The 71857-nt window shown below is 42.8% G+C and overlaps 2 protein-coding genes across 2 annotated transcripts in view; both read left to right on the plus strand.

The window, feature by feature from the left end:
• Positions 1–3797: 3797 nt before the first annotated feature.
• On the plus strand, positions 3798–41203 carry TMPRSS7 (transmembrane serine protease 7). The gene is made up of 19 exons (XM_058555774.1): positions 3798–4119; positions 4236–4294; positions 5956–6163; positions 9048–9178; positions 11637–11704; positions 12817–13010; positions 13944–13982; positions 14710–14938; positions 16264–16394; positions 18273–18385; positions 24351–24457; positions 28004–28140; positions 31030–31137; positions 33780–33890; positions 34685–34801; positions 35741–35912; positions 37394–37662; positions 39226–39362; positions 40968–41203. Exons 2-19 carry the CDS (start codon positions 4247–4249, stop codon positions 41136–41138), a joined length of 2490 nt encoding a protein of 829 aa, XP_058411757.1. The 5' UTR covers positions 3798–4119; positions 4236–4246; the 3' UTR covers positions 41139–41203.
• A 7073-nt stretch (positions 41204–48276) lies between these two features.
• Positions 48277–71857, plus strand: part of C15H3orf52 (chromosome 15 C3orf52 homolog) — a 27980-nt gene continuing 4399 nt past the window's right edge. The window contains exons 1-5 of the mRNA XM_058555775.1: positions 48277–48486; positions 54320–54449; positions 61995–62122; positions 67280–67350; positions 70381–70562. Of these exons, the coding sequence (XP_058411758.1) occupies positions 48349–48486; positions 54320–54449; positions 61995–62122; positions 67280–67350; positions 70381–70562 (649 nt within the window). The 5' untranslated portion in view covers positions 48277–48348. The remainder of the gene's footprint in view (positions 48487–54319; positions 54450–61994; positions 62123–67279; positions 67351–70380; positions 70563–71857) is intronic.

Here is a 71857-nt window from a genome sequence, read left to right on the forward strand (position 1 = left end):
ACCCCCAGCCCCCAAGCCTATTACATTGAACAGGCTAATACAACGACCTTGTCTTCAAGGAGCTTGGAGATAGGATACACATATGACAAGGTAAATAACCAAAATGACAACATGAGAGATGCCACATAGTAGCATTTGATGAATTATTATAACACTATTTACCTTTATTGTACCTACCTCAAGTACTGGTAGGTACAATAAAGGTTTTGCATTAGGGGGAAGAAGAGAGTGAGGAGGTGGAAAAGCTTGCAGGAGAGCTGCAAGTAGGGTGTTGAAAATGCTTAGGATTTGAATAATGTAGTGTGGACCTGGGACACAAGCTTCGGAAGAGAGGGCTGTTAATAGTCTCCTCTATGATTCTGTGGCATTTTGTCAGCACCTCTTTGATGGCACTTATTACTTAATGTTGTAATCAGTAGTTTGCATGTCTACCTCCTCTACCGAGAGCTTTTTAAGGGCGGTGATGTATTTTACTCATTTAAAAAATATTTGGCATCTGTCACATAGTAGGCATGCAATACATGTTAAGTCAACAGGTGGATGGGTGAATGAACGGATGACTAAAGATGGAAAATGCATAGTTTGACAGAGAAGATTCAGTATATGTGACAGGAGGACTCAGAAAGGTAACCTGGTGCCACTTTTGAGGAAGACCTCGAATATCAGGCCAGGGGGACTGAATAAAAGGAGATGGGCTGCCATGGTCAAGGATGGAGGTGACAGTAGAGAGTTACTTTAGGAAGATTTGTTTGGTAGTGATGTACACATGGGAGGCATGAGGCCAGAGGAGGAAAACAGTTAAGCGGATATTATAATAGTCCAGATCTAGGGGTTTGCTAAGATGCCCCACTATCATTTCATTTTTTAAGAAGATCCATGTGATGTGACAAAAAGGATTAGGATCACGTTCCCTGTGAGTCAGCAGAGAAAGGGAAGCCAGGATCACTGTCGTGTCATTTTATTACAGGACGTTATGGTTGACAGTGTTAAATGGCTGGCTGGCTTCCCAGGCTCCTGTGCAACCTTGTGATTCCTTAGGATTCACTCCCCTTGTGCAGAAAGCTCAGAGGTGAGTGGGGATCAAATGGCAACTCTGCACGTGGCCATTTATCATAATAGAGAGAAGTGGGTCCTAAGTAGCAAAAATGAACTTATCACTTGTGGCAGAGCTGGCCTCTCCTCTGGTTAGGCAAGGATGGAAGTGTCACCTCCATTGCTAAGCGCCTTCCATGACAGGTGCTCAGCCCTTGCTCATGTTAGATGGATGACTTGCTCCTACCTCCAGGCCTTCAGATCCGCTGGGCTTACCAGTGGGACAGAAGGTTGAAACATTCAAGATGTTTTTGTGTGCTGAATTGATGTATTGGGTAAGTTAAGTGCTCCCAGCAACCACTGCTGAATCCAATGGAGAGGTGTTTCTCTGTCGATCTAGGTCACTGCACACTATCTGCTTGATTGGCCAGTAGACAGTCACCTGCCCCACTTCTCTCAGCACAGGGGCCTTTGTTCCTGGGAAAGGAATAGAAACCTCTTCACCGCCTTTCAAGCTGCTTATGAGGGGAAGCACCAACCTACATCTGGTCATTGTGATTATCTTTGGTTGTATGTTCTGGGATGGAAGGGGCTCCGTACCAGGGCTTCCATGCCAGTAAAAGAAACAAGGAGATGCTTGCATGCTCGGTCACCAAGATTTTATCTTGCACCCCAGCTTTCTTTGCCATTATCTCTCAAAACCAATGGCTTATCTAGAGTATTTGACTCCCAGAGATGATAATTTTCCCAGCATTTTACCAAGAAAAATTATAAACATACAGTTGAAAGAATTCTATAGCGTAAATGCATACCCACACTGAGATTCTATCATTATTTGCTATACCTGTTATCACATATCTAGGTCTATCTAGAGTGGATCATTTTTAATAGCCCCTTCCTCTATACAATGAAAATATTTTCAGTAATAATCATAAGATAAAATGAATACTAATAGTGCCTAGAAAAAATGCAGTGAAAAATTTTACTCAACTTTGTATATGTAATTATGCTAGTAAAAATAAAATTAAAATAATTATTGCATACAGAATACTACACCAGGCAGTTCATGCTCTGTATACCTGTTTTAAAATTTCAATATAAATTAACTCCCAACGGTCACATGGAAAACAGAAATGAAATAGTTGAAGTTCTGTTTCTTCACTTTTACAATCATTGTGCTCTTGTTGGTTACTTTGAATCCTCTGTTTAAATGCAGGAATATATAATTCCACATGGATTGTGGAGACAAGGATTCTGCCCCAAGTCAGCTCAAATGACCCCAGACTTCTAGAAACTTACTCTTGAAATAAGCATTTATCACGGAGTCTTCTTGTGTTTGAGACCAACTAGACAAATGGGAGTTCTCCAACGTAACTTCTACGTGACAGTCATTATTTATTAAATAGTGAGTAATAAAAATGTGCTCCTTTGAAGCTTACATGTACATTATTAAAACTCAATTGTAATGGTTGCAATTATTTAGAACTTATACCAAACATTTTTTTTCAGCGAGGAGCATTTTATTACTGACATTGTTTAGAATTACTGACGAAGGGTGATAATAAAAAGCAGTTTGTAGTTGGTTTGATGATTGTTTTAAATTTCTGTACCTATAGTGCAGACTCCTATGATTTGCTGCACCTTCTCATTCTTGTTGGTATCAAAGAGAAACAGAGGTGGACACTAGTGAAAAGGCTGTAAAGACAGATTTTAATCAGTACTATTGCAATAGAGGAAAGAGACTTTAGGATAGACTTAGGTCAATTACAAACACAGCAAAGCTGGCTGGTGATTTATGGCCACTGAGCAGAGTGAGGGGAGCAGTGGATGGAAAATTACTAACAAGAAACATCAAGGGTAGGGGGATTCTTGCTAAAGGCAGGCCAAGGCTTTATACATCAAGAGTTTGGAATGAGGGACTTGATCAGATATCAAGGGGAGGGGCTTCTCACTAAACTGACAGCAGGATTCTTACTACAACTGGGCTAGGCAGGCTGAAGACTGGGCCCAAGGATGAGGCATTGATGAAAAGAGGGCTCAGAGGAGCCTGCCTAAAGATTGACTTTCAAGGAGAGTTCACTGCTCAGGGCAGATAGTTTATTTACATTGTGTAGAAATGAATAGTTCTAGAAATAAGAGAAGTAATATAGAAAGGATAGGCAGTTAAAGAGGACTTCATTTTCAGATTTCCCAATCTTATAATTATAAAGCCTGTGGCATTATTAGTCATTTCATCAGTGTTGGTAACAAACAACAAAAGCCAGGGAGTGAATGTGCACAATATGACATCATTTGTTGTCCTCCGTCTTACTCACTAATCCTTCACTGCTTTCAGTAGGCTCTTTCTCACTCGCTTTCTTGTGACCTGACCTTGAAGGACCAGAGTGTGTGTCTAGATCAGCAGAGCAGGCTTTCCCCTTTAAAGGCGATTGATCCACTTCCCACTGACGCCCAGCACCCACACGGCAGCGTGTCCGTGTAAGGTGTGTAAAGTATGAGCAGTCCTAGCCTTTTCCATTCCCCATCTGCTAAGGAAAATTCTGCCAATGCCCCTCAAGATTACCCTCCTCTTCCCACCCTTGAACCTCATTCAGGTTGACATGGGGAAGAAGGGGAGAGATGGGAACAGGAGATTTACATCAGAAAGGACTCGATTTACTGAGAATTGCAAGAGGAGGGGGAGAAAAAAGGGAAAAAACCCTCCTGGAAAGGGATTTTCAGAGAGTGTAGGGGCAGAGTTGAGAGCAGAATTGGAGACTGAGGCTTCTGGAGTGGGCATGAGATGCAAGCAAGAGAAGTGGGTGTGTGGGGATTTCTAAGAAGTGGTGCTGAGGGTTATAAATTAGATCTCTTAATATTCTTTAGAAGATGCAGGCAAAAGTTTTAATGACGTAAATACTTTTGGATTGTTGAACTGTGTCCTTGTGAGGCAACCTTGCCTTGAGGCTCGGCTCCGAGGGGCCTGACTCATCTTAGAGACACATTAAGAAACCTTCAGTTTGGGGTGCAAAGCTGACTGAGAGGTCCCTTTAACATTCACTATACAGCAATGAGGCAGCTTCAGTTTCTGAACTGGACCCCGTGGAGGTAAGTTGATTCCCTTCCTCTGAAAGCTAGCTTGAATGCGGCCACCAATTCTTCTCGAGCGAGAATGGAAGGGGGTGAAACCTGGCTTTGAGACACCTCTGGATGTTCACACGCAGAAACACGCAAAATGGACAAAGAAAACAGTGATGCTTCGCCCACACCTGCTGATGTGAATGTAAGTACAGCGTGGGAAGCCTTCTCTCTTCCTTAACGCCATTTATCGTTGACCCTGGTAGCAAAATGAGGCCATGTTACTTAATAAAAATAAAGGGAGCAATGATAAAATACTTTATCTTTGCACAGTACTTAGTGGAATTCACAAATGTGAGCTTGTTTTAAAGGGCTGCAGTTGGCAATTGAGTTGCAACTGGTTTTCTAAAACTCCAGGGAAATTGTACTGATCTCTGCACAAATTCCATTTTAAAATTTAATCAGTGCTAACTGAGACTGCCTATAATGTGTTCCTGCATTGAAAGACCAGCCTTGGCCCTGTCAGTTCTACATGTGCTAGTATTGCTGTGTGTTTTCTCTTTTTACTTCTTTGGGGGAATATTTAAAAGTAGCTTGACATCATAGTCAACTCATCCTACCATAGAATGTTTTTCTCTTTAGAAACACCATCCTCTTTCCTGCAGGATGTCTGGTCTAGTTCAATTTCACCAGGAGGGATAGAAGCTACATTTCACTCCAGGGGTTGACAAGGGTGTTTGGCAAAAAGAATGAGGGAGCCATGAATAATTCAGAATGTACTTGGCCACATATTATCCCATTAATTGGTAGGATTAAAGACTGGAAGATGTGTACTTTGAAGGGCAGAGTCAGGGAGAGTAGGAGAGAATGAGAGAACTCTCACGAGAGCTCAAAAGAGAGATGATTTCTTTGGAGTTGGTGTTCTAGATGGTTGCCTTTAAAAGAATGCATGGTTAAAAGTTATTTCATCACTGGAGTTTAGTTACCCTGACATGTATAAATCTCTCCTTCAAAGAAGCTAAACTCTCATATACATTATTAAAGAATTCACAGCATCAAATGACAGGGGTAGATGAGAATAAAAACGAGGAAGGGAAACAGGTAAATAATGCATTTTTTCTTCTTGCGCATAACACTTTGCACGTCCATACACTAAAACCAATAATTTTATAATCTAATAGGAGTCCTCTATTTCATTCCTTATTTTTTAATTATTCTTTCATTTGTGATTGAGAAACTGAGTCACGGATCAGTTCAGTGGCCACCTTAAGAGTGCGTACCTGAGAGGCAATGTTGAAACACGCACTTTGACCTCTATCCTACAGCCCTGCACAAACCAGAGCATCGACCTTAACATTTTCTTCCTAATACCTGGTCATGAAGCCATAGTTAGGAAATCAATTTGTTTCTATGAGGAGCTCACTTATATTCTTATTTTCAGTCCTGCCTCAGTCCGGAAGAAATTGGTTGTGGGAGAAAAGCCGTAAAATACAAACATTGGAAACACACACACATTCCCACAGCTGAGTTGTATCCACACGAATTGACCCACATAGAATCCTAACCTTTTGACCTTCTGGTCCTCCAGTCTACATTCCAAGAAACTGGGCCTCTCCTCTACAGCATCTATTTAGCAGAATTTGAGAGCTGAGGAGAGGACCTGGGAACCACTTCAGTAGAGTTCACATAATGTCTGTTTTTTCTGATCTCAATTGTGTGATTCAATGCAAGTGAATTTATTAGGCTTATGTAAATAATTTGACTGACATATTTAGGCCCGTTAACACCAAGATTCTCCTGACTGGGTGGTTCTGTTTAAGCTCTAGACTACTTCTCATTGTTGATGCATCTTTCTTTTTTTTGAAGATATCCAATATCTCAGTTCAGGTGGTCAGCGCCCACGGGAAGCTGCCAGGGAGACGACCACCGCAAAAACCCAACGGCAAAGCCAAGCCCAAGACACAAGCCAAGAAAAAAGCTCCCTTTTGGAATGTCCAAAATAAAATCATTCTCTTCACAGTATTTTTATTCATCCTAGCAGTCATAGCCTGGACCCTTCTGTGGCTCTACATCAGTGAGTTAAACTCTGGGTTCATTTGGGGTTAGGGCTGGCCCTCTGAGTTCAGCATCTGCAATGCTGGCTCATTCTGCCCCCCGGGTGTTTCTGATAGAATTTTCCTATTTCCCAGACCGATAGCCACTTCGAAGACTGTTGAGGTTTTAAGGAGGAAGAAACCAGAATTGTCTTTCCCATTTCTTCTTTTACCACCTCTGCTTTCTTCCCATAGGAGAGCAGGAGGAGCAGAGATGGGGGATAGGACAAGAAGAGCTAAGGAGAATGCTCAGGTGCTTTTGACTAGTTCAGAAATGTAATGCATTTTAGCTTTAAAAAATGAATGGAATGCTAAGCTGTTTCGTTTCTTCATTCCACCCGCTGCCCGTTTCTAGGCAACCTTATATTTCCAGCTGCCTGGGCTTTATTTCACTCATGTGTCTTTCTCTCCTCTGTTTTTATGCTATTGTCAATCTGATTGATCCTTTTGGACAGGAGTTGTAAGTTGGTTCTTCCTTAGAGAGTACTTACCCATGCAGCTCAGTAACTCCAGCATTTGTTGACTTATGCTGGACTTCCCACCCTACACATCTTAATATATTTGATACAAGATATGTGTACTCTCAAGAATATTAAAGTTTGGTTGGAAAGCAAGATTTATAGGCAAGGAATTAGTGAATATTGTCTTGAACAATTCAGGTCACTTACATATACACAAATTGATCGCCTGTAATTTGCATGGCACAATATAAGGCATCAGGCATACCGAGATGCATCTCCTACCTTCAAAAAGCTCGCAGATGTATTTTCTCCTTTCAAAAAACTCACACTTCAGTGCTGGAGAGGGACTGTGAGTTGATTTATTTTTTTGCTTAAGCAGTTACTTTGCAATCAAAGAAGACAGGCCTCCAGCCTGCCTAGGGATAGAGTCCAGAGAAGTTTCAGAATTTCATGAACCGGTTCTGAAAATTCATGTGACACGTCTTGGGAGTGGGCTCTGTGACAGGCAAGGGAGAAAAGTGTAGACAAGAAAGAATCTGTCCACAAGGAGCTTATGGACTAGTGGGGAAGTCAAGTCAATGGGCAATTAAGACAAACACAAAAGACACACAACCCCCACCCAGAACAAACCAACTTATTTCCCATCAGTGTCCGCAGGCCCTCAACTGATGCATTTGCGCTGCCCTGGCATTTTGTATCAAGTTTTGGAACATCATTGTGTAGAAGTAGTTTGTTGGCTGCGTAAAAATCAGAGAAGGGCATGTCAGGCATATAGACCAGTATGAGCAAAGGGAGATTTCTACTAACAAACGAGAATTGTTCAACAGACAACAGAGGTTAGTTTTGATACATGTGATTTGGGCGTGGAGGGTGGCCTTGAGAAATGAGGAGCACGGACAGCTCATCAGGGATACCGTGCAGGGTTCTGTGTATTGGGCTGAACGGAAGAGTTAGGTAAATGTAATCTGGTTCAAGACTAAATTGATCTCCCTTGCATTGTTGGGATCCTGACTCTTGAGTACTTACTGATGAGAGAAGGATGTGCGAACTTCTAGATAGAAGTTATAGTTTTCATTCAAATTTTAGAGTCTGCAATGAAAAAAAATCTAAGAAGCACTTCCCTGGTAAAATCAGAAACAAAACAACCCTTGTTGTATAGGAGAGGCCTAATAAGGCAAGGTGATCTGTCCAAGGTCATATAACTTGAAAGAGCAAATCTAGGAAAGGAGCTCAGGCCTGGCCCTTACCCTGCCCCCTCCCCCGCCCTCCACAGCCTCACTGCGCTGCTTGGGGCTCACGTGACCCTGGTTAGGTCATAGGAGGGAGGCTGCTTCCCTTCACTCAGCCATCACTTATTTAGCATTTCCAGGTGCTGGGCATTGTGCTAAGAGGGAACATTCTTTCCCTCTTTTCCTCTATCCTCTTTCCTCTCTGCCTTCCTTCCTACAAACATTTATTTAGCTTCAAAACAGTCAGGCACTTGCTACGCTATGTTAGGGGCTGAGGGATAAAAAGAAGTTACTGTTTGTCTAAAAGGACAGACACGCAGACAGAAGTTATAACATGACGGGGCATGTGTCACAGGAAAGAAATGTACCACGGCCATGGGAGCCATAGGGGTGGTGGCACATAGCCGTGAGACCTTGGTAACAAAAAGGAAAGGGTGAAAGGATAGTCCCTCATCTCCCCCAAGCTATTCTCAGGTGCCCTAAGGCAACTCAGACATGGCAATGTGTTTGCTCAATTTTGTCAGTGGTTTCTGGGCAAGCCTGACGGCCAACCCCAATCCCATGGTCCTCACTGTGGGGAATATTTGAGCAAGATTGACCTGACACTGGGCCAAGGACCTCACTCTGTGGCTCGTCGGAAGGATGAATTCTCCCTGCACTGCACAGAGCAGAGGACTGGTCTGGCACCCTGGGCATCAGTCTCACAAGTCAGACAGGGGATGAGCGCCCAGGCGTTCAGTGAGGGTCAGCTGGGGGGCCCTGCCCTCTTCTCCCACTGTGCTCACGTCACCTCAGAGCTCCATGGTATACTTTTCTGACCTCCTTACCTTCCACAGACTCTGGATCCATGAAAATTGTGTATGCTCTTTTTGGCCCCTTAGCAACTCTAGGACATGTATAAAGTCAAAGAGGTATATCTTCTACCTTTTAATCTTGTTCTTAAGTATTTGCCAGAAGCTACTAGAAAGAATAGAGTATTCAAAGGGATATGGTGATTTACTGCTGATGGAAGAGATATTATTAGCAACATTCAGAGCTCCACAAGCTGTGAGCAGTAAAGTACGTAGCTGCTTGAAATAAAATCATTTTAGGATCCCGATACTGATATAGATGTGCGTGCCTCACTGCCACATAGAAGGGACGGCCTCCTCACGGCCTTCTCTCCCGTCTCACAGGTAAGACGGAAGGCAAAGATGCTTTCTACTTTGTGGGGATGTTCCGCATCACCGACATCGAGTTTCTCCCTGAATACCGACAGAAGGAGTCCCAGGAATTTCTGTCAGTGGCACGGACTGTGCAGCAAGTGGTGAGTGGTGGGGGGGCTTGAGAGGCTGGAGAAGGGAGGTGTGGGGGTGAGGGGATGGGGATGGAGGGGTCGCAAGTGTCCCAGGTGACCAGGGTGGACAAAGGAAGCAGTCAGAGGGAAACGTGGGATTCACTCATCTTGGCTGTCAGATAGAATTGCTTATTTGATAGAATTACTTATTTATTGTTTTCTGTCAAAAAGTAAAAGAAATGGCCCTCTGAGCTCCAGTTTTTCTCATCTATAAAATAAAGGAATTGGATCAGGTGATCTTGAAAATGCCTTCCAGTACTGAAGTGACATGCATTCTGATTAGTTCTGTGATCCGTACACATTTGCTTCAACCTCGATGCCCTGGCATCTCTTCACTTTTTAGAAAAACTTTGTCATAATATAACTGATATGTATTTATTGTAAAAATTTATAAAATTCAGAAAAGTATAAAAAAGAACATTAAAATCTTCTTTAATGTCATCTTCAGAGGTTGAGCCCTTTTTATTCTGGACCACATTGACATAGGAGATGGGTAATATTGGAGTATTAGTAGATATTCAGTTTTATGATCCGATTTTTTCCTCTTAACCTTAGGTTGCATCCTATGCAAGTAAAGAGTCTTTAAAAATCACACGTTTTAATAGCTACAAAGTCAGCAAATCCCTTTTTATTGGATATTTAAGTTGTTTCCAAGTTTTGCACCTACAGATAATGCTACAACAACACTGCCACATGCACTGTGTATATCTCTGATTACTTCCTTAGGTGATTTCCTGAAAGTATCACTGGTCAAATAGAAAAATATCTATTCATGGCTCTTGTTACATATTACCAACTTGAAAGTGTCTGCCAGTTTGTAATCTGCACAGTAACAGAGACGGTGGCCCACCCAGTGGTGACTCTGCAGCAGTGACAGGCACACTGCAGTGTAGGAGGAAGGGTTGTGAGAGAAGGCAAGCAAAGACAATAGTGGGCATAGTGGCTCTTATTTATTGAAGGCCTTCTAGTACCTTCTAGTATCCAGTACACTGGGTACATTGCTAAAGCCTTTACCTTTAATATATATCAATTATTCCTCAATTCAGCCCAAAGATGTAGGCATTTTTTTTTAGTCTCCTTCCCACTTTTCCTAATCCCAGGCAGTACTCCTCATCCCCCACCCAAAGCCATTTCTCTAGTGCTGGAGGGGACCTTAAAAAATAATATTTCTCTTTTGGTTTAAGGATGGAGCATGAATTCTTAAGAATGGCAGGCAAGCACTTTTCTAAATCCGTCCCTGATCTTCCCAGTCTCATTTCTTACCACTTTCTCCCAACAGAAACCTTGTGATCTAAGCCAGTCATTCTTTGTATTATGAACAATCGTTGCATTGACATGTCTTGGGGCCCTTTCTAGTGCTAGTCTCTCTGGCCTAAAGCCTTCTGTCCAGTCTCTACCGAGTGAAATTCTACCCCATCACTCATGACCCATCCAAAAGGTGTCTTTCTCTGTGAAATCCTCCCTGACACCCTCCGCCACCCCTCCTGCAGAGCCGATGCTGACTTTGTGTAGAACCTTGTTCATATAGTTAGTGTTGCACTCAACACATTTTATTATAGTTATTTAACATCCCACTCAAAGAGGTAGGCATTTTGATTACCACTTTACAGATTTAAAAAAAAAAAAAGAAAAATACAATGGAGGCTCAGCAGGTCTTGGTAACGTGTTCTGTGTTGCATAGCGAATTTAAACTCCATAGCTCATATTTTTTTTCACTATGCTGTATTATTTCTAAGGTTTTTTTTCTCCTGGGCAATAGGTAGGTGATTTTGCTATTATTAGGGAAGGGAAGTACAGGAGGAGAAGATTTGACAGAGGAGAGGCAGAAGAGAGTCAGTTTGGTTTTAGAAATGCAAAGTGAGGGCAAAGAAGGTAAAGTGATTGAAACAGCTCTTTTCTGAGATCCAGTTATGGAGTTTTAAAGGGGCTGGGTGCTTCCCTGGAAACTGGAGAGTTCTGAAGGGGGATAGTCAACACCGCTGTGGGCACCACCCGCCCCCTAGTGGTGAATACAGGAATGTGTCCTTAAGAATATAAATTCACGCTGTGCGTTGATAGAAAAGAGGTTGGGTCAAATACTTTGAAAATTTGCTTAAAGGAGTTTGATTTTTTAATTGTGAAGAAAATTAACCTTTGGAGTAGGCAGAATACAGAAATTAAGCTTGGTTAGAGTGTACAAAGACAGCAATAAATGAATGAAGATAACTGATTATTCTTCACAGATAGCAGAATGAAAGTAAACAACCAAAGATTGCTAGAAGAAGTAAGAATTTATTTGATTTCAGGGAATAATGTCTGGGTTTGGAGATAGAGGCCTTTAGTTTGAGCCTTGTTTTTCTCCTTGCTGGCTGTCAGAGCCTGGACCTACAGCATGTTGAGAGGAAGGCAAATTTGAAAGGCTTCAGACACCTTGGGTCTTCTTTTTCAGGTAAACCTGGTTTACACAACATCTACCTTCTCCAAATTTTACAAGCAGTCTGTTGTTGCAGATGTAAGGTAATGTATGTCCCTTGCTCTGAGATGTCTGCATTCGTTCACTGCTGTAAAGTCCTTTCAAGACTGTGAAAGCTGAGATAGCACCATTCTCGAGTAACTTCTTGGGGCTGGTTGTGGGTTAATACACTTTTAGCACAACAGAGATCCAACTCTTTGCCCTGCCGTCATGCTGAGTTTTTCTCTTAATGTACAAAGCCTGCTGTCTCCCCCTAGCTGGGATCCTGGCCCCCTGGATTAATGCCCCTGGGCAAAATGGTCATTCACATGGCTGCTATATTGAGTGGGGGCAAAAATAAAACACAGATCTGTATTTCTCAAAACATGTTCAGTAAAAAAACAGTCACTAGAATTGTTCTGAGAAAAAAGGATCCCATGGTCAAGTAATTTTTAGGAAAAATTGTGTTCTATGTACTGCATTCACTTTCTCCCACCCCCAATATATCTGCAGAGATTCTCAATCCACTTTGGCACATTAAAGGCACGGAGAAGTCTTGGAGTATAGCAATTTGTTTACTTTCCTTCACCTTCCATTTCCCAAGTTATTTACTATAGAACATTATCTTATGTTTCGCTCACAAAATGTGACAATATTTGTGTAGTTAGGAGCTCCTGCTCCAGGGTCAGACTGAAAACCAAATTGGGCTCGATTCCTGGATTTTCTACTTACTAACTGTGTGATTTTGAGTCGTAGTTGGCCTGAATTTCCTCGTATATAAGATGGAATGATAATAGGAACTTTCTCATAAGATTAAATGTGATAAACCAGATTTAGCACTGTGTTTGGACATGGTAAGGTCTCAGAAATTATAAGTGTTATTTGTAATAGCAGTGAATACTGATTGATATTCATAGAAACAGTATATTCTCCATGGAGATGTAACTATACGCTAATAGTTCTAGATTTGAACCCAACACAAGAATACACATACCATGATGCTTTCCCTTTCCAGTCCCCATAATAGGAGCCAATGACTTCCTAAAGAAGGAAATTACATTCTGTTGAAGGATGTGCTCACTGGCCTTACTTTGAATCTATCAGTTGGGTCACTGGCTCCCTACGAAAGTCTGCTTCTTAAGAGGTATACCTGAATGTCTTTCTTTTTTCACCATAGCAGTAATAACAAAGGTGGCCTCCTTATCCACTTTTGGATTGTGTTTGTCATGCCACATGCCAAGGGCCATATCTTCTGTGAGGACTGTGTGGCCGCCATCTTGAAGGACTCCATCCAGACGAGCATCATAAACCGGACCTCTGTGGGGAGCTTGCAGGGTCTGGCTGTGGACATGGACTCTGTGGTCCTAAATGGTGATTGTTGGGTAATTCTCCTTTAAACATTCCTTCCTGCAACACTCCTGATACTGCCATTATCGTAGTCAATATTGTAATGAGGTATTCTCTTCCACAATCTCAGTGGAAAGGATTAACTGAAGACATTGGAGCTACACTGGTAAAGGAAATTGCTAAAGGTTATATACAATGATTGGACAATAGAATTGGGGTCAAAATATACATGAAATTGAATTTATTAAAGTATACCCCTCCCTATATTTAATTTGGCTTCCTATATCTTCAAACTAAGGCTTCAAGTCCTGGAGAAGGAAGAGTTTTGCTGAGGTTTATTTCGTCTCTTGCCTTGTCCAGACAGAACTGCATCTATATTATATAGTGCTGCCCAATGCTCCAAAACGGCCTGCCCCATAGTCCTGTCAAAATGCAAATTCTATCATTTGTCTTGACAGTGAAATGGTTTAACTATTATGTAACCCAAAGTTAGTGCAACTTTCTGTTTTGATTTAAATTATATATTTGGCAGGCATGTAGTAGGTGGCTGATAAGTATTTGTAAATGAACAAATGAAAAGTCTGTAGTGGAAAATTCTGCACCACATGTACTGTTTCAGAACTAATTATTATCATATTTGTTTGGTTGCTTTTTTTACCTTTGAAAAATGTTTAAAATTTCTTACTATGTATGATTTCAAGCCTCCAAAAGAAAAGAGAATAATATAATGAACTCTCATATACCCTTTACTCAGCTTCAACAACTATCAACTCATGGCCGTCCTAGTTGATCTCCAAATACCTAAACCACCTCCTCTACCCTCACTGGATTATTTTAAAGCAAATCCCAGAAGTGTTGGATTGCTTTTACAGGACTGAAAATAATTTTTACTAAGCAAAATTCTCAAATGAAATGGGGGGACTGACAGTCTCTTTTCTATGTGTTTTTTCAACGCAGCTGGGCTTCGGTCAGACTACTCTTCAACCATAGGCTCTGGTAAATTACATCATGTGGTTTCTTCCCTCTCTCCCCTCACCTCCAAATCAGTATCCTTTTTGGCTATAGTTTTCCCTTTCAAATGATGGTATTTGTTAGTGTTCTTTGCATTGCAAGTGACAGAAATACACTCAAACTGGCTTAAGCACAAAAGAAACTTGATTGGCTCATGTAACTGGGACATACATGGAGTGCTCTGGCTTCAGCCATATTGAGTTGGGTCCAGTTTTAAAATAAAATATCTTCAGGACTCTGCATCTCTGCTTTTCTCTGCTGAGGCTTCATCAGCTGTGTTCTTCCAACGTGACGGCATAAATGGCCACCAGCAGATCCAAGCTTATAATTTGTCAGTTTAGCAAACATGGTGGAAAAAAACCCACACATATTTCTTGATAGTTCCTGCAAAGTCCTGGGGCTGAGTCTCATAGTCTCAGATTGTCTGACATGCCCACTCCCGAACTAGCTCCTTTGACTCTGATTGGCGGTCTGGGTCATGTGCCCACCTCTGGACCTAGGGGCGAGTTTAACCCCAACCAAACCATATAGACAGGGTAGGGATAGTTTCTCAAAGTAAAATCTAGGTGCTGTTACCAGAAGAGAGGGGAGTGGGCTCGAGGCTGGCAAAGACAACAGATGTCCTTCACGTGACCTCTTTTGCTCTTTACTCTTCTATAAAGATTTTTAGACAAGTCATTCCTAAAACTGAGCAATACTGCTGTCTCCACAGACAAATGCTGTTCTCAGTATTTCTATGCAGATCACCCTTCTCTTCGCCACCCTCTGGAGATTTCTGCAACCTCAGGGCGGCTGATGTGCCACTTCAAGCTGGTGGCCATAGTGGGCTATCTGATTCGTCTCTCCATCGAGTCCATTGAGATCGAAGCCGACAACTGTGTCACCGACTCCCTGACCATTTACGACGCCCTCTTGCCAATCCGGAGCACCATCTTGTATAGGTATTAGGCAGGCACTCTGGTTGGCGAGTGAAAAGATTTTTTACAACATCTCTGTTTTGCAGTATCTGGGTTCCCCTTGGATTTTTTTTAACCATTTTTGTGTACACTCATGAGGTCAAAGACTGAGCCCGTGCCCTATTGAGTACCCCCTGTATTAGCCAGAGCCCATCAGACACAATGTTTGCTTTTCACTTGTAGCATAGAAGAGTCAAAATCAGCACAGCAGGAACTTCAGCCAGTATTTCTGAAATATAACAGATTTTTTGTTTAATTTTACTTACATTCCAATCACAAGGAAGTCTATTGTTTCAATAGAGTATGAGAATAAATATTCTATCTTGATTGCATAGCATTAGTAAAACAATTAAAACTTTTTTCTTTATTATAAAAATAACACAATGTTCATTGTGGAAAATAAGGTCATTCGGAGAAAACAATATCAGTTATTTCACAATCCCATCACCCAGAACAAATGTCCATTATATTTTTGCATAAATCCTTTCATTCATATATATGTAATTACACACATAAACACATATACGTGCCCTAATGTTTTTTTACATCTGAGTAGACATCTTTTTATGGGTGCTTAATATTTTGATAACCTAAGAATGACAGGCTTTAGTCAGAATTTACTATTTGTTACTCACTGTGGTAAAAAGGAGCATTAATTATCTTATTATTTTTAATAGTGTTTCTGTATGTACGTAACAGTACTTTATGTATGTATGCATTACTTATATTTTGGTGATGAATGTGCATGTTAAAAATTCAAACAGTGTACAAGGATATGCAGTGAAGAGTAAGTTTGTCACTGGCTTCCATTCCTCAATCATTGTTATTGGTTTCTTTTCATTCTTCCAGGAATACTTAGTTACCATCTCATTTAATTGTTATCACAATGCTATGAAGAGGATACTATTACTATTACTACCATTTCATAGTAGGGAAACTGGCATTATGAAGATTTAGTTGATTGCCCAGAGTCTTTCAGCCAGTTAAGAGATGGAACTGAGTTTTGAACACAGTGTTCTTAGCACAGAGCCCATGACCTTAGCCATTAAATACCCTGCCCTCAAGGAGGGTCCAGTGATGGCCATCCAGGAGAATTCTTCAGTAGTTACTGGACAAAAATTTCTGTACCTGTATCAACTCCCCTCCATCTGTCATGCCCTGTGGCCACTAGTTGATGAAGACCTGGCTGACAAAGTCTGCTCACAAGAACTGTGTGGATGGCCCAGGAATGTGTGGAATTAGTGCTGGATGGAGGCTCACTTCTCAGTAACCTATCATTCAAGTACTTTTGCTTTGTTATCTGGTTTCAGAATTTGTGAACCCACACGAACATTAATGTCGTTTGTTTCTACAAATAATCTCATGTTGGTGACGTTTAAGTCTCCTCAGATACGCAGGCTGTCAGGAATCCGGGCATATTTCGAGGTCATTCCAGAACAAAGTAAGTCTTCCCCAATTGAAAAAAAGCCACCCTTAGAAATATTTGTTATGATACTCCAGTCTGATCTCTCCCGAGGCTGTGCTGTAATACTGGTTGCATTAGTCAAGGATCCTGACTCAGGGTCCACTCAGAAGACAGAGATCACATTATTTTAACAGACAGAGTTTAGTGTAAAGAACTGGTAACTCAGTATAAACGTGTTAACTAGGTAACTCCAAAGGCAAAAAGAAAACTGTAAGGTAACACGGATGTAACACATGTAGGAAGCAACTACCGTCCCTAGGTCTGGGGGACCAAAGGGAAGCGGTTGGTATAATTACAATCTAGAGCGCGAAGGAGGGGGCTTATGGAATGAAACTCAGACCTCTGAAGTGGGGTTGCTGCTCAGCTGGTGCTGGTGTCTCTGAGTGCAGAGGCAGGTAGGTATTCACGGACTTGGGACCCAGGCCTTTGAGGAGGGGGTGCCAGACAGCTGAGGCTGATATCTTTGAGGGAGATGCACTCAAGCGGAAGCTGGGGAAACTGCCAACAGAATTCAGCTCTGCTACGGAAGGAGGTGCAGCTTTGGGGGTGAAGAAGCTTTGCTAGCGTGACGCTCCCAGGAAAAGGAAACAGACAGGAAGTTCCCTTCTTCCTCCTCCAGCCTTCCAGTCTCCCTTTAGCGCCCCCTATTGGCAGAGCCTATCAGGAAGCCAGGTGGTGTAGGAGAGCAGTGGTTTGCAGTCCCAGACCCAGCACCGCAGAATAGAAAAGGGTGGGTCTGGCGCTGAGAGATAACAGCTTAGTAACTAGCACACTAGACTGTCTTTCGCGAATTCTGATTGATAGTAATGCATGTGAATGCCATCATGGAAAGTACCTGTGAAGTAAAACCCAGAGGATTTCATGGGTTTTTCTAGGTCAGACAGTGAGAAAAAAGCGACCTCCCTTTCGTTCTTCTTTTTGACTTGGATTGATGAAGTAAAACAAAACAAAACAAAATAAAAAGAGGCTTCACTGAAACTCTAGTCTTTTTGAAATATTTGTTGTCTTATAACCGATCTCACAGACCATGTATTGGTAAATTCTTTACTAGCATCAACACAGCCAAAGGGATCAGAATGAGAGATGGGGGTGAGACGGGAAGAGGATTTGGCTGAAGTAGATGGTGATAGCTTTGGGTCATCAACATTTTAGGACAGTGGCTTATTTTGATAGATTTTCTCCTTCAAATTATTATAAAACCAAATGTAAAATTGATTTATTGAACAAAATTGAACTAGCTATTTGAGATGTTGTTGGGTTGAAAATTATCTCTAACTCCAAAGGTTAAAAATACGATTATTTCAGAAATGTTGCAGTGGAATTTGTCAACAAATATTTATTGAACATCTATTATATGCCGGGAATGATTCTAGGTGTCAAGGAAATAGCAATAAACAAAACAGACAAAAACCGATACTCTCAAAGAACGTACGTTCTAGCAGAAAGATGACCATATCAATAAGAAGAGACATTTAGATTGTCTTATTTAAACAGAACAACTCCTTATGTCAACTAAGTGTATATTTCTTGTTGAAGAAATATACACTCATTTGAACAAATAAACTCAGAAGCTTTAAAAAATATATTTAAACTATGTTTTTAAAGAAAGTAATAGCGTCCTATAGATCTGTAGTCAAAATATATGATTTGAAAGCAAGATAGAATTTGAAGAAGTAGTTTAGCTATATGTCTGTAGGGTACTATTGCTTTTTAAAAATATTAGTTTAAGTTTCAAAAAATGTATAAGCTTGTTGATCAAGGAAGTGCATGTTTGTAGTCAAAGAAATGTGTGCAGTGTCTTTCCCATAATCTCACAACAGCGAATCATTGTGTGTTACTGGATATTTTTTTCAGAGTGTGAAAACACAGTGTTGGTCAAAGAACTCACTGGCTTTGAAGGGAACATTTCAAGTCCATATTACCCAAGCTACTATCCTCCAAAATGCAAGTGTACCTGGAAATTTCAGGTAGCCTAGTTTTACCACTACCTTAGAAAAATGTTGTTATCCTATTTTTAGTAGCAATTTATTTTTGAATTTAATTACCTTTATTTTTTTAATTACAAAAAGAATATTAGTTAATTTTATAATATTTAAACTTTATTGAAATATATTATCTAGGACATGGAGGTTCCTTGTAATTTCAACCTTCTGCCCACCAATTAATCGCTCTTTGCAGACATAGGCTTATTTTTTCAATTTATTATTTTGTTTGTTTGTATTAAAAAATGCAAAGAAATTGTTACGGGATCAAGCAATTTATTATTTTATTATGGTAGAGCTTATTTGTCAATTTTTAATTACTTTATCATCAGCATTATAACAGGAATAATAAAGAAACAATAAATTGGATTAGGCAATATATATTTCAGTGTATAAGCAAACCAGAGTGTAAATTTATGTGAAATATATACATCTCCCTTTGGTGCTAGACGGGGAGTTCCTGCTTTTCTGTAATAAAAATCTTAGTCTGTAAACTATTTTTCTTTCACCAACTGTGGGTAGGACCATGTGGAGGGCGATAGGGCAAGATGTCACCTTTGCTCTTTCAGCATACACATCTCACAGGATCACGTGGCACAGCAATGAGATGTAGCTGCAGCTGTATATAGTTTGTATTCATTCAACATGTTATGATTGAATGCCTGCTACGTGTCAGGCAGATTTCTAGACCCTGGGATCCATGAAACGCGTACAAATCAGCTCTGCTCTCGTGGAGCTTACCAGACAGTAGAGGGAGACGGGTGACAAACAAATAAACAAGTAAAACATATGTGGTATGTTACTTGGTGGTACAATGCTATGGAGAAGGATAGAGCAGGGAACGGGGCTCTGTAGCTGAGTGGGTGGGAGACGTGAAGGGTAGGGCATCAGGGATTTGTTATTTTCAATGGGGGTCAGGGAAAGCTCACCAACAAGGGGACATATGCACAGAAACCTGCAAGAGATGAGGGAACTAACCTGTGCATACCTAGGATGAGGATGTGGCAGGCAAATAGAACAGCTGAGGCAAAGGACCTGAGCAGGAGTGCCCTGGCTGAATATATGATTTGTGCACAGTCATAAATATTTTTAATAATTTTATTATGCCCAAATCTGCACTTGGTGTCAATGTCCTGATGGGATGCATCCTAAATTACTTTTTACCATGATCACAAACATTTCTAAAATAATTACAACATAAGGGTGCTGGACTCTTGCTCACTGCTAGATTCTTAATGCCTCAGGGCAGCAGAATCTCAGATCTCCGGTGACTGTGGAGTCTGAGGGTTGGGGAGAGGGGTGGGGAAGAGGAGATGAGAGGGGTTGGAGAGAGAAGAGGGAAAGACATCAAATCACTGTCTCTTCAGTCTCTCCAAAATGCAGATTTGTCTTCCTTATGCTCTCCAGCCCCATTCCCAAAAGCTCTGTCAAATGTTTGTAATTCCTTTGAGATAAAATAAATGTTGATTCCACGATAGCCCATAAGACATGAAATGAACATTGCTGTGATTATGTTTTAGTCAGGGTGTAAATAAGATTTTCAACTCACTTTCTGTGTCACTAGGGGTTGAGGGTTAGGAATGCTAAATAAAAAGAAATCTTTATAAGGAAAAAAGCACGCCACTTGGGGGAGTGAGGAATGGGCAGGGGGACACAGGAAGCACTGGGGATAGACTTGGTGGATGACACCATTTCCCAGAGGTCAAGCTTGGTCCTCCTCAGTGTGCAGATCAAATAAAGCTGTTCTTTCCTGGAAGGCTTTGAGTAGTCACCTATAGTTGTATGAGAGCATGTTTCTGTGAATTGAAATCATGTGAAAAATAACTTTTCATCTGTAAAATAGCTTTGAATTTGTTAAAAATGACTAAGACCTAGATGATTTAAGTAACAAAAATGTTGACTCAAGCTGTGATAAAACCTCTCTGACACAAGAATTGATTTCTATCACCCTCAGTCCTTCTTAGTGCCTGGCCTGATTTCCAAATTTACTGAGGAGCAGTCAATCCCCTTTGCAAACTCACTTGCAGCTGAGTTTTTAAGGTCTTCTTTATCTGGGAAGGATTAACTCTTGCTCCAACTTAAAGTCCATTTGATTCTTCTCCCAAGCTCTCTTATCCATTCAACAGATGGTTACTGAGTGTCTCCTACTGTCAGGCACCATACGGGACACCATTCAGCAAGGGAAACAAGGTACTTGATCTCATCTTGTCTTATGTTCACCAAAAGCCGAGATGAAAAACAGACTGCAGGGGAGGGAGGAGGTTTATAACATGTTGTCCACATTTGTTTAGTTATTCAGTGTTTTTGACACACATTTTTATTTAATCTTTAAGACATACCTTTGACAGAGGTAAGATACTCTTGTCATACTTTATTAATAAAGAAATAGAGATGGGGGCAAATCGTTTGCCAGAGGCCACTCAGATAGCAAGAGACCAGGTAGGAATCATGCCCCCTCCATAAATAAATTCAGCACCACCCTCTCCTTTTCTGGGTCCCTAAAGATGTTTTATATGTTTTATAGTATTCACTTAGCTGAACATTTACCTCCGTCTTCTTTCCTTCCTTTTGTTTTCCAACTAATCAATTTTATTATAGAATCTTAGAAGAAAAAAATGGAGCAGTACTTTGAATTGTTTTATCACAGATGTCATCAACCCAGCTTCATCCAGTTTAGGTCCACCAGACATAAGACATAAGCATAACACATGGTCCCGTTACTGTGGGCCATGTAAGTTCACCTCCTCATATCACTTAGGAAATACGTGGGATTCCTCAGAAGGGAGCCCCTCTTCCCTGCTTCTGTAGCAAGCATCTTTGCCATAGATAAAGATAAAGATAAAGCACACCCTGCATCCTGTGGCTATCACGGGCTAGAGAAATATTTAAACATAGCAGATCCAGATCAGGAGAATTCCTCCTCTTACTTGGTTCAAGTCCCCAAAGCAAAGGCAGAGCTTGGGCAATGGGAACAGAAAATACAGAAGGTAAAAGGAAATAGTATACTTACCAGTTTTATTTTTTTGTTCACTTGTCGAAAAAGCTTGTAATACTTTGTGAAACTGCACCTCATCACTCCATTTGTCGAGCAGGTCAATATCAGCAGTGCCTCTTGGCCGATCTGAGACCAAATGTGAAATTGTGTGCAATTGTGTGTCAGGGGAACCAGTGTGGCAGGGGACTTATTTTCTTTCCCTATGGAGAGGCTTTGTGGATTGGAGGGTGGTGGTGCATATAAACTCATTTTGTTTTGGTGTGATGGAAGCTTCTTGGTGGAAGATTGCATTGGAATATGTTCTTATGCTATAAAATTTACATTGATTGAGATATTTACTATCTCTCAGTTTGTATCTATTTTTTCTTTAATGCGAAGAAATAATCAGATGACAAGACTGGGAAAAAACTGATATGTGTTCTCATGAGCCCTCGGCTTTTGGTAAACATAAGACAATCCCGTTCCTCTTGAGTCCCCTTTGGTTTCCAGGCAATGTGATACACTGAGAAAAGGATGTCTTCCGGAGAAATGCAGGACTGACTTGAAGCTCTGGTTTGCATTTCCTAACCTTAAAGAAGTTGCTTATCTTTGATTAGTCTTGCTTTCTTCCTCTGCAAAATGGGAATCATATTACCTGCCTAACCATGTTGTTGTGATGTTTAAATGAGACATAAAGTTCCCAATTCACTCCCTCTCAAAGGTAGGTTGAGGGAGGAGGAGTACTATATTTAAATACACGTCAGAAAGAAGCATATACTCACAAGAAAGAAATTACAACATAAAACATGATGGCATAACTAAAAAACTGCATGTCCGTTTTTTGAGCAATGAGCAATAAAAATCAATGGGTAAAATTCATCTATTAAAAGAAAAAGGCACTAAAAATAGAACTACTATATGATCCAGCAATTTCCCTTCTGGGTATTTATCCAAAGGAAATGAAAACAGTAACTTGAAAATATATCTGCACCTCCATGTTCATTGCAACATTATTTACAATAGCCAAGACATGGAAGCAACTTAAGTGTGTCTACCAATGGATGAATGGATAAAGAAGATGTGGCATATATATACAATGGAATATTATTGAGCTGTAAAAAAGAAGGAAATGTTACCATTTGCAACAATGTGGATAGACCTTGAGAGCCTCTTGCTAGGTGAAATAAGTAAGACAGAGAAAAACAAATACTGTACGATCTCGCTTATATGCGGAATCTAAAAAAAATCCCAAAACCCCAAACCAAACTCAGAGATACAGAGAACAGATTGGTGGTTGTCAGAGGCAAGGGGTAGGGGGTGGACAAAATGAGTAAAAGGGGTCAAAAGGTACAAACTTTTAGTTATAAAATAAATAAGTCCTGGGGATGTAATGTACAGCATGGTGACTATAGTTACTAAAACTATATTGTGTATTGCAAGTTACTAAGAAAGTAGATCTTAAAAGTTCTCATCACAAGAAAAAAAAGTTGTAACTATGTGTGGTGATCCATGTTAACTAGATTCATTGTGGTGATCATTTTGCAATATATACAAATATCGAATCATGATGTTGCATACCTGAAACTAATATAATGTTATATGTCAATCATATTTCAATTAAATAAAAAAGGAAAGGACAGTAGGATTGAATTACAAAATATTACCTAAAACTTACCTGTAAGTTGTCTTGAAAAGACAAAATGAATAAAAAAGTGATTTAATAAAGCTGACAACAAAAGGATGGGCAATATCCTACCAGGCAAAAATAAACAAAAAGGGAGCAGGGAACCCAGACTTAGCGCCAGGCGATGCTGAGAGCAGGGCACCTAGTGAGAAAGGGAAGGTGATCTACAGTGATCAAGAGGACGATCCACATGAAGATCTAATTATGACAATTATCTATGCATCAAAAGACTTGCCGTTAATACTCATAAATCAAAACCTGTGGGAAACACATAGAGAAATGGGCAATGCTTATCTAAGATATTTTAATTCCTTTCTCCTGGTTTATGACAGTGCTAGTGAGAGACAAGAAATAAGGCTAGGAAGGACATTAAACCATATAAATAATTAGTATGGTGATATATATACAAACAGAAATTACCCTTTTTTTTTCAAATGATCTTGGAGCATTCATAAATTTGATCACAACAAAGTCCTTAATAAAATGAAAAATTAAAAGCAGTATAGGCTCTAAATAATCTCTTATCTAATTAAGACAGAATTAGAAAACTTGAAAATGAGTGAACCAAAACTCTGTTCCCTGGAAATTTAAGAACTCTCTCTTAAATAATTCCTAGGTGGAAGTGAAAATTAAAACTAAAATCATGGCATATCAGATACAATGTATGTGCATGTCTTAAAATGCCATAAGAAGGTCAGTGGTATAGTGTGTGTATGTGTGTGCGTGCGCGCGTGTGCTCACATGTGCATGTATCATATAGGCAGCTCCTTCTCTTGTTTGATCTCTTCTGAGAAGATCTGAGGGTGACAGTAACTGCCTTCAGGATACCCAGGTTTAATATGAAAAGGATGCTGATTCATTTCTCCTTTATCTAAAGAATTTGAGTAGTGCTTTAAATAAACTCTGTCGTTAGTGTCATTGAAGGAGGAAAGTGTGTACATTCCTTAACAAGTGGGAGTTTTCAAATTTAAGCTCATTTAATAGAAGAAATGAGCTTCTGAAATACTGAAACCTAGAGATGATCTAATGTGTCCCATATCATCCAGCTCAAGTGAGGGTCTAACGGCTGCTCCCTGAGCACCAGGCGGCCCACTTTCCACTCTATCATGCTCTCCTCATCTCCGTTTGTTCAGGGGAACTGGTCTACCCCACCAAGGGCCACAGGACACAAAGAATAAAATGCCCTTAAAACAACAAGCCAAGGGAATGAGTTCTGAGTGAGCAAGGAAATCTTAGTCTGAAACATGTCCTTCAACTGAAGCATTTTTCTGACTTATGTTTGTTTTTCACAGGCTCCCCTACCAACTCTTGGCATAGCACTGAAATTCCATAACTATTCAATAACCAAGAAGAGTGTGAAAGGCTGTGACCATGGATGGTGGGAAATTAACGAGCACATGTAAGTGATTTCCATATGTGATGAATCTGATGAACGACCTTGCCCAGAGGTTCGAAGTCTTGGATTCCTTGTCCCCGAAGAGTTCACTTTATTACAGACAAGAGTCAAATAACTTGCTCAAGGTCACTCAGTTCATAAATGATTAAGCCAAGATTCAAACCCATGTCTTATGGCTCCCAAGTCCTTGCTCCACAACTGCTCGACGCTGCTGGGCACATTGTGGACGTGCATATTATATACTTTACAAAAGTAGTTTGGCAGATCAAGTCTTTCAAACCATGGAGCCATGGAGGAAAATAGTAAATAGGAGTCCTGGTGGTACGAAAAGTTAGAAACCATTAGCCAGTTCTGTAGAGTGGGAGAGGCTTGGTTGGCCTGACTCTATCCTGAGGCTGGGACACAGGCTGAGGCTGAGCAGAAAGGCTGAGGGAAATCTAGGTGTCTGGGCTTCCTGAACTGACCTAGTAGGACCTCACTCTCACCCTTAATTTGTCCTTTAGTTGTTGTTGTTGGTTATCTGCTTCTAAAGTTATAATAGGTCTGGGGCCGGCCCCATGGCTTAGCGGTTAAGTGCGCATGCTCCACTACTTGTGGCCCGGGTTCGGATCCCCGGCACTCACCGAAGCACCGCTTGTCCGGCCATGCTGAGGCGGCATCCCACATACAGCAACTAGAAGGATGTGCAACTATGACATACAACTATCTACTGGGGCTTTGGGGAGAAAAAGGGGAAAAAAAGGAGGAGGATTAGCAATAGATGTTAGCTCAGGGCCAGTCTTCCTCAGCAAAAAGAGGAAGATTGGCATGGATGTTAGCTCAGCGCCGATCTTCCTCAAAAAAAAGAAAAAAGTTATAATAGGTCTTACACTAAAAAATATAGGGTGCTCTGTCTTTGAGGCAGAAGAGCTTCTCCATTTACTTTAAGATAAGAATCCTTGTGAAGTTACCCTAAGGGATTTACCTGCTAATTCTTTGCTCATTGTTATGCCATGAATGAAACCTTCCCTTTCTAAATGATCCTCCTAAACAACCTTCTTTCATTTCCTTTAGACTCTTAGATTACTTGCTAAATAGTCATTGGTCCTATCTTCATTGGAATAGATATTATCTGATTTAAAAGCATCTTGGATCCATTATTAAGATGTGGCTTGCACTCCTTTTGGGAGTATTTTTGAATCAAGAGTCTATTATATAGGATGCAGAAGACCTGGGTTCAAATTCCAGCCCTGTTATTTAGTAGCTACATTAACTAGGACAAATTATTTAACCACTTGGATTTTCAGTCTGTAAAATGAGGTAATAATTCCTACTTAATAAAGGTAGTTTTTTTTTTTGGAATCATTAAATGAAATGATGCATACCACACACCAAAAATATTAGCTATTATTAATATGATTAATAAAATTGCTTTGGAAATGACATGAGATGGATAAACACTGTAGAAAGTGCCCAAGGCTTTAAAGATACTGCATTTTGGTATTTAGTTAGAGATCCAGAAAACAAATCTTTTGTAAAGTTGTGTGCTTAAAATAAAGCTGTGCTTTGAAAATGAGATATATTTTTTTTCCCTAAGTGACAACCCCTACCACCCACCATGTGTTGCTGCCAAAGTATGAATGGAGCCTCCTCCTAAAAATACCAGGAAAGCTGTGTAAATACTTTCCCCGAAGGGCCAGCTCTTCACTTTGTCTTGTGGGCTGGCTGAAATCCTATCAGATTCTTTTGATGCTAGTTATATCCTTGGGATTTAAAATACCAGCCCTTCCCATTATCAGTCCTCTTCATCTAAAAAGGAAAGGCTCTAATTGAACTAATTTCTGACGCCTTGCTGATTAGTTAGGCTAAAGGCATTGGGTCTGTAAAGGGAAGGAAGAAAAAGTGACACTGAGACCAGGAAGCCTGGTGATCTTGAGTTCAGCGAATATGGCGGTGGGGTGTGTATGCTCCAGGCAGCTTGAATGCAGTACATGAACCCTGAAGAAGTGGATGGCCTTCCTACAAAGGTTTTGCAAAGCAAAGTTCCTAAGGGGAAGGCTGATGGTGTGCTAGAAAGTGCTAGGGTTTAGTATCAGGTGGATTTGTGTCCTAATCTAATCCTGCTTCTACTTTTTTGCTATTTGAACTTTAGTGAATTACTTCACCTCTTTAAGTCTCAGTTTTCTTATCTGTCACACATCTGTACAGGTAAACTAACTCTTGCTGGGTTTCTCCAATCTCTCACTTTTTTTTCTGCTTTCATTCCATTAGCCACTGCCATGCCCCATTATATACCGTTCCCCTCTAAACTCTAGCCCGGGCATGGATTCAAAGATCCCTTTCCTCCTGACTCCTCCTTCACATCAGAGTAAGGCTCATCTTTTCAAGAAAACTCTAGTAAGCATTAATAGAAAGCACAAATAAAATCACTTTGAGACACAGACAACAATCATGTTCTCAGAACACAAGATTCTGATCCCAAGGTGACCAGCTAGAGTCGGTTCTGGCCCCAAAAGCTTGACTTGGCTTGCAGTGGCTCTCAGACACCAGCCCCCACTTGGCCAGGTGGGCCACCTGCAGCTGCTGTCTCTTCCTCGTATCCCAGGAGCTGGCCTATCAGCCCATCAGGTCCTGAACTTCAGCCAGTTGCACAAGATTCTTCCTGAAATATACATGAATGCTTTCCTCCTTTGAACTTGAAAATCATAGGTTACCTCTGTGCTCCTCCCACTGAATGCCAGTGTCTCACCCATGGAACTTATGGGTTCCCAGGTACTTTGCCGGCCTGGAGTGATTGGCATTCATAGACTCCAGTGGAGGAAGTCACCCCTGAAGCCTTGTGTCTGCTGTTTCCTTTTGAGGCCTTGCAGGTTTCACCTAGGAAGAGCCTTGCCTACACAGGGCAGATCCTAACTTATCAAGGGCCACTAGTGATAATACTTCATGTTCCACCAACCACAGTGCTCATATCATAAGAATCACTAACAGGACGGACATTTTCTCTTAGGTGCTGAGAAGTAAGAAAAATCCACTCGAGGTGGGTAAATATTACAGACAGACATTACTACTTTGACATTTTGCCAAGGACAAGCCCTCAAGTGCACATAAGATTTCAATTTAGATTGAAGTAATATTGTTATCTTTTGCTCTAAGTGTTGCTGGGATTCTTTGCATATTTTCAACCTGAGCTTATGGATTCCACTCTGCTCTATAGAGAGGTTTGTGGGCAAATGCAGGCAATTCTTGTTATGCAGTTTTTTATGCCAAAAAAAGAGAGAGGACTAGGAGAATTAAATCCGTATTTCTTCTGATTATAAGTGTCGGTGAGGAAAGCAATGGTGCCAGATATTCGATAGCACCCTTGCTGTTTTATTTAGCAGAGGAGAGAACTGAGGGGGCAGAAGTTACTCAGGCACAGTACTCAGCATACAATGGATAACTCCCGTTAGCTCTACCATAAGCGTCTCTGCTGATGAAGCCCAAGTGACCAAAGTCTTAGTGAATTCACTGTCAATGGGAACGCCGTTGACAGACCCTCCTGCGAGTCCCCCCTGACTCTTCTCTCCTCAGGTACTGTGGCTTCTACGTGGATCACCAGACGATTTTTCGAGTGCCCCGCCCCCTCGCCCACGTTCAGCTTCAGAGCAGTTCAAGGCTTTCCGACAAGCCGCTTCTGGTGGAATATGGCAGCTACAACATCAGTCAACGTGAGCCTGGGATCAGCTCCTTACACAACCTTAAATGGTTACGCAGAGCCTAACAGTTTATGACTCTAAACTTTGAGAATTTAAGGAATGGAAACTGCTTTATTTCTGCTCTTTACTATTATATTTTTATAACAATATATAAATAAATATATTATAGATATATATAATGTGGACAAAACATATAATAAATAATACATAAAATTATGTATTTATGACCATTGTAGTTTAAATTATAGAAAAAATAATATAATTGTTACAATTGAAAAATATTTCCTTACATTATTCTTGAAATATAGGACAAGACCATTTCTTTTTTTTTTTTTTTTTTTTGATTTTTATTGATATTTTAATGGTTTCTAACATTGTGAAATTTTGGGTTGTACATTTTTGTTTGTCCATCACCCCATATATGACTCCCTTCACCCCTTGTGCCCACCCCCCACCCCCACTTCCCGGGTAACCACAGTCCAGTTTTCTCTGTCCATGTGTTGGTTTATATTCCACATATGAGTGAGATCATACAGTGTTTGTCTTTCTCTTTCTGGCTTATTTCACTTAACATGATACGCTCCAGGCCCATCCATGTTGTTGCAAATGGGACGATTTTGTCTTTTTTTATGGCTGAGTAGTATTCCATTGTATATATATACCACATTTTCTTAATCCAATCGTCAGTCGAGGGACACTTAGGTTGCTTCCACTTCTTGGCTATGGTGAATAATGCTGCAATGAACATAGGGGTGCATAAGCCTCTTTGGATTGTTGATTTCAGGTGCGTTGGATAGATTCCCAGTAGTGGGATGGCTGGATCATAGGGCATCTCTATTTTTAATTCTTTGAGGAATCTCCATACCGTTTTCCATAGAGGCTGCACCAATTTGCATTCCCACCAGCTGTGTATGAGGGTTCCTGTTTCTCCACATCCTCTCCAACATTTGTTGTTTTTTGTCTTGGTGATTATAGCCATTCTAACGGGCGTGAGGTGGTATCTTAGTGTTGTTTTGATTTGCATTTCCCTGATGATTAGTGATGTTGAGCATCTTTTCATGTGCCTATTGGCCATCTGTATATCTTCCTTGGAGAAGTGTCTGTTCATTTCCTCTGCCCATTTTTTGATCGGGTTGTTTGTTTTTTTGTTGTTCAATTGTGTGAGTTCTTTATATATTATGGAGATCAACCCCTTGTCAGATGTATGTTTTGCAAATATTCTCTCCCAGCTGGTTGGTTGTTTGTTCATCTTGATTCTGATTTCATTTGTAGGACGAGACCATTTCTTGATCTGTTTTTCTTCTTGCTAATGATGATGCTTTGTAAATATGATGTTTACACCAACATTTGGTGGATCGGAGGGCGACAGTTGTGACTCACTTTGATCTACGATGCATAGGGAGAGCTGGTTGGTCAAGGAGGGTTCAAATGTCCGCCCTCAGAATGTTGAACTTCACACTGAGAAGCGCTGGCACAGAGGGCAGGAAGCAGTTGGGAGAAAAGGCAATGCCTGAGGGAAGTCGTTAGAGCTGGAGAGAGTAGATACTGACTCAGGAAATTCTCAACCCGCTTAAAAGGGGGAAAGTAAAGGTTAACCGCTTAGGAGTCCATGAGGATAGGACTCAAGAGAAAGCTCATTTAGACTCTTTCTTCTTTGCCAATCACCAATATACCAGCTTCCGGATTCAGAATATTACACTTCCGAATATCAGAATATTACAATTTCCAGCAAGGATACAGGTAAATAGTAAGCCATCTTATTTTTAATAGTTTTTTCAAACCGTGAATATTTTCTGGGAACTCACCCTCTCCATCGTGTGGCATTGAGATAATGGTTGACCTGACCTCCCCACTCTTTTGCACAAGGGGAGTGTCTTAGTCCATTCAGGCTATTATTACAAAATACCACAGACTGGGTAGCTTATAAAGAACAGAAATCTATTTCTCACAGTTCTGGAGGCTGGAAATCCGAGATCAGGGTGCCAGCATGTTCGGATGAGGGCTCTCTCCGGGTCGCAGACTTCTCGTTGTATCCTCACATGGCAGAAGTGGTGAGGGAGCTCCCTCTGGCCTCTTTTGTAAAGGCGTTAATCTTATTCATAAGAGCTCTGCCTTCATCACTTAATCGCCTCCCAAGAGCCCTACCTCCTAATACCGTCACATTGGGCATCAGGATTTTAACATATAAATTTGGGGGGACACAAACATTCACACCATAGCAGAGAGGAAGGATTCATTATTTCTATTATATTTAGCTATAAGCCCGGGATGAATTATTCAAGATTGGGGAGGGAATGGATCTTTGATGAGTAGCCTCGTTGAAGTGGACTGGGTGTTAGGAAGCAGGAGTCCTGAGTTTTGAGGCCAGTCACTATTTTCTCTAGGTCCACCTTTCTAAGGTCAGTGGTTACTGATATATTTTGGAAGAGAGATCACTTGAAAATGTAGTTAAAGGCACAGACTCCCCAGAATAATGCATCTGATCGTAAAAGATTCAGAGATATCAGAGGGCCATTTATAATTCTCTGGGGCGTCTAAAGTTGGCGCATTAAGAGTGCTAGACTCGAAGGCATCTTCCAACTTGAGCTTTCTTCGAGTCTATGATAAAGCCAGATTGCCGTGTCAATGATGGAGGTAATACAAGTTTGACTGTACGCGTGACCTGGATGCAATGGAGACTCAGAGCTTCTGGTGGATTCATTTGCTTTCTTTGCTCTCCTAAATTCTCCTTTTAGTTCTTTCAATAATTACCTACAGCTTTGATTTGGTGGAGAAATTGTATAACTACTATTGCTACATTCCCAACATCTTAACCCCTTAATAACACTACGTATGTCTGTTAATATGGTCTGGTGGCTTTTAGGGACCCACACAAGATTTCCTGTTTTTTATTGTTTCTAGCCTGTCCTGTTGGATCTTTTAGATGCTCCTCCGGTCTGTGTGTCCCTCAGGCCCAGCGGTGTGATGGAGTAAATGACTGCTTTGACGAAAGTGATGAACTTTTCTGTGGTGGGTATTCAAGTTTTGCTATGACTATCTTATGAACGAATAACTTGTCCGGGCCATTGTTGCTGCTGGGTCTTTATAGCTATTATCTATTGCTGCATAACAAACTAGCCCCAAACTCAGTGGCTTACAACAGTCATTTATTATGGCTCATATGTCCGTGGGTTGCCTGAGATATGAGTGATCTAGGCTGGGCTCAGCTGGGTGGCTCTGCTTGAAACCGTGGGTCCTCCTGAGCTTGGTTGGGGTCAGGTCTACTCTTTAGGGCTCTTTCCTCATTGAGCTAGTGGGCTAGGCATGGCAGTGGTAGAAGCAAAGGGGGATAAGCAAAAACACATGGTTCCTCTTAAGTCCTGGGCTTGGAACTGGCACACCAGCGCTTGTGTCATATTCTATCAGTCAAGGTGATTCATATAGCTGAGGCCATAAACAAGGGACAGGGAAGTTTATTCTGCACACTTTGGGGCCATGGAAAGGGTGGGGTGCGTAATACTACCACAGGGAGTGAGGACCTGTAGCTAATAAATCAATCAACCACAGTTCTTAAACATAACCATCCTATTTTTTTTGGTGAGGAAGATTAGCCCTGAGCTAACATCTGTTGCCAGCCCTCTTATTGCCGAGGAAGATTGGCCCTGGGCTAACATCTTGCCCATCTTCCTCTACTTTCTATGTGGGATGCCTGCCACATCATGGCTTGATAAGCGGTGCATAAGTCCACACCCGGAATCTGAACCTGCAAACTCTGGGCCACCAAAGCGGAGCGCATGAACTTAACCACTATGCCACTAGGCCAGCCCATAACCATCCTATTTTACAGCACAGATCTTTCCTCTAGAGAGAGCTCAGAATCTGCAGAGAAGTGAACTCTTTCAGCATGCTCCTTTATGGAACACTGGTGTTGTGAATGAAAGGATTACATTTTTTCTTTTACCTGTAAAGTTTGCATGGATGTCACCTTGGTAATGACTAAGGGGTGGGGTACTGGATATTCCTATTTTGGTCAGAGAATCTCCGTCTTGGTTTCTCATTACTATCTGCACATCACTCCTGAATCTATCTCCAGTTTCAGGGAGCAATATGGGGAGGATGGTTCACCGGACCCTATGACACCATTGGCAACACTTTCTCCCAAAGATCCTGAGTTTAATTCAAATACAATTGTGATGGTGAAACTATTTAATCTCTGTCATATTCTTAAAGTATTAGAGTGAATATAATATAACTGTGAAAAAATTATACTCATGAAAAATAACCTGTGACTCTGTACCTTTTTTTTAATTGACAAAGCAAAATAAAAGCCTCAACTTATGGTTCATTGACCTTTTAAATCTATAGGGTCTTCTATTTCTTAGGAAAATAAATACTGACCCTTAAATAGTGATTGAGGTTGCTTGCGTTTTGGCATTGTTATTATTCCCTGCTATGATGCTCCAAACAAAAGTGATTATTATCACTTTATACTAAGGACTGGTTTTTGGGAATTATTATTTTCTTTTTCTTTTTCTTTTTTTGTGAGGAATATCAGCCCTGAGCTAACATCTGTGCTAATCCTCCTCTTGTTGCTGAGGAAGACTGGCTCTGAGCCAACATCCATTGCCAATCCTCCTCCTTTTTTTTTTTCCACAAAGCCCCAGTAGATAGTTGCATGTCATAGGTGCACATCCTTCTAGTTGCCGTATGTGGGACGCGGCCTCAGCGTGGCTGGAGAAGCGGTGCGTCGGTGCACGCCCGGGATCAGAACCCCGGGCCGCCAGTAGCGGAGCGCGCGCACTTAACCGCTAAGCCACGGGGCGGGCCCAGGTAATTATTTTTTCTCAGTGTGCCATTTTGGGAGTTATTCTCTAGCAGTCACTAGGCATTCTCAGAAACGTAATGAACTATTTCAGGGTAGCAATGGCTCCGTGCTGTCCCTCATAAGACAGACCTCTGAAAAAACAGGAGCAGATAACAAAAATGATAACTTTCACAAAACCAGGAATGTCTAAGGAATCATACCAGCTAAGAGTATTTGCTCATATACTGTGCCTGTCACTGGTCTATAGGAAATTCGTGAAAATATTCCAAAGAGGAAAAATTGTGAGGGATTTACACTGGCGTTTCCTAATTCAGGAAATGGATTTCTCAGGATAAAATAATTTTAAAGAGAGTTTTCCTTATACGTAAACTACAAGTCTGTTGTCCTTTAAGATCTCACCTTCACTAATCTATTCAACAAAGCCTTGGTGAGCAACTGCTATTTTGTCAGGGGCTTGAGGTACAGAGATAATAAGACAAAATTCCCAATCTCAGAACACTCCCACCTTGTTTAGGAAGGTAGAAAAGTTCAATTTAGATAACAGCTTATGATTTCTATTCTCCTGAAACTAGAATCATATGATGCATTTAATTGTAATTAAATAAACAAACCGTCAGAGTTTAACACATTTATACAAAAGCAAAAATCAGACCCGACAAACTCAAAGTGCTAGGAATTACACCAAAGTTTAAACATCTGCTTTTCCTCACGGAGGGGCGAGTTTTGAGGAAAACGCAGTTTTGATTTTCAGTCATCTGACCCACGTGCACCTGTAGAGGGCACTGCTGGTCACCAGAGTCCAGCTGATGCCCCAGGTTCATGAGCTTTCTGTCTGTTCTCGTTCTAGTGACCCTGGAGCCCGCCTGCAATGCCGGCTCCTTCGGGCAGCATGGTCTGCTGGTCTGCGACGGCTTCCGGGACTGTGAGGACGGCCAGGATGAGCAGAACTGCACTCAAAGTGAGGAAGAGTCCTCTGCACTCTGCTGTTCTCCCCATAAAACTGTCCTAAATCAGAATCGAAATACCTCTGTTGGGTTACGACAATCGACTTGTCCCAGTTTTCCCAGGACTTTCCCAGTTTTAGCACCGAAAATCCCATGTCCCTGGAATCCTCTCAGCCCCAGACAAAATGGGACAGGTGGTCCCTCTAACCGGGGTGGAGCGTCTGTGTCTGTATGTGTGTGTGAATACCGGAAGATTTCCATTGCTTACGTGCATTTAATGCTGCTCAAAGCTAAGGGATACTAAGCACCCGATACAGAGGGACTTGCCAGATACCGGACGGGACACACTCTGTGCTAGCCCCTGCAGAAACACACACCGCCGGGGTTGTGAACAAATGTGCTGCAATGCACAAAGACTGTCCATTTTTCCCCCAACGGTATGAAAGGGCTGAGTATCGTGGTGATTTTTGCTCAAAAATTTTCTTGGAGCACAAGACAAAGTAGTAGCAAAGAGACCATGACCTAAAGCTACTGACATGGCCAACTGCTTTGCGTCGCTCCTCCAGGGGAAGAAAGGAGAGACCCTCGGGTTGATTCTCAGCAGGAGCTCCTGCCTGCCTGCCTTCCAGTGGCTCTGCTGAGATGAAAGGATGGGTCACTGTGGGGCTGTTGCATTTCCCTCTGCCATGTTTCCCAGAGCAGCAAATACTGATCCTGTGGCTAAACTATCCTTTGCTCTCGGAGTTCAGTGTCCTTCACTCACATCTGTTTCTGGCTAGGAAAACACTCTTCTTTTGTTTACTTTTAGGCATTCCATGCAACGACAGAACTTTTAAGTGTAGCAATGATATTTGCTTTAGGAAACAAAATGCAAAATGTGATGGGACTATGGATTGTCCTGATGGAAGTGATGAAGAAGGCTGCAGTGAGTAGAAATACAGTCATTCTGATTCCTTGCATTCCCTCTTCAGTTTACCTGTGTTTCATTTTCATTCCCCTCTTGGTGTCATCTCCCTGGCAGAGGTTTCCACAGGCCCAGGGAAGAATAGTAAATATTGGTGAACTGAATCTGAAATCATTTCTCAGAAATAAAAACTCTAGAGTGAACTCCACCTTTTTTCTTGATAACAAGCATTAATGCACTGGAAGTTTATAATGAGAACTTTCACTTTCTAACGACTCTAATCAAAGAAGAAGATCTTAAACAAAAAATCTATGAGGAAATTAATAGATACTGGATCACAGTGGGTAACTTTGTTAATTGTGCCTTACCTTCTGATCAATATCAAGTGCTGGTTCTTTCTTGAGCTATGACCTGAGCACTATAATCTCTCATATGTTATTACTAGTCATGTGGTCTCTAACTGGCCATGTGTCAACATGTTAATTATATATCCTTATCAATACTATGTACACTGGGAAATAATTCCTCTGATAACTAGTTTTTCTTAATAGGTTTTCATTTGGCTTAGACTTACAATTCTCTCCCAAATGCTTTCAACTTCAAAGACACTCTCAATTCAGTTACATTTGAAACTTTTCTTTATCTAACAACCTAAACCCCAGGCTGCTGTTCATATCAGCACAGCTGTTACTAGCAGGTCCCCTCCTTCCCTCTCGTGCTTTATTGTAAGGAGACTGTGTCACAGCCTGTTTTCAGGATGGAGGGAGTGGTTTGTTGGTGCTGGTTTCAGAAACACCCACATATTGCCTCTTCTATAGATAAGCAGGAGATTTCAAATTGCTTACCTGGTTAGTCAGTTCCCAGCTCAGCTCTAAACCCAGTTCAGCTCTAAACCCAACTTAATTTCCAGTTTTTCTTCTAAGCCTGCTTTTAAATCAGGAGATCTTTCCTCTTCTAAAGGCTGCAGCAGGATTTCCCCCACCCTCCACCGCATCATCGGGGGCACCGACACCCTGGAAGGGGGTTGGCCATGGCAAGTCAGCCTCCACTTTGTTGGATCTGCCTACTGTGGAGCCTCGGTCATCTCCAGGGAGTGGCTTCTCTCTGCGGCCCACTGTTTCCATGGAAACAGGTAGGGCATCTCAATCTGCACTCTAAAGTGGCACTCTCTAACCACAGACCATACATTTGCCTTCAAGTTGTGGGAAAAAGCTCCCTGTTGGAGACATTCAATGAATTCAATTGGTGGTTTTCTTTGATATCAATTGTGTGCCAAACATTGTTTTTAGGTATTATTGATACAAAGAAAAAAGAAGAACACAAAGGGCACATCAAGAATGAATAGGCTTCTACTAGGCTGAGAAAATAGGATAGGGCATTCAAGTCAGAGGGAGCAAATCCGTAGGAGGGTGTGGAGCATCTGGAACATGGGAATGTGTGGAGAGTGGTCACTGGAGGGGGCTGGAGAATGGGGATTCCTATTTAGAGTGGGAGCGGGATCCTGGAAAGGTCATTAGGGTTGGTGTTGGAAGGGCCCTGTCTGCCTCAGCAATGGGATTATCACGGGGCAGACACCCTTCCAGCTAAGGGTTAAAGGGAAGCTTGGAAGATAACTTTGCTTAAAATGTAACCTTATTTGGAACCTACTGAATCTTAGATACAAGAATAATATCATTCATTTATCAGTCTGAATTTTTTAAAGTGAAGTATTTCAAAGAATTTATGAGAGGATTTGCTTCTTCTCAAAATTTCGGGATTCATGTTAGTGACCAAATAGCTATGCTTCTGTTTGATCATTAGTAATATGTTAACTTTAATACTCCTCCAGGTCCCCAGTGCCACCTGTGAGATGTCAGCTAAGCAGATTAGGGGCCACACTCTTTGGGCTCTGTCATTTTTCTATCAAAACTTCCACATTCTCTTCACCCCACCAGAGCAGTGGCTGTGCTGGTGGAGATGGACACCTCACATGGAGACTACGAGGCCCTGGGTGACTTTGTGCCAGGGCACAGGGGTCGGGATTAGAATTCTGGAAGGACTAACAGGCGTGCTGCCTCTGTGAATGGTCATGCTTGAGCAGCTGGAGCTGTGATCTTTAAAGCTTCTGGTAGTTTGCAAGAAGGAATTTCATTAAATTCCTGCTTATAACACTTTGATTTCTACTCTATCTTGGTATTCATATCATTCGAATTTGGCAAAAGGATCCCCAGACCACTGTCTTACTGGCCCTGTCTTCATCAAATACCATTGTCAGTGTGAATAGGAAGAATGTAACAAATTAACTTGTCACTAACATTCCTCACCTGTGTGTGGTTCATGACCTACCGGAAAATTTCCAGCATTTCCTTAGGATGTTGTTGAGGGAATTTTCAGGAACATAGCTATCATTCACCACCCCTACTAGACCTTGCTTCATCTCTGGTTTTACTAAGGAGACAAAGGAAGCTTGGAGAAGCTCTTCTTGCTGTGTGCATGGACAGAACCAGTGACCGCGATAGGACTGAAAGTCAGGCCTCCCTTTCCGCAGTCCTCATCTCTCTGCAGAATGCTTGTTTCCAAGTCATGTACTGTTCTTCAAGCCCCTGACTCGGTGCTTCATTTGTTTTCCACCAGGCTGTCAGACCCCACACCGTGGACTGCTCACCTTGGGATGTATGTGCAGGGCAATGCCAAGTTCATCTCACCGCTGAGAAGAATTGTGGTCCACGAGTACTATAACAGCCAGACCTTCGACTACGATATCGCCTTGTTACAGCTCAGTATCACCTGGCCAGAGACCCTGAAACAGCTCATTCAGCCAATATGCATCCCTCCCGCCGGCCAGAAAGTGCACAGCGGGGAGAAGTGCTGGGTCACCGGCTGGGGGCGAAGGCAGGAATCAGGTGTGTGTCCGAGTGAGCGCTCACACCCTCCCCTCCAGAGAATGAGAACTTGTGCTGATGGAGTGCTTTGGGTTCAGGGAGATGGTTGCTGTACATGGTCTCTAACAACTCTGAGAGGTAGGGTGGAGGAGGGTATTATTATTCCAGTTTTATGATACTCTCCCCTTATCCCCAAAAGAAGCAGGACCCACCTCATAAGGGGGAATCTACGAACAACGCAGGATTGGATAGATAGTATGGGCCCTTTTCAAACTCTGAGGGGTTTGCTAAGTTTTCCACTAGAGAAGGGCAATTCCTCCTTGTTTTCAGGTTCCCTTTCAACCAAAGAAGTGATTCATCTTCATAAAGAAGAGAAGGATACACACACAAACACACCCTACTGTGTCAACTCGCAGACAGCTGTCTGGAAGATTATGAGAATGTGTCTTTCACAAGGGCAGCTGGCCAAGTAGATGAGAGTGAGGGCTGAGATCCAGCCTGCCTTAGCTCCCCAGCCTGCACATTCAGGCCTGACGATTGCATCAGCCTAGAACTGGTCCACTCAGAGGGGATATCTTGTTACAACTCCTCCACCCAGAGGGAACACCTTTTTTATTATGCACAAAAGTCAGACAGTATGGAAGAGAAGTCCTTGCATCTGCCCTGACAACATTTTTCGCAGTCTAGGGTTCATAGATGATTCTAAATATACAGTGAGGGGAAGAATCCAAAGCTTTGCGAACAAAGGTTAGTCCTATGCTTTCCCTTGATCTTCCAATCATCCCAGATTCCCTTGAAGTCATTTCCAAGGGTTTAGGACAGACACATTTTCCACAAATCTTGAACCTTGCCCTTTGACACTTTCTAAAGATTCTTTGTGGGCAAAGTCTCAAGTGCTCACCACTTTCATTTAGTTATTGAAGTCCTGATATTCGCCACCAGTTTGGGCCTGCTGAGGTCTCAGGGTCTCAGTGAGGCAGGGCAGCTAACTGCTTGAACACCTATAACCTATCAGGACTGTGCTCAGGGCTTTAATTACATTACCATATCTCACAAGAGGAAAGAGTCGACTCGACCAGCTTATCATGAGACATTTCCTTTGCAGGCATGAGTGTGTGTGTGTTTATTTTTCTGAATCATCTTAGCCAGACAGGTTAAAAGGAAGTGAGAGGGCGATAACCAAACTATTATGTTTGTATGGTTCCCCGGACACCCCCATATGTGAGTTATGCCGCTCCACTTAAGGGGTGGGCCCTCTGGACCGGTGAGTATTGGTAATAACTGGTGCTGACTCACAGTCCTACTGCAGGAGGTCCCTGGTGGAGGAGTTTGGCACAGTGGCTCAGATGTGTGAGTCAGACCTTAGGTCTGAATCCTACTCTGTTACTTGCTCACCGTATGTGCCTCTGGGCAAGTCTTTTAACCTCCTAAGCCTCCATTTATTCGTCAGCAAGATGGGGATCATCATAGAATTCACCTCAAAAAATTATGAGGATAGAAGGAGATAATGTGAGTAAATTGTCTAATAAAGCCCTGAATAAGTGGGATCATTGCCATGATTTCTACTTCCAACGTGTTTTCCAGACAATAAAGGCTCCCCTGTTCTGCAGCAAGCAGAGGTAGAGCTCGTTGACCAAACGCTCTGTGTTTCCACCTATGGCATCATTACTTCGCGGATGCTCTGTGCAGGTGTCATGTCAGGGAAGAGAGATGCTTGCAGGGTAAGTCATCTAACATGTCCTTTCCATAAATGCTTTCATGTTTTGTCTACACCACACTGGGAAATAACTATGGCAGGTGCATCCTTTAATTCAGATTATAATTATAATCCAATTGTCTAAAATCAGGGAAAGTTGATTAAATAATTGGGTCTATAAAATTAAGTTTTCTGGTCCCTGTGTATTTTCCTCCAACATGTAGAGAATGAAGTTAGCACATATCATTCTGCTATCATTTTCTTATAGTCAAAAAATAAAAAACAAAGCAAAACACACACACACACACACACACACACACACACAGTGTTTCACGATCGCTATCTAATTCCTTAAGAGCAAGCATTTACCTTCTAAAATAATAAGGGTTTTATTCACTTACCCCTTTGACTCATAGGAGGGTGGAAAGGAAAGAGGGGTGGGAGAGGTGACAGAGGACACTCATTTGTGTGCCTCTGGGTAGGCCTCCTGACAGTGGTAAAGTCGGAGGTCACTTTTGGGGACATTTCTCTGAGACTCAGATTCCAATCTATGGAGATATCTTTATGATTGCCAAAAAGTGGACAGATGATTTAGAGGATGAAGAAGGCAGTGGGAGTTGTTCCCACATCTTTCCACAACCTTAGCCACCATGCCACAAAAATTCATCTTATTATAATAATGATTTCTGTCACCAGAGCTCTTACTTTGTGGCAAGCACTATGCTGGATGCTTTACATAAATTCATTCAAATCATTCTTTCATTCTCATTTTACAGAAGAGGAAACTGGGGCACGGAGAGGGTAAGCAAATTATCCAATGTCACACAGCTAGTAAGCAAATTCCTGAGCTGGGATTTGAACCCTTATCTCTCTAATGCTAAAGCTACTATTTTGGGTGCTTCGTGCAGCTAGTAAGTTATATAGTCCTGTTCCACATAGCCACTAGGGTTTACAAGTTAAATTAGACTTATCAGAGTTGGTGTAGCAACACTGAAAATAAAAAGAAGCCAATTTCTCTAGTAGTCAGAATCTACCTAGTTACATTTAAATTGTGGGGGTGGGATACAGGGGCAAATTTGGAATGCTTTTTTATCTTTGCCTCTGAGTAAGTTACAGCTTTACCTATCCTCCAGAATAAGAAAACAAAAATCCAGATGTTATAATTTAAACAATGAATATTGTAGGAATTGTATTTAAACTTTGAATTTATTTTATTTTTTTGTACATCATTTTTGTGAGATGTAAAAGACCCAAAACAGTGCTTATCACACAGCTCACGCTAAGTAAACGTTAGTCCTTGTTATTATTACTATTGAGTATAACAAACAAATTGTTATTTGTTTGGGGGTATGCGAGAGTTGTTTCCCTTGCAAGAATATTTTAATGTTACTCTTGGTTTAAAGAATCAAGTTTCTTGAGATAAAGTTTGCTTTTTGATTATGAGAAGAATTCTAAAATGACATTAGAAGTTTCACATTATTTCTTGACACTTCCCCAAATTGCATAATAGTTAGCTGAGTAAAAACCTGTCAGAATGCGAGTTTTGAATACAATCCTTTAGACACATTCATGACAAAATTGATGATCATGTGACAAAAGTACTTCATACTTACATTATCTTCTTGTGCAGGGAGATTCAGGTGGACCTTTATCTTGTCGAAGAAAAAGTGATGGAAAGTGGATTTTGACTGGCATTGTTAGCTGGGGACATGGATGTGGAAGACCAAACTTTCCTGGTGTTTACACGAGGGTGTCAAACTTTGTTCCCTGGATTCATAAATACGTCCCTTCTCTTTCGTAATCGTACGTTAGATTTTTTTTTTTTTTTTTTTTTTTGTGAGGAGGACCAGCCCTGAGCTAACATCCAATGCCAATCCTCCTCTTTTTTGCTGAGGAAGACTGGCCCTGGGCTAACATCCGTGCCCATCTTCCTCTACTTTATATGGGACACCGCTACAGCATGGCTTAACAAGCGGTGCGTCGGTGTGCGCCCGGGATCCGAACCTGTGAACCCCAGGCCACTGCAGCGGAGCACGCGCACCCAACCACTTGAGCCACCAGGCCGGCCCCAAAAGTTAGATTTTTGACTGTGATTATGTGATTTATGTGATTCTTTAAAAAAGAATATAGTAATTATAAATAAAATAAGACACAATTTTTGCTTCCTCAAATTTCAGACTGTGGAAAATTTGTTATTTATTAGAAGACAGAGAGATTAATATGTATTTTATTCCATGTGAAGGATATAGCTGTATTCATTCTTAAGCCTCAAGGGCCATTGATTCAGGAATGGAAGAAACCTAAAAGAATTTCATGAACTAAGCCTTTAAAATAAGAAAACAGATGGGTGAGATGCTCAGATAGCCATAATTTATTTTATGTCTGTATTCCAGTTATAGATATTTATGAGAATTTAGGCAAACTTAATTTATTGAAATAAGAAATTCCATTAAAAAAGCCATGCCTGATCTTCAGTGTTCTCATGAAATTAAATGCACAAAAATATCTCCTTCACAAATGCTAATAAAGTTAAATTCAGTTATTGACAGAGGAATTATCTATATTGTTGCTTTCCAATCCAATTTCGTCTAATCTTTTATAGTGGACTTTCTTCAGTCATGGCACATAGAAATATTGTGTACAGAGAGACCAATCAACCAACCAACAAAACTGATGGTTAGTAATTTGGCCAAAATGATAGAACGAAGCATGGTGATAGTTGGATTGAAAGCATTCACGTGGAATTTAAGGAAATTGTAATAATGTTAGTCAGCAGTTGAAAGACAAGGGAATCTTTGGGTGAATGTTTTGAAAGTGAAAATTTTCAGAAATGTTATCATTTGGCTTCTGTTTCTTTTATAAACTCCAATAGGAAACACTTTTATTTTCAGGACTTTATAAGACCTAGCATAGTTGTAAACCTATAGCACATGCTCAATATATCATATTTATTGATGTAAAGGGTTTCACACTTGATCTCAGAATAATCTTTTCATTAACAGAGGCCAGACTTAACAATACCACCAAATAGGTAAAAATAGTAGAAAGGAGAAGAATGATATCATTTGTTCCCCTGGGACAAAGTCAAACAAGTAATAACAATGCTATTTTTAAGTAAGGTCCATAATAATGAAAATGGGTTTCATGGGACCTCAGAAAATCTTGTTTTTTTTTTTTTTTTTTTTTTTTTTTGTGAGGAAGATCAGCCCTGAGCTAACATCCATGCCAATCCCCCTTTTTTTGCTGAGGAAGACTGACCCTGGGCTAACATCTGTACCTATCTTCCTCCACTTTATATGGGACGCTGCCACAGCATGGGCTGACAAGGGGTGCCTCTGTGCCCGCCTGGGATCCGAACCCAGGCCGCCAGCAGCAGAGTCTGCGCACTTAACCACTATGCCACGGGGCCAGCCCAGAAAATCTTAATGTAACAGCAAAAGGAGAGAGAGCTACCAGTGTCATCCTCCAGATCAGATAGAAAGACTGAAATCTGGATACAATTTGCCTGAGATAGTGAATATTTTCCAATTCACAGAACATATTTTGATTTGCTCTTAAAAGACTGTTTCCCTCAGATAAAGGAAAAAACATTTTAATGATATGTGTCTGAATAGGTCCTTAAGGATTCAGTAAACTGGCTATGGGATAGTGCAATTCAGAGGGCCAAGTGTACCACTTAATTCACAAAGGGGGACATAGCTAATGAATCAACTATATAGAAGAGCAAATTAGACAGTTTAAGAATTAGACAATTCTTAAAACCTAGGTTTATTTCGCCTGGTATTGCTGTGACCTAGGTACAAGGTGAATTGTACTTTTTACCTATAGTCATTTATAAGGTGAAGAATGGCTATTCAACAAAATACACCAAAATCTTTGCATAAGTTTGTGATCTCAATTAGGAGATGGAGGAGGGCTGGCATGATCCATCAGATTCATCAGAGGGAGCTTTTCAAACCACACATACGTGCTTCTGCTCTAAGCACTTGCTGGTGCTAATGTGAGTGGACCACGTTCCTCGGCACGCAGGAGTGGGGAAAGAGTTGAGAAACACCAACCTAACTTACTTGGCTATTTCATGCCAAGATGCCTTTAGAACCTGAATGATATGGGAATATCATCACTTCGTTCTTGCAAAGGCATGAATAGAGGCAAATCCTAAGACTGGTTTAGTTGGCAGAGTGGAACGGTCTCCATAAACCATGACAGGAGCATTTACATATGCCAAACTATTGGGAAGAATTTGTAGGGACTCATGCTGTCCTTCACAGTGCCTTGAAAACTGCAAAATGGAACATCACAAGCCAACCAACTATTTCTCATTGTTTTCTGCTTCATTAGCCTGAGTGGTTGACCCAATTGCTGATGTTCAGAGTAGTACTGCTTGCCATCTGACCATGTGTGGGTACAAACTGTTGTGTTTTCAAGAGGCATAGACCTATTTGAAGGTAATGAGATACCTTGGTGCTTTGGTGATGTCACTTTGATGATGTTACTTTATTTTTTGGTTTATATGATAACCATTTGGGAAATCATTTGCTCTTAAAGGAGATGAAGAGAGAAGAGCAAGTACTATGACAAGAAAAGCAAAATTGAAAATCTCATATAGTCATGCATCGCTTAATGATGGGGATATGTCCTGAGAAATGCGTTGTTAGGTGACTTTGTCATTGGGTGAACATCACAGAGTGTACTTACACAAACCTAGATGGTAAAGCCTACTACACACCTAGGCTATATGGTATTAATCTTATAGGGCCACCATCGTATATGTGGTCCGTTGTTGACCAAAATATCATTATGCGGCTTGTGACTGTACTGGTCAGCTATGCCAAGGATATTTGGCAACAAGAATGTTTCAGTTTTTTAATGTTATTTAAATTTGGCTCCTTGAACAAACTAAACAATTGAGTCCATGATAATTTTAAATTATATTACAAAGAATTATTTGTGCAAGAACAGTACACTTTATTTTTTTTTTAATTTTATTTATTTATTTATTTTTTCCCCCAAAGCCCCAGTAGATAGTTGTACGTCATAGCTGCACATCCTTCTAGTTGCTGTATGTGGGACGTGGCCTTAGCATGGCCGGAGAAGTGGTGCGTTGGTGCGCGCCCAGGATCCGAACCCGGGCCGCCAGCAGCAGAGTGCGCACACTTAACCACTAAGCCACAGGGCCAGCCCAAGAACAATACACTTTAAAAAAAGCATGTTTAAAGAACTATTTATGAAAGAAAAATACACTTTAAAAAGCTACTCCTATAGAAATAGATTTTGAAGAAATTGCAAAAACAAATCTAGGTAGAATTTGGTTCGTCATTCACAAATCCTTAACTTTCCTCATGAATTACTTAATCTAAATCTGGTTCTACCTCCAGAGAGAAACGTTTTTCTTCTAACTCATTCTGAATCCTTGGTTTGGAGTCAGACTGGCAGGATGAAGAAAGTCCTCAAGTAGGGGTTGGGACATTCATCTCCGTTCTAGGTCAGCTGTCTGGAGATAAAGCAACGTGCAGTTACCAGAAATTAGGAACAGGTTACAGGTAAGAATTTAAGTAGTTCAGGTAATATTGAGAGGTGTTGGCAAGTGTCAGTGATCAAGAAAATGTGACAGGACAGGAAAACGAATCAATATCAAAAGAAAACGTATTGAAGCAATGGTTATTGCTGGGTACAAAGGGTTGGGGTGGTTGGCTATTGCCTACAAGACACTTATAGTCATGGAAAATGAGATATTTACTGAGATTCTGCTTTGTCAGGCACAGAAATAAATAAAAATACATTTACTTTAATTATTTCATTTAATCCTCCTAATTCTACTGGGTAGGAATCATTTTACAATGAGGAAAGAAGCTCATAGACATTAAACAACTTGCCCAAGAACACACAGATAGTGAGAGTCTAAATTCAATCCCAACTGTGCTTGTCTTCAAAACCTATTCCACCATAGGGATGTCAACAGTGTACAAGTGCTAGGCTTACGGAATTCTGGAAATGCATCCGAGTGCAGATTAGAGAATACATAAACCTTGCTTTACGGTGCTCAGAAGGCATGGGGAGATCTGGTTTAGGACAGGAAACAGGAAACAGTAGCTTTTTGGTCCTTTGGGGGAGTGAAGGAGATTTTGGACATCTGTTCATGGAGAATCCAGGCTTAGAAGCTAGCTGCAATTCATCTGACATGACAAGGGAATCTCCCACTGAGACTGAGCTCCTACACTGTGGGAAAGGTGGTCTGGTCTCTGGGTGAGGATGGGGTTGGCGTTTGAGAGGTCTTGCTGCATCTAGTTGGGGTCTCAGGCCCTGGGCCTAGGAAACCGTCATTGCTAAGAATATCGTTCAAGTTAATCAACACTTATAGAGGGCACTGGGCTAAACACAGAGCTAAGCACTGGGAATACATAGCTACGTCAAGGAGTTTACACAAATCATGACAGACAAAGAAAAAAAATCACTGCTCATCCTCCACTTCAGCCGTTCTGGCCTCTGTATTGATCCTCTGACAGCAGAAGTCAAGCAGGCTCCAGTCTCAGGTCCTGTGTCCTGGAGTTCCCTCTTCTTTTAGAAATCTGCACAGCGAATTCCCTCACCACCTTTAACTCTTTGTTCAAATTTCACCTTCTTAGTGAGGCCTAAGTCGATCATTCTACTCATAATTGCAACTTGCCTCCTCCTCCAACCTTCATCACTCAGCACTCCAGCCTCCCTTACTCTGCTTTACTTTTTTTCCTATAGCACGTCACCTTTTAATATTCCGGAAATGTTACTTATTAAGTTTGCTTCCCCTCATTAAATGGAAGCCTCACAACAGCAGCAATTTTGTTTTATTCCGTATCTCTTCAGACATATCTCAAGCACCCTGAAGAATGCCTGAGACGTAGCAAACCCTCAATACTACTTGTTGAGTTAAATTGGACTGAATATGTGACATTTAGCACAGGTACACCATGCATTGGTAGCAGAGAAGAGTGTGGATAACTTTTGGTGGAGAAGAGGAGTCAGGGAAGGTTTATTGGAAAAAAGTCCATTTCAGCTAGGATTTAAAGGATGAACGGGACTTGTTCACGCAGAAGGTGGGGTGGGAGGAAAAACATTCCAAGCGGAGGTAACAGCGTATACAAAGCAGTGGCAGGGGGAGAGGAACATACAGTGGGATAGGTAAGGGCCAGCCAGGAAGAGGAATCCGGTCAGACCAGAGGGGTCTCCTGACTAGGGAACACCTGAGAAGGAAGACTAGATGTCAGTTATTGCAGGCAAAGGTATACACGCAGGTACCTCTCTCTTTGCACCCCAGATTCATTCTCTGCTCTGCTCTGAGCCCCGGGAAGCTGACTCCCCATCTCCATCACCAGTTTCCAATGGGAGTTATGGGCAGGAGACTGGCAGGTGGGGAGAGAGGTTGGAACATGTATTCTTCTCTGCTTCGTCCCTGCTGGGCTGCAGTCTTGGCAGTGGCTGCAACTTTTTGTGACTGCAGAGCCTGTCAGGAGGCCCCTCCTGAGTGGCTCCAGTTTTTAATCAAGCTGCAGTCCCTTTTAGGCCTAGGGGTGCTGATGGGTTTCTGCTGTTGCCAGTCCTTGGGTGACTCCGCACCTCTTCTTGCTTCCCTTAACCCTTACTCCTTCATTTAAAAGCCTCCTCAAAAAGCCCAGCCAAGAGTGCAGCCTGATTCCTGCAGGATCTGCCTGGTACAGCAGAGAAAGCAGAAGTCAACGCAGGCCAGCACGACCCCATCCAGCAGGCAGATGGAGTCCCAAGTCCAGGTGGTCTGGTAGCAGGCAAGAGACAACTAGAGACCCGATAGCTAGGCGGTGTCTGAACGGTAGGCTTTGAAGGGCCAGACTTTTGGACACAAGTCAACATTTTCTGAAGTGGAGCTTATTTATGTGCACCCTATCCACACTTCAAACCTGTCTCAGTATATACGTGTGTTCGGAGCAGGGGTGAGAAGTGGTGGTGGGGGGTGGCAAGCCTGCTCTGAACAGAAGCTTGAGATGATCAACACACACTGTGCTTAGCAAACATAACTCCGGGCTCACTAAACCAGAAGTTTTGAACCATGGATCCTGTGTGGGTGTGTGCTTTTTCCTCAGGTTGGGGAGGGAGGGTCCGTGACTTGTCCCCCTAAACATAAATAATAATAATAGCCAACAGTTATGAACGTTCGCTATGTGTCAGTCACCGTTCTGAGCGCTTTACTGACATCCATTCTTTTAATCCTGGCAACAGCCCCATTAGGTGGGTACTAACATTATGCCAACTTTCCAGATGAGGAAACTCTGGCACAGAGATGAAGCCCCAGGTCTCACAGTTAGGAACCCTCCGAGAGAGGACTAACCCAGGCAACGTGGTTCCAGAGCCTGCTGTCCCCTCCACCCCTCGATACTGTCGCTTCGCCCAACTCTGGACTTGTAAGAGGAAGGAGTGTGCTCGTGTGTATTATTCATCTTCAGATGCTCAAAACCTCGCACGATGCCTGGCACGCCGGAGATGCATAATTATTTGTTGGTTAAATGAATAAACTTTTGCACGGCAGCGAAAGCTAGGGCAAGCCCTGGCAACAGACAGCTCCTGGGGTGGAATGCCAACTTTCTCCCGTGGCATGGCGCTGCCGGGCCCATCCGTGCCTAGCCCGCCACCCAACCAGGCCCTCGGCTCACCTTCCGCTTTGCAGCTGCACCGACAGGGAAAGGCAGAGCAGGCAGCGCCCAGAACAAACCAGAAAAACAGCCCTCCTCTGCTCTGCTCGGGGGCCCATGGCAAGGCATGGCTGCTCTACCCTGCAGGATCCAGGGCAGCCTCCCCCGCCCAAGTGCCCGACGCTCGCCCCGCCCACGCTCGCTCGCCCCGCCCACGCTCGCTCGCCCCGCCCTCCCGCCGCCGGAGGTCTGCCCCGCCCCGCCCTCCTCCCGGGTGGAGACTGAGCCACCCGGGAGGCCGCTCTGGACTCTGCACCCTCGGGTGTGTTCGTCCTGCTGCCCCCGGGCTGGTTAGTCCTCCTCTGCCCGTCCATGGAAGGGGCCAGGCCCCCGTCGCCGGGAGATGAGCTGGAGCTCTCTGTGCTCGAGGGGCTGCCGGACGAGCAGACGCCTCTCAATGGAGCCGTCCAGGTGATCCCTTCTTCAGCCGAGGAGCCCTACCCAGCCCAGGTAAGGTCTCCTGGGCGCTGGCGGCGTGATCCGAGCGCGCTCTGAGCCAGGCTGCCGGCCAGGACCCGGGCCTGGCGCTCGCCGTTTCGGGGCGCCAGCCAGCTCTCCGCGCGCACAGACGGCGGGCGCGGGTGCAGGTGCGCGCTGGAAGATTCTGAATGGAGCGGACACCCGGGTGCGCTCCAGACTGAGCCCGCCTGAGCCCCCTCGACCCCTCCGGCCCCCAGGGAACGTGAGGAATCCTGTTTGTGAGGTGTGCCGCTCCCCTCTTGAGAGAGAGAGCCCTCAGAGATAGGAGTGGTTTAAAAAAGTTCTGTAACTTGCAGTTTTTCAAGTAGGGAGAACTAGAGTGATAGATGGGGGCTTATCCTTTTCTTCAGAATCTCTTTGCCTCAGTCTTTCCTGTACTGCCTTGCTACTTCTACCCACCCTCCACCCTATCTTACTTCTCACCCCCCCCCCATCCCTCATGCCTGCTCACCATCCCCCAGACACACACTTGCTGTCTTTTCTGGGTCTGGCCATTTGATTTCTCAGGAAGAGAGAAGGGAGAGGGCAGAAAGCAGCAAGAACGAGAGGGTCTGGGGGGCGACCTTGCCCTGCTCAACTGAAGGGAAATAATTTCAAAGTTCTTGTCCCAAAGAGCTAGCTACGCCTCATCTCAATCTCAGAGGAAGGCCTTGGTGATTGATGTTTAGGCTGAGCTCTTTTCTGATTCAGCCCTAGCAGTGACAGGAGCATTATTTCTTTTCATCAAATGCATGTAAAACAGCAGAGACTTTGAATTCGAGCCATCTGTCTTCTGATTAACCCCTGAGACTGGCTTGAGGTTTGCTGGGTACCTGGAACTCCCTGCATATATATATGCTTCCAACCTGATCTTTCTAGGTCAACTCCCACCCCTTTGGCTGCTCAACTGTTGATTTCAGGGCTAAGCAGGAAATTCAAAAATTGAGAGCATTGCTTTTGCCTCTGCATTGATTCCTGGAAACACTGTAAAGTGTGCCTTTATAGATACCTCTCGGTACCCTGGAGAGTAGTTTAGCACCTTATATTTGAATGAAAGATGAACACCACAGAAGAATGAAAGTTAGAGGAAGATGGTCTGATCCCAGTGCACGAGGTCACAACCGCGGACTTGCTGTATGGATCCTCCAAGGCAGTGTCTAGGAATGCGAATTGGGAATACTTGCCTCATATTAGATAAACCCAGGACACCCCGAAGACTCCATGGTTTAGGACTGAATCCAGAGATCCGAGTTCTGGTGACAGCTTCACTGCTAAAAGGTGGGTCCTGGAGCAAGGCACTGAGGTCTGGGAATGTAGCCTGGGAATGCCTCGTTGAAAACAGTGCGGAGTAGAACATGCCGAACACACATAGGGCATCAGTATTTTGTCATTGTTTAGTACCTGCCCAGGTGAGATTGCTCTTTCATGTTCTGATTACTTCCTCGTTAGTCAGGTGTATACAGATATCCCAGACTTCCTTGTGAATTAGCTTTGTAGGTCATCGAGTAGGAAAGCTGTGGTGAGAAACAGAATGGCGTGAAGGTGAGAGGTTACATTCTAGAAATGCTTGAACAGGAAAAACTTTAAAAAAGAGAAAAAAATCCTCATCTAATGTGTTAATCATCGTCTTTGCTTTTATAGAATAAGTTGAAGTGTATTTTAAATTGAAAAGTCTATAAATGTTGCGTCCTTCAAAGTGTTGGCTAGCACAAGCACAAGATTCAGACTCTTAAGAATTTTATGTGTGGGTCTCCTTAAACTATCTGTAAAGGTTTCCAATTTTGAAATGTAGCTTAAGTCTGTGATTTTTATTAACCACATGTTTTGTACCTATCGTGTGCCAAATACTTCTGATACATAAATGCATTTAATTATCACAACAAATTTAAGAGGAAGGTGTCGGTATTCTGATTTGGCAGATGAGAAAACTGAGTGAAGAGCCTGAGGCTCAGAGGATTTACCAAAATACTCAGCTTCACTCAGTGGTGGCTCTGAAATTTGAACTCAGGCTTTTTAGGTCTCAAACCTATGATGTTTTTGTTGATTTATTTTATATATATATAGATACATATTAAGATGTAATTTACATATATAAGTCGTGGTCATGATTGATATAAACCATATATATATACACATATATAATTTATACTCATTTATGTATAATTGTCTAAGTTATGTATTACTAATTTCTCTTAGTTAGGGAAGTTAAGTGAATATGAGGAGTTGAGCAGCGTATCTGGAATGATGAGGGAGTAGCAGGTGGATGAGTAGAGGGGTGGGGAGTAGGGAAGAATTTTGGGATCATGGGAAGAAGACATCCCATATCCTGGGTCTCTTCCTGCTTGGACGGGCTTAAAGGAAAAGGAAAGAACTTCTTTCTTTTTCTTGATCTGGGTTTGGGGCTTGAGGGAAAGGAATGTAAGCCATTGAACTTCACTTTGCCTGCTGTCATTATAAACACGACAATGTAGTTGGGTCAAAAGTGAAAAAGAAATTAAGGATAATAGAGTGAGACTGGTTTTCTTTTTATGGCTCGTTACATGGGCTCTGACCTCAGTTTCCAAATAGAAGTCCTAGAGGAGTTTTAAGGGATGGCAGCATCATTATAATAATAATAATCCTGTACATTGATAACTTTGAGGCAGGAAAGACTTATATGAACAGGCCAGCTAAAAATTAGCCCATTGCTGCTCGTTGTTCAGAATTTAGGACAAGAATCAACGGTCTGTCTTGTGCTTGGATCAACACGTGGATTAAATTACAATGAAGATTACAAAGTACAGATTTTACTACGTGCTAAGAAATTTTCCCCTGATCTATATAATATCTACTCCTGATTGAGCCAAAGAGAAGAAAAGCTTTTTGTGTTCAAGAGATAGGGGGTCCTGCCATTGTTGTGGGACCTTGTGTTGTGTATTTGGACCCTTATCTGAGGAGGGATGTGAATGTCTGGGGGAATGTTCATCAAAAAGCCACAAAGATTCTTGACCATATGATGCAATCATAGAATGTAAGATGCAGTTTGTAAAAACCTTTGGAAGGCACCCTAAAGTAGAACCTGCCTGTGGCCTCTCCTCATGACCTAGAATTGGCAAGAGAGAATGAAGAAGCCAGTGAAGGAGGCCGTGTGTTTTCATGATCCATGTGCACAGGTAGTGTACATCTACTGTGTCAGAATCTCTCCACCATCAAGGCACAGTGGAATCTCCTGGGGGCACTTCTAAAAAATGCTAATTCCTTGTTGATTCTAATGTGCAGACGGCTGAGAAGCCCTGTACTCTATTGTTGGGTTGGGAGTGATTGACAGACTGTTTTATGATGACTTCAAGTCTGGGAAGATTAATCGTGCAAAGGATAGTGGCCTCTGCCTTAGGGCTGACAACAGGACAGGGAAGGGGGCCATGGTGTAGGGTGACAGCTTAGGGCTGGACAGGAAGAGGCATTTCCTACAGATGAAGGCAGTGTGATTCTGAGCTGAGTTCCCCCAGGAAGTCACAGAGTGGTGATCTTCTCAAACCACTAGGGTCCTAGTTTGTGATCTTTGGGGGACAGTGAATGTGACGGCACAAGAGGCAAAAGAGGTGCATGGACCCTTGTTCTGCAGTCATTTGAGACTCCAGACCATTTCATTTTGTACTCATCTTTATGGTCCCCACTGTCTCTTGTATAAGGACTGAAAATGGCACGTGTGTCGGGAGCTCTGTAAATAGGAAGATATGTTTCTGTCCCCTGAGAAGTTAAAGCTTCCTTGTACTGAGAATTTTTTCCCCTGTGCCTTATTGAGCACCTGGTTTTGGTGACTTTGGAGCAGTTCTCAGTCTTTGGTGGGGGTGAGAGGTGGCTCTGTCCCTGGACTCCAGAAACAAGAGGGTTTCCTCTGTCCAGATATTTCCAGGGCCTTCATTATGCCCCTCACACCTGACCCAAAGAGCCGGTCTAAGATGCACTCAGGGGCTCCATGGTGCGACCTCTACTCTAGACTTTCTCAAAGTACATTCTTAAAATTTTTGGAGCCCTCTATAACCAAGCAACACTCATTTATTAATTGCCTGTTATCTGTATGAGGCCCAAGTGTGGGATATAAGAACAGGGAAGTTTAAGGACCTCCTCTCCCCCTGTGCCGTTTCACTTTGCCTAGGAAGATAAGGCCCATGTCTGTCTCTATTTGAACATGAAACCAGATCAGGCAGTGGGGTGGTAGGGACGCCCCAAACATCAAAGGAGATATTTGACGTGGCTTCTGAAGAGTGAGGAGACTTCAGACCAGAGGTCTCAGCTCTAGTAAAGCAATTGATTCACTTTGGGAGGCTTAAAATGACAAGCCAGGGCCTGCCTCCACCTCCCCTACAGTCTGGTCCCCGAGGTCCAGGGAGGGCCTAGGTCTGTAGAGTTTACCTACCTCCTCAGGTGATTCTGATGTGTGACCGGCCTTGGGAACCTCTCATTGAGAAAGGTTGAACTGTAGTCCTTCCTAATGTGGACAGTTTCCTTTTCTGATGGCCACCACCAGAATCATGATGGGAGAGAAGTGAACTAGGTGTCGATGCAGGAGCGAGCCTTGGGAATTGCCTGTTCCTGCTCTGTGGGACGGGTGCACACGCTGAGTAACAATTGCTCTCATTTCTTGAGTTCCTAATATTTATTTAGCAAGTGCTTCATGTACCTGATCTCTAGTTTTTACAACAGCCCTGTGAGCTAGATTTGTTGTTTATATGCTGTACAGTTGAGGGCTTGGGGGCTGGCGAGTTTCAGTAGCTTGCTGATAGTCACCCTGCTTTTAAGTGGTATTACTGGGATTGGAATCCTGATACAGAAACACACTTTTCCCCCATCATAGTCTGTTGTTTCCCTTGGTCTCCACGTGGGAATTGCCTAACGGCTCAGTGGGAAGTAGGAGAAGAGTCATGGAACCTTTTAGGGGCAGGCAGCCACACTGAGAGTGGAGGCACCCTGTGACAGCCAGGCACGTTCATAACCTGGAGCTGTGCACAGTGACACCGGGAGGCTGTGGACAAGAGGGAGAGTGCTCTGGCTTTGCAGTGACACAGCTGGGGTTAGTCCTGCTAATCTCTCTGAACTGCGTCTTTGAAATGGGCTAATCCTCCCTTGCAGGGCTGTTAGAATGAGGTGCAATGGTGTTAGTGTTCAATAAACCGTGGCGGTTGTAATTACTTGCTCTGACTCCACACTCCGTCTCACTATGCCCACTGCAGCTTATTTCCTGGTGTCTGTCCCGTCCTTCCCTTCATTTCCCTTCCCAGGCCCTGATTACACCAACTTTGGGCCACAGCAGTAGGTTTTTAGGTTTTTCTTGGTGTGTCCATTCTAAACCACACACCATTTTTCTCTTAATCTTCAACTCAGCTCGTGTGTTCTAGGACCTTCAACAGGTTCCCAGTACACACCAGATTAAGCCCAAACTGCTCTGGCAACATTCAAAGCTCTCTCGAATATGCTCCATCCTTGCACTCTCTAATCTTAACTCTCATTACTTCTGAAACTCACATTCCCCTCAGACCGGTCTCTTGGCCAGTTCCATTGTGAGTCAACACCAAGGATGCTCTTTCCTGGGTTTGGAATGCCTTTCTCTGTCCATCCTTCAAAATCTTGCCTATCCTTCCCACCTCAGAGCCCCCTGAGCATTTTCTTGCTAACTTCTTTGTGAGGTTCCGTTCTGCCCCACTGTAAACTTGACTCAGTAGAATGTAGCCTCTTGAAGTCAGGATCCTGCTGCCTTCATTTCTGTATCACTGGCCCATAGTCAGTATTCAGAAATGCTTGTTGAAACCAAATGACTGCCTCACTATCTCCCTCTGTTCTCCAGGCTAACGAGGAAAGCTCTTGGAGCTCCTGTAATAAGAATGTGATTGGAAAGTGCAAACTGTGGATGGTCATCACCTCTATTTTCCTAAGTCTCATTACTGTAGTCATCATAAGCTTATGTCTTATTGGAGGTAAGAGGATTTAAACATGACTAAGTTGTTCCATTTTGAAAACTTGTTTAATGCTTATGATTGACACTGAAATGGAAGGTATACTCATTGTTATTTCATTATTTATAGTATGAATTTAAAACTGGTTTGGGATATGTTGTATGGATGGGAGATATACATGATTCCTGTTTTTTGGTGTTATTTCATTTTTATTTGTTTGTTTTATAAGCTCTGGAAGAAGTATGAACACCATCATTTTACTTTAAACTCTGCCCATTGGATCTTGAAGATTTCTTAACTTTTAATTTACTTAAACACTAATTTATATTTTATTGTATCTCTACACCTGCTTGTTTGAATTTTTTTTCATAATTTTTTTAGTAAAGATAATTATTGTACATCATCTGATATACATGGTATATTATTATAATGATAATATGAATAATGTATTTGAAAGAGTTTTTAAAACTTTGTGGAACATGTATGTGTAAGCTGTCATTATTTTAACTTATTTTAGAAATAACTATTATATTTGTGTTGTGTGTGTGTACAGAAGGAAAACTTACATGGTGCTAAGTATATACGTATCTCATTTTATTTATTTTTTATTATGAATATGAAAATAATACATGTTCAGTTACCTATAAAGCCCATCCATATTAATATTTCATTATATTTTCTTCTAGTCTCTTTCTTACTTGCATTTAAAAAATAACTTGGGATCAGATTTTTTTATCGTCTTGTGACTTACCTTTAGGATTTTAATGTTGTATTGAGATCATTTTGAAAATTTATTAAAAATTATTTGTGAGCATCTTTTTTTTTATATTACGTGATGTAGTCTTCCACACCATTTTAAAGCCTTTTATGTAGTTGCTAATTTTTTATGATTTTCAGTATTATTAAGGTTTTTATGATACATAACTATAGCACCCTCCAGTGGGCAATCATTTCAATTTCAAAATAGGAAAGAAGAAAATTGTTCTTATTTGTGTGTGGGGGTGATGGCGGGGAGGGCTCTTCTGGAGCTGGGATACTCGTGAGGGTGGTCTGGTCTCTGCAAGGATTTGGGTTGAGTCGGGCTCTCCAGAACAAACGCAGTCATAGGATGAGAGCAAGAGTGGGGAGCCCCTGAGTCTCTCCAGAGGGTGTCCTGGGAATTTTCCTTAGGAGGTACATTTGCCCTTCACCTCCTGTTCCTCCTCCTCCCTACCCCTTCATCTCCTGTCTCAAGATTTTATAGTCCCTGAAGGAATAGTAAAACTTTGAAGACAGGTGCCGACCTCCAGTGTGAGTGTCTCAGACAGGCACCATGTTTACTTGGTTACTTAGGGCATTGTTGAGGTGGGATGGATGATTCTTTGAGGCCGTAGGCTGGTTCTGAGGTAGGGAAAAGTTAATGAGAGGTGCTGCGCCTCCTCCATCATGCTGAGGACAATAGCTTTGGTGAGCATGGATAACTTCCTCTTCCCATCAACTCCCACATGTGGATGTTGAAACTGAAGTTGAATCACACAGTCTTGTCTTATCAGAGCCAGTTGGCGCTATCCTGAAAGTCAGCTGATGTGTCTGTTGGCATCTGGGACCTTTAGCAAAGGACGATGTAACAGGTCTAGTTGGTTTAACATTCAGCATTCTAAAGCACAAGACCCAAGAGCTGTCTTCTGTCCTCAAAAAGTCATCCGACTTCTTCAAATCACCAAGAGCAATCTGCAGAGGAAGGGCTTCCATTTCCCTCCACACTTTCTCAGGGGAATATGAGAACTCATAAGAGAATATTCAGGAAAGAACTTTGAACACTTGTGCAAACTTCATTTTCAATTTGCTTATAAAGTTGTGCTTTTAAAATGTTAATGCTGTAAGAGATTTTCAAACTTTTACCTTTTTTTAATCAGGGAAATGTTTTTATTTGACATGGCACCTCAGCCCTCGGGGGTTTGGGCCTGTCGGGAAAGTCATGGTGGGGGGTGCAGTAGGTATAAAGCGGGGGGGTCAGGGCTCCCCTCTGAGACAGTCTCAGCCTCACTCAGAGCAACTCTGTAGGCACTTCTGGGACAACAATCTGCAATAATCGGCCATTGCCTTTTTGCCAAGCCCATTGATGTGAATCCAATATTTGTAGAACTTCTGAGCACTGTGTAGAAAATGCTGCTGTCTGGGAAAAGGCAGTGCCGGGAGAGTCAAGGGCTCTGCGCCTGTGGCTGTTAGATTCATTACGACGTGAGGTTCCTCGGGGACCACACGTGCCATTCGCCTCCTCTTTCCCTTCCTCCCGACTCCTTGCTCTCCTGTCTCAGGGTCTGTAGGCCCCAGACTGAGGCTTGGAGGCGGAGGTGTTAATAACTATGGAGCTGGAGTGGACACAGAAGGGGACGGTAAACAAGTCCCAGGACAGAAAGGGTAACTAGTTGGGGGGCGACAATAGGGTACCCAGGGCCAGGTGCCCTGTGGGAAGGTGTATCTTGTCACTGACATTGTTAAGAACTGCTGTCACTGGGTAATTCAGGCAGACCAACCTGTGATCAGTTTTATTATTGTTAGTTTCTACAGACTGGGCACCCTCACTGCCTGCTCCTGGGGTGGGCTCTCCCCCACCCCTCTCTGCCCCTGGTGTGCCATTGAAGTGATGGCAAAGTCAGGATCCTGGCTCAGCTGAGTCATTGAGCTGGGGCTGCATACTCACTATGGAGGAGAGGCTAGCACTCAGCCAGGCTCACAGCAGACAATGGAATCTTTTTAAAATGGCCAATTTTATGGGCAGAATCCAGGGACTCTTGTTGAGTCTGGAGGTCTGGTTTTGTCCTAGCTTTTTAGGAAAAGGTATTAATGGATTTTCTTCTTCTCGTTAAGGAATTATAAATTCCTTGGTGTGAAGGGTAAAGGAATAAAAGCCTTCCTCTCTCTCTCTCTCAAAGTCATTTTCTTTCTGGCTAATTTGGAGAATAAGTTCAGCATCCTGAAGGTTTCTACTTTCTTTACTAATTTGCCCCAACCAGGGAGGAGAGAGACCCTGAGTAACACCTTACTAATGAAACCCTTCCTTGGTTTACGCAAAATATTTTAAATATTACAAAGATCAAACTGTGACAAGTAGGTGGGTGATTAGAAATATGATTTAAAGGTGATCAGTTTTGACAGTTTAGGGACCCTTATGTGACATCCCCCAGCATTGTGGATTCCCACCTGACCCTTTTGCTCTCTTAACATATAGGCTTTTCCGTGAGTAGGGATGCTGTGGAACTGAGATGTAAGTGGGGACTTCCTAAGTGATACTGTATTGTATGGATTTGTTTTGCCTTTGAGTTGAGAATAAGAGCTATGTCTTATGACATCACATGGTCCTGGCAGACAAGCAGGTTGCACAGGGCAATGCTCCCGGGTGTAGGATGACTCATGGGAAAGTCCTGGGCGGAAAGCGTGAACAAGCTACAAGCTACCAAGGTCCTTGAGGGCAGGAAGTTAATAACAAATCTGTAGGCCCAGTACCTTCACACATCTGTACATTTTCACCTGTTCCTCTTTCCCTCAAGTCTCATATGTTTCTCCACCTTCCCAAGACTGACCCCTTCACCTGTGTTCTCCACAGAACCCTCTCCAGCTTCGTCTGACCCGTGGACCTTCAGATAGCTCCATTTCTCTCTAAGTATCCTCAGGCTCTGCTCAACTTGGGTCTCTTCAAATGTGCTGGCATCCTCTCTCCTTCAAAACAGTCTTCCGTCAGAATCTTGCTCCTTCATTTAGATATTTTTTCTCTCTTCTTTTACTGGCAGATTTCTAGAAAGAGAGGCCTGCATTTGGAGCTTACCTCCTGCTCCCTCCTAAACCATTGGTCCCAAATTATTATTCCCAAGGTCACCAGCAATTGCTTGATCATGCAACCCAATGGCCTTTCTCTGTGCCCTGCCCTATTTGCAGGCTTCAGCTCTGTTAACTCTGTTGTGCTTTTCTGGGTCTACAGAACCCCTGGACTTGAGGTCTCTCGCTATTTCGGTCTTTGGCCTTCTCATTGTGGAGCATGAGGCTTGTCTTCAGCCTTCTTATTTTTCATGTTCTTCATTCTTTCCCTTGAGAAGCTCATTTACTCCCAAGGCAGCAGCCATCCTCTCTAGGAGGTGACTCCTAGGTCTCCTTCCACACATTTTTCCTGAGTTTTGGTCATACTCTGCTGTAGAGCTCTTCCTGGAAATAACTCATCTTCTCAATCATTATCTTTGTGAAACTATGATTTGTGTGTATCCCTTCCCCAGTTAGCTCACCTGTTATAGTGCCACGGGGAATCATGAGACCAGGTTAATTGCAGCTTTGCCACCATCCAATTGTGTAACTTTAGGCAAATTCTTCAACCTCTTGGCCTCAGTTTCCACATTTGTAAAATATAAATGATTTCTGAGTCCGAGTTGGTAAATGTACCCTGACTCTACTACTTGTTAGCTCAATTGACCTGAACAAATTCTGTATTTTCTCTAAGCCTCAATGTCTTCATTTTAAAAGGAAAACATTAATATTGAACTCATAGGGTTGATTTGAGGATTACATGAGATAATATCTATAAGTGTATAGCAGAGTTTCAATGCATAATGCTTAATACAGTAGCTATTAGTCTTCCTGTTACCCAGGCTTCATATTTTGGAATATTTTTGATTTCTTCTCTCCCATATCTAGGTAATGACCAAGTCTCATCCATTATTCCTTGTAGTGTCTTGATAGCAACTTTCACCGTTTATCACAGGGCACCATGCTGGATACTTTATACATGTTGGTTCTCATCTTCATTATCACCTACAATATAGGCGTAGATATTTCTGTTGAGGAAACAGCTTCAGAGATTTAAGTGATTTTCTCAGGTCACATAGCTAATAAATATTAGCCAAAGTTCGACCTAAGTCTGGCTCCCTTTAAAGCCAGCTCTGTTTCCACTGTCCTGGGCTTTCTCCTTCTCACCTTCCTTCCTGTTCCCGCTGCTGTTGGTCAAAATCTATCTCTCTCAATCTCGTGTGCAGTGGCCTCTGGGCCTCCAGTCTCTCCTGGTTCCGTTTCAGCCCATCGACCACCAGCAGATTCACCTCCACCTCCTTCCCAGGAGACATTTAACAGCCCTCCATTACCTCCTGAAGACGTCTGACATTTAAGGCCTCCCTCTCCAGCCTCATTTCTTATATTCCAGCCAAAGAACAGTTTTTGTGTACCTCCAATGTACCTTGTATGTACTGTGATTTTTTTAAACACATTTTTTCTACGTGGAAAAGGCTGCCCAGATGAAGTCTCATTAGTGACATAAAAACTTCTGACTGGGTAAGCCAGTTGTTGTTATTTTAACAAATACAACTATTTAGCCAGATCTTGGTACAGATTCGTTATTTTGGCGATACGAGTTAAGAATATGTCATTAGAGCTAGTATTGGAGACCTCTTTTCAAACTTAGCTTCTCTTCTCAGGGCCCTTGAGTTCAGCAGTTATGTGAATCCTGTATCCATGCTCTGGTATCCTCTACTCCTTTCCAAGGCACTGATATCTACTCTGGAAATAAACATGGTGGGTGTAGAAGTCAAAGATATATTCATTGCAGCATCATTGCAGTGGAAAGCTCCAAACACTGAAAGTGGGATTTCAGAAAATGGGGGAGCCAATTATGAACATAGTTATGCAGCCACTAAAATAATCTTTGCAAGCAATTTCAAACACGTGGGGCATGGCTTCTGATATGTTAACAACAAACAACAACAAAAGAACCAAGACAAATAAGCACTGACAGCAACAAACAACAAAAAGTAGGGTACAAATTACCTACCTATTAAGACCTCAAAGATATTATATAAAATGTGGGGGGAAAAAACCTTTTGATTAAAGGGTTATTAGTATTTTTTTTCTTGCTTTGCTACAGTTTCCTGTACTTTGCAAGTTTTCTGCTCTGAGGGCATAATTTTTATTGTCAGACAAAATAATGTAATGACTTACAAGAAATAAGGATGCAGGGATAATTTGCTCTGTTTGGGGTCCCCAGGATCACCCCTGGACTCAGTGATTTGCTAGGAGGACTCACAGGATGTAGCATATAGTCGTAGAGATGACTAGGATTTATTACAGCCAAAGGATATACAGCAAAATCTGGAGGAAACCAGGCACAAATTTCAGGACACACTTAATTCCTCCAGCAATGAGTTGTTACATCACGTGTGAAATGTTGTCTACCAGAAATCTCCTTAGAAACTAAGTGCCCAGGACTTTTATTGGGATTGGTCACATAGGCAGTCTCTGCCTGGCACATACTAAAATCCCAGACTCAGAGAAGGAAAGGAGATGTTCAGTGTAAGCCACAATGTTTGTACAAACAGTTGAAGCACAAGGAGCCACTCTTATCAGGGAATGGGGGTGACCCTCTGGAAATCCAAGTTCCCAGAGGTCAGCCTGGGGCCAGCCTTCAGCAGGCCTTTCTAAATTGGCAGTGTCAGGCCTGCTCTGTAACTCTTTCCTGCACATTCCCAAGCTCCTAATGCCTCACCTTTCCAGACTTTCTCAGGGAATAAGTATCAGGATTCTTACTCTTTTACACCTGCCCTTCCATCATAAACCCTGAATTTATTCCACTATGGCCTTTCAAAGTCCAGTAAAAGAGGCTGATTATGTTATGTTTGAAGCATGGGATTCGAGAGAAAAGTCTACAGCAACATGAGCACCTGGTTCTGTCCACCCACGCCTTTCTCAGGGCCAGAGAGGTGGTCTCTGCGTGGGCCCAGCGTTGAGGCTGGCGTGGAGCCAGGGGAGCGGAGTTAGTACCGAGAGTGCCAGCTCCTAGCACCTGGCTCCTGACTTTGTGTGTTCTTCCTTGAGCTCTAACTGCTTACACATCAATTAGCTCACAGTTGTTAGAACACACGTAGCCACACGGACCTCTGACCCAAGAATGTAAGTCCCGTGTGCCCTGGGGCTCTGGGTGCAGTTTGGTCTCCCTTCCTCCAACAGCATGTCGACATTCCTCTCCTGTGGGGCACACTCTAGAGTGATGGCTTCAAGCCTGTCCCCCGTCCTCCTGGGGACATTTCAAGATGTGGGCTCACATGCTCGTTTCTCGTCCCCGCTCTGTGCTGATCGATGATGACACTTCCGCCTCACGTGCACAGAACTGAAGGTGATTCAGTCAAGTCACTTGCTCCCACTCCCTGCTCCCCATCACCCACTGTTCACCACCCAGACTATCTCCCAGCACTTGCCTTGATACCTGTGTACATACCTAAGCTGCAGGTTCAGTTTAACAAAGAAATTCATGTTCTTCCCACGCCCTCCTGCCAGCCCTCCCCCCCGCCATTGTATTCAGTGGAATCTGAGACCTCTTATGACGTAAAACAATCAAAATTTTTATCACAATGGAGGCAAGCCCAGGTCTTTATTTGGTCTTACCTAGAGAAGAAAGCGTTTCTGCTTATCCTTGCTTACTGTGTCCAGGCTTTAACCTTGATAAATGCTTACTTTTTTTTTTTAAAGTGTAGCAGCCAATGGAATAAATGTTTATTGTTTTATGTGTGCATTTACTTTACTTTTGCTTTCTATTTTCCCCCTCATTCTCTGTAGTAACTTACGTCGATGAAGATGAAAATGAAATACTTGAATTATCATCAAATAAAACATTCTTGGTCATGCTAAAGATTCCAGAGGACTGTATTACTGAAGAGGAATTGCCTCATTTGCTCACGAAAAGGGTAATGATACCTTACACCTTGTTTACTGAGTTCTTAACATTGGAATATGAATTCTGCCAGGACAGTTGGCATAGGGCAATGGAGTAAGTAGCTTCAAGCTTGGATTCTGTGTGGATTTTGGCAGAAACGGATGCTTAGAAATGTGTTTTCTGTAGTGGAAAGCCAGAGGGAAGAGCCCTGGCCTCCAGCTGCCTGATTCCTGGAGGACAGTGTTCTGTTCCCTCTCTCTGGTCTTCTATTTGATTCACCCTGTAGCTTCATTGAGGGTCTAGGATGTGCTAGATAACGTGCTGGGTGCCAAGGCCACAAAGTCTGTGCCCTCAATGGAGGCTCACTGTCCAAGCAGAGGAAGCAATTAAACAGATAGTTATAAACCTGTGTGATATGTTCCGTCATTGAGATGCATACAGTGTGTTTTACAGCCACAGAGGAGGGGCATCGAAACAATCTGAGATGCAGATGGAGGCTTGGAGGGTCTGCTTGAGGAGGTGATACTCAGGATAAGTCTTGAAATCTAAGGTAGGAGTGTTCTAGATAAAAGAGCAGAGAACAGTAGGGGATCTGCTCGCAGTGTGTGGCCTCAGCACGCCGTGTGGTGGGAACTTGTGGAGGTGAGGCTGAACGGGAAGGGAGGGGTCAGATCAGGAAGGTTTCCCTGTTCTTTGGTAAGGCACCGAAAGGTTTTAATATGCAGGTTGACAGAGTCAGCTTTTCATTTTAGCCTTTCTGTGTGATGGTGGAAAAATACTGGAGGCAGAGTGCTTAGTTAGAGGGTATTATAGTAGCCCAGGTGAGGGGGCCTTGGACTGGGGCAGCATCAAGGGGAATAAGGAAGAGTCAAGAGATTTAAGATGTCTTCTCCCTCAACAGGACTTCATGGCTGGGTGGATGTAGGGGTGAGGGAGAGCGTGACTCCAGGCTCCTGGTTGGGTGGCCTCGTGGGTGGGTGGTGACATCATTCATGGGGTGGGAAATGCAGGAGAATGTTCTCTGTGCAATGTAAGGGCTCTGTAGCCAGACCGTGAGGGTTGGTTGCGGCAGTCCTGATCATCCTGTCCAAGACAGGGTGGTTCACAGGCAGAAGAGTTTTGATAAGAAAATCTGAGCAAGACCAGCCTGCCGTCCATTCTACTCTTCTCTGCAGCTGATAGGTTGAAGGGGGTGAGTCCTCTTTATTTGGCTTCCATTTGATTCTCCAAAAGCTCCTAAAGGAGATGATTCCATCTAGGTCACCCCCGGGTCAGTTTCTGGGTCCCTAAGTGCATGACGTTTCTGGCTCCTTTGATCACAGGAGTTTGTTCTCTGGGATGATTATTCCAGGCTCTATTCCTCCTTCTTTTCCTTGTTTATATTTTATCTGCAATTCCCTTTTCCTCCTTTCTTTCTACCTGCTTCCAGAGCAAGTGGCTGAGTGAAAAGCCTCTGGCTACCTCTCTCGGTTGCTTTTTCAGTTGAGGGGTTTGCATTTGCCGAGCAGAAATGAAATGAGTCAGCATCCACGTGGGTGAGCTGTTACAGACTGGACTCTCCATGTCCAAGGGAGACAGGTGTTAATCATTCACCTCCAGCCTTAGCTCTTGCACAGAGCCGAAGAGGGGCAGATCCCACAGGTGTGTTTAGCTCGTCACTGTGCAGTGGCGAAGGAACAGGGACTGGCCGTGACTCCTGGGGCCTCTTCAAGCTGGTTGCTTCTCTGAGAAGTGGAAAGCACCACGCTTGCCCTGCATACCTCACAGGTGCATATGAGATACATATAAAGTACTTTGTAAAACATTATTTTAAAAGAATTATCTGATTTAGAGATGACGAAAGTAAGACACAGGGAAGTGAAAAGACTCTTGCCCTCTGGCTTCTCAACCAAATGTGTTCAGGAACAAATATGAGGAACTTAGAGCTATTACTGTCTTATTGTCAGGTCAAGAACCCCTTTCTTGCACCTAGGCCAGTTTCCAGAAGTTTCTGGGTATGGAAGGTAAATGGGAGTGGATATGGGACACTGCCCTCTCTTACTTTCTTGTTTGGTTTTTCTGAACAGTGTCCTAGTCCCTCTCATATCTCACTGCAGAGTTTTCTTCTGCTAGGGTTGGAGCCGTTGAGCCAGGTGGTGCAATACCTCAGCCCACCTGCTTGAGTGGGAGCTCACGAGGGCCCCTCTGATAATGCAGGGAAGCTGGCCCTCTCACTCTGGAAGCTGCTTTCTAATTCGTACTGTGCTCGACTCTGGGAATCAGCCTGGGATCATAGCTCAGTTTGTACCCAACCTCATAGGCACAGTGGGGAGACACCAGAGCAGGGGTGAGGAGCCCCACCTATTTTACTTTTTTGGGTTTAAAGTAGATAGTGTGATTAACAGCCCGCAAATATGTAAATATGTCCTAATTACAGCAGGGGACCATGCCACCAAAAAGAATCTTAGAGTGGACACTAAAAGTGATCTTGTATACCACTCCATCTCTTAACTTAAAATTTTAACTTGAAATTTTTTTTGAGAGCGTACTTTGTGCAAAACACAGTGCTAGGCCCTAAGGATTAAGAGGAAAAAAGGGAGGGAGGGAACAGAAGGTTGGAAGGAAGGACAGAGATAATCCCTTCCATAAGAAGCTCTATGGAAGAGAGAAACATTATTATTATTATTTTCTGTGCTTGGAGAAAAGATCCCATCTATAGCCTCCTCCTCCTCCTCCTCTTCCCTGTCGTTCTGAGCAGCGCTGTGAAGGCCTTTCCTACTTCCTGAATTTTCCAAACGACTGTTGGCATATTGGCAACATTCTTTTCTCTAGGGCTCAAAAAAAACTGTAAGACGACTCAGTTTTTTCCCCAAAGTTCTTATCACTTTATGCTTCTTTCCTCCTTGATATTCAGAAGGAAGCACTTTCCTTCCTGGCTTCGTCCTCACTGGGTAGTGGGGGAAAATGTGAAGAGGCTGGGCTGCAGTGTCTGTAACACCTCAGATTGAACGCCGTTCCAGCTGAGTGACCTTGGGCGGGTTTCCTAGCCTTTCTGAATGCCTTTTTCTTTATCAGTAAAAAGGAGAGAGAGAGTAACGCCTCTGATGTCAGGTTCCTGTAAAGATCTCAGCAATAATGACAAGATTCGAGGAGTACAAACTGTAGGTGCTCTCGTCCTCTGGGCTCTACCTTTGAGAGGCTGAGTTGTGACCACGTGCATTAAGTGGGAGTGTGTTGTGGAAATGCAGCCTCCTTGAGATTCCATTTGGAATTGGGTGGGAGACACGGTGGGCAGAGCTCCCCTTGGGGCACTGCTGTTTTGGGTGTGTGCCGCTGCTTGCTTCTGGGTAGAGTAATGGGGCACTGAGCCGCAGTGGGTGCAGCTGGGCACACTGGTCTCAGCACAAGGGTGCCTTTGGATACGGTGAGGTTTCCAGAACAACGTCAGGGCTGAGGCTTCAGGCTGGGCAGGAGTGGGTCTGGCTGGGCTCTCAGAGGCCTGGCCATGGGCTTGCTCCAGCCCCAGACCTGTGTCCATGCTGGGGAGTAACCAGATCCCAGCGCAGTCCTCCTGCTTTATGCTAGAACCTATCTGCTAAAGAACAAGGCGTTTAACCTGCAAATGTAAATTTAAAAGAAACGCAACATAAATATGTTCAGCCGTGTGTTCTTTAGTACCGCTTGGTTAGGATTCACATCTCTGAAACGTGATGAAAAGACTAATCAAAGTCTGGGAGAAGACATTTGTAACGTAAAACCAACAGCTAGTATCCAGAATATAACACCAATCACTTCAGGTAGGTAAGAAAAAGACAACCCAAGAGAAAGACAGGAAACCAAAAGGCAATCCAAAGGTGAGAAATCCTAAAGAGTTAATAAGCATATGAAACGATACTCAACCTCACTAGTAAGCAAGACAATGCAAATTAAAACAACGTAAAACACAGTTCTACCCCTCAGATTGGCAAAAATCTAAAAATCTGGTAACTCTAAGTGCTGGCAAGGCTGTGGGAAATAGACCACGTATACATTGCTGGGAGGAGAGTAAAATGGAGAGCAATTAGGCAAGATTTAGTTAAGTTGGAGATGCACCTACTCTTGGACCCAGCAAGTCCATTGCTTGGTGTATGCCCGAGGGAAACTCTTACATGCACAAGAAGAGAGGCGCAGAGATCATCAAGGATGATAACTTCAGCATAGTTTGTAATAGGAAAAAACTGGAGGCGACACACATGACCATCAGTAGGGGAATGGATAAGTCGGTGCAATCACTGAACGAAATCTATGCAGGAGTCCGGAGTTAGGCTGAATGACCTCAGTCTAGATGGACCATTATAGGTAAATCTCAAACGAGATTCTGAGTGAAAAAAAGCAAGTCTTAGTAGATTATGTAGAATATAGTACCTTTTATTTGAATAAAAACACAAATTAAATTATGTATTGTTATGATTATACAAGGAAGTATTACATTTATAGAAACACGCATGAGAAGGATACCAGCCAACTTCAGGACAATGGTTAGTACCAAGGGAGGGGGAGGAAAAACGGAATAGTGTCTAGGAGTGGCTTTAGCTTTGCTTTGTTTCTTAAAGGGCTGAACTCAACATGGTAAAATGTGAAGACATGAAACCTAGGTAGTGGGAAGACAAGTGTCATTATTTTCTATGATTGCAACATTTCATGCATAAAAGAAGGACTCCATGTCTTTGCAATTGTCGACCAGCCCCACTTGGACTCACCATCCAGGGGAAAGTGCTATTCCTGTGGCTTAGCACGGCTATTTCTCTTGACAGTGAAGCCTAGAGAACAGAGGGAAGCCCTTGTCCAGTGGCGTGCAGGCCTTGTTCTGCAGTCTTCCCAGCCGCTGGGTGTTCTCTCCTTCCTGTGATCCTTGGGGTCTGTGTGGGCTCGGGCTGCTGACACTCTCACCATTAAGGCCACAAGGTGTCAGTGCTACATATAGGAGATGTTGAAAATCCTAGCCTGATCACTTGATCCTTATAAATGAGGTTCTTTACTGAGTGTGACTTGAGTTTTGGTTGGTGGAAGGCCCACTCCTTCTTATTTCTTGATCCAGAGCCTCTGGATAAGTTAATTCCCAGCTGGAGTGGGATCTCCTTTGTAGGAGCAGTTCTGCTTTGTCAGGGGATATGCAATACGATCTGGCAGTAATATGTGTGTTGGTTTTATTTGTTCTTGTTTATTTCAGCTCACAGACGTGTACAGTTCATCCCCATCTCTGAGTCGTTATTTTACTTCGGTGGAAATAGTTGACTGCAGGTAAGAATGTGGAGGATTCTGTGTTGGCCTGTTTCTCTGGAAAGTGACACCTGTCACCATTCACCTAGAAGGACTCCATGAGTCTCAAAGCTTGAAGGGAACCAATGACAGATAGTGTCACAGATAGTGAATCATAGTGTCGGCACTGGGAAGGTCTTTGGAGACCAACTAGCTCCACTCTTATTATTTTACAAAAGAGAGACATGAAGCCCAGATTAATTATATGACTCAGCCAGTTCCCAGGGAAGAGAGGAAAGGCCAGCGCCACGTACAACAGTCCTGTTTAATAGTGGATCCCAAATAAGCTAAGGGTAGAAATAGAAATAGATCTCAGATAGTGGTGTGATATAAATAATATAGTCCATGTATTGGCTTGTGCTTTTGAAGAATGCAAGTAATACAGGAGTCCATGCTCTTTGAATAATATTACAAATATAAAGATATCTACTGCAGGGAAAGTCTACCTTCTGCCCCCACCCCCTGCCCACTACACCTGGACACTGCGTGTGCCAATCAATTCCAGACACAGAGTGAATTCCACTTCCTTCTACAAAATGAACAACCATCATACAGTTTGGTGTGATTTCTTCTATACAAGTATTTACCATATATACTTTATATACTATATACGTATAGCATATGTACACACATATATATTTTTCTTTTTGCATTTCCTCCTAATCTTTAATGTTTTTGTGTATGTCTATAGACACTTAGATAAAAGGGTGTGTGTGTGTAGAGGAGTTATTTGATTATCCTTTTGTATCATTAGGACAAAATTTGCATGGCAAAGCTTTATTATCCACTGTTCCAAGAATTCCTGGAATGTGACCATCAAAGGCAATATTACATCAAGGTTCCCCTCTCAAACCGTACATTTCCCAAACCATGATATGAATAGACCTGGGAGGGGAAGCATGTAGAGCAGGTGGTAGCACAACGGGGCAGGGGCACAATGGACCTGAAGTCTGACAATGCGTATGGTGGCAGGTTGCTTTGGCAACAACTCTAGTCCTTCTTCTTTATGGATCTCCAATGTGCGTGTTACTTTATGGTGACACCTTTGACATTGCTCATTTTAATTATAAACCACTGGTATTAAAATGCCAGTGAAATTTAAATGGAGAAGTTCATAATCAGACTCAACACATTTTCCTCCATGCACTGGCCCCAACTTGCAGCCCAAGGATTGAGACAGAGTTGAGAGAGGAAAGGTGCTCAGAGCCCAAAGGGTCTTTCCAAGAATCCAGCCCCATATTATGGGTCTAGAGGGGGTGGGATTGCATAATGGGTTGGGGTAGACATTGGGATACACCCATCAGAAAACTGAGTAAAACATGGCTAGAAACCCGAAGACTTAACGTTAGAGAATCTGTTTTTAAAAGTTGTTTGAAAGAAAAACCCAAGGATTTGTTGCTGCACATGGGCAGGAGACAGCCAAATCCCTGGCAGATGCGTTTGCGTCTATAGAGGGATCCTGACGTCAGTCCTGGACCGGCCCAACAGGAGCCTGGGAAAATGCCCATTGGTTCATCAGTTGCTGGACCCACTCTAATGGTGGGCAGTTGGGGCAAAGCCCACAGGGTTCTCTGCTGCCCTGAAAATCCCTCTCCTCCCCTCCAGATTCAGCCTTATGTGAATTCATCCAGTGACCTGACTTGGTGGGACGAGGATGGGCTAGCCAGGCTGGGTCAGGCAGCACAGTCCTCTTATTCAGCCTCCGGCCTGGTCTTCTGAAAGTCAGCCTCTCGTCCTTTCCATAAGTCAACCCTAGTCCATAGGGTTGGACATAGGAGTACAGGGTGGCTATTTGTCAAGATGTTGCCATCATTGCTGATAATTAGAAGGTGGAGCACAGGCAAAAAGTAATGTCACTTGCAAACCAGAGTAGCTGGCCTAGGGTTTGAAAGTGCATTTTTCAGCCTGCCTGTAGTGGCATCCTTGAAACTGTGAGTTTCTCCAGAGTGCTGACAGTATATTATTCATTTGAACCACAAGGTTTGGCACACTCCTTGGCTGTGGTCGAGTTTATACACTGAATTGTCAGCCACATCAATGTAAGAGTATTGGCCTATGTGACTTCTGGCCACAAGAAGGAGCTCTTTGCCTGTCCTTAGCAGGAACAGAGTTCTGATTCAGGCTCCTGGACTGGCGTGTCTATAAAACTTGTCCCAGGCTGAGAGTCTCAGATGTGGCCACCTCTTCATTCTTTTATTGCTAGCTCTTAATCTAGACCTTCTTGAACCAAAGTAATAGGATAACTGTGAAAAAGCTAAATGTTGAGGTAGCATTTAACAAGCGGTATAAGCTACTAATTAGCTGAGGTTAGCCCTATGATTATTTTTATTTTGGAAATTGGAGAAATATGTTCTAGGAAGATGAGAACTCCCTTTCTTTAGGTCTCTTTCCTGAGAGTTGCAAAGCTGGGAGCCTCGGGAGTGGAAATGGAGCAGAAAAAGTTTCTCACTTTGGGGACAAACTGGGGAGGCATGATATGCTGTACACAGGCAGCCTGCAGGAGTTCAGCAGTTCTGCACTCGGCCAATGGCAGGGAGCTTTGGACCCCGCCTTAAACATTTTGTAGGTTAAATAATGAACTGGCTAAACCAAATAGCTCTGACACCAGCTTGTGGGGGCAGGGAGAGGGTACAGTGTGAGAACATGGAGAAGGGAATACATGAAGACAACCAGCTTGCCTGGCCTGCCTTAGGGGTAAAAGGCCGATGTTGGGGGAGATGGTGTGCCAGCCCTCGGATCGTCCTTGACAACAGCTGGGTCATGTCTCTCCCTTCGGTGGCCTCTCCCAGTGGACTCCGGGGGATGGGTTTTAGGTGGAAGGAGGAGGTTAGGCTCTCCTGGACTTTCATGATGGACCTGTGGAAGAGGGTTCTTCTAGGACAGTACACGCTTTGCTATTTTGCGTTTAGAAGAACATGCAGAGCAAAAAAATATTATTGCTAAAATCAGTTTCCTGAGTTGCAGTGTGATTCTGTTGTTATGTTTGCTGTCTCTGTTGGGTTTGACTTTCAGCCGTGAAAATGCCACGATAACCTACCACCTGCAGTTTGGGGTTCCATCGGAAGATGACGGTTTCATGAAGTATATGATGTGCGAGGAGCTGCTGCGGGGCGTTTTGCTGCAGGATTTCCACGATCAGCACGTGTCTGGTTGTGAGACTCTGGGGCTCGATCCAGCGTCCCTCTGGTTCTACGGTAAGTCAAGCAAGTCAAGAAGACAGAGTTGTGACGGGAACCGGTGAGCCAGGCTGGGGACGGGGGCTCGGGGCGACTTCTGTGTGGGTGATGCTCGCTGCTCTGTGGAGGTTACACCGTCCCCACCTTCCGTGAGCCGACGGAGGAGTTGGGAGAAAAATCATGAAAAACATAATTAAGCCATAAAGATAAAGAGAGCTCAAAGTTTCCTCCTTGTAGTTCACCCACATGCGAAGCCCCGTATCCCTCTTCACAGTATCATTAGTAACTTTCCCAAAAACACTGGTTTCACAAGAGAAGAAAGTGTTGAAGAATTTGAAATAAACGAGGTAGCTAAATCATTGAAAGATTGTCTCAATATGGGGAACCTATCTCTTTTTCTGTTGAAGGCCCCTGAGCCCGTTAAGAAATTAATAGAGTGGCATAAAAAGACAAATTAGTCTCTTTCCTTAGAAAATTATAATTTTACTCATCTACTTTTAAAACTAAGCACAGAATGAGGAAATTGAAGGCAGCATAGAAGGCAGGATCTGAGAACTTTTAACTTTGCACAAAACCTGGAAAAAGGAAGAAGAGAAGGTGAAATGACCCCAAGCCTTTGCAGTGTCCCTCCGTTGCATCTGCACTGAAGCTGTGGCCTTTACCTCCATCTCCTCGCATTTCCCCTTTGATTCCTCTGTTGGAGATGCATTGGCTCCTGTTAGCCCTTAGTGCCAACCATCTTGGATATTTTCTTTTCTCATCCACAATCCATCAGATACATTTTCTGCACATTGATAGTAGTAAATACTAGTTGGATGAATGAAAAAGGCAAATTAGAAGGAGATGTGGTTGGCAACAGGCACAGTGCCAGTAGCCTCGAATGGGAAACGTGGAACAGATTATAAAGCTTGCGTGTCACTAGGTAGCAGGAGAAGGGGCAATCACGATGATACTTATTTCTTGATGACGGGAGGTGAAGGTAGACTCATCTTGGCCTAAGAGGGCAGAGAGTTATATAAAGCACTTCTTAAAGCTTCCTTTTTCTCAGATAAATAAAAAAGTGACATTCAGAGGCCAAATTTTAGCTCATTGGGAAAGTCTCATAGATGAATAGTTTCCTCAGAGAGCATCTGAATAAATAAAGTGTGTCTGTGGGCCAGGCAGGCGGCATCCATGTGTGGAGTGACGAGGTTATGCCCCCTCTACAGGAATTTTAAAAAAAAAGAAAAGAAAGAAAAAAAGAAGGAAAGGAAAGGAAGGAAGGAAGGAGGGGGAAGGGGAAAGGGAAGGGGAAGAGAAGGGAAAGGAAGAGG

The sequence above is a fragment of the Diceros bicornis genome, chromosome 15 (assembly GCF_020826845.1).
Source record: "Diceros bicornis minor isolate mBicDic1 chromosome 15, mDicBic1.mat.cur, whole genome shotgun sequence".
Lineage (NCBI taxonomy): Eukaryota > Metazoa > Chordata > Mammalia > Perissodactyla > Rhinocerotidae > Diceros > Diceros bicornis.

What these genes read in the sequence shown, in the direction of transcription:
- TMPRSS7 (XM_058555774.1), top strand. Translation starts at nt 4,247, where the DNA reads ATGGACAAAGAAAACAGTGATGCTTCGCCCACACCTGCTGATGTGAAT. An exon ending in CAGCTACAACATCAGTCAAC is followed by an intron (nt 28,141 to 31,029) that starts GTGAGCCTGGGA and finishes TATTGTTTCTAG; the next exon opens with CCTGTCCTGTTGGATCTTTT. An exon ending in CACTGTTTCCATGGAAACAG is followed by an intron (nt 35,913 to 37,393) that starts GTAGGGCATCTC and finishes GTTTTCCACCAG; the next exon opens with GCTGTCAGACCCCACACCGT.